Raw genomic sequence first — 60,948 nt, forward strand, 5'->3', positions numbered from 1 at the left:
CATCATAGACCTGTAGTATGTGTTGCCCGGGCAACACAGGCTAATGTCATGATGCTAATACTTCAGTGAAATAGTAGACTACTGTTTCTGAAAGTAGATGTACTTCCTTAATAATATCAGCTTATACTGTACATTACACATCACAATTGTGTGTCATATCACAAAGTAAAATGAGTAAATAGTTATCACCCTGGCCTCTTTTCTTGTGGCGTTTCTGCAGCTGCCTTGCAGTAAAGCTATAGTTAGCCTAGCTATCCCCCAAGTTAACAGATGCTAAACGAATGTTCTGGCAAAGGTAGTCACGCGTGTTTTCGTGACGTTAGTGACGTAGTGACGTTAGTAACGTCAGTGACTGTGGCTAGCAAATTAGCCACCGTTAGCTTCACTTTTCGCCACAAAAACTTAACTTAAGCCCAAACCATGCAACGGAACGTAAATTCCAATAGAAGCAACTCAATCGCTACCAAGACGAAACTTTTGACACCTACGTTGTCTATGTAGGCCAAATATTGACTGAGTTTTAGGGGGGCAAAAAGAATAAAAATAATAATAATAATATATATGTGAGAGAACAAAGGTTGTGCCCTTGCCGAAGGCAAAGCACACCCAACTAGAGAGGGTACAATTTCTGGGGAAATTGTAGGGTGTGCTTGCTTGCGTCGGTTGCACAGGGGTCCGTTTTTGAATGACATTTTTACAACTGATATTTCTGTATATGTTATATAAAAATGCATACTTATTATTTATAAAGATTTATAAAGATTGTGCTGCTCATTTACAACTCAAAATACGAGTGAAGTGTAGAATTAAATATGATGTCTTCTTATTTCCCCTGCAAGAGGCAGACTCTGAAGGATTCATTTTTCTATGTGTCTATTCCAATATGTAATGATGGTATTCAATGACACAAATCTGTTTTCTAGAAAGAGTGCTCTGGAGTCGCAGAGGTCCGATAATATCAGCTTTAATGCAGCAGTTGGAAATCAACAAGTACAGAGCTCTGGAGTTGTCTAAGTTTCCCTACCCGCAACAGAGTTTGGGCTGGTTCACGAAGTCCAACTGGCTATCTTTCCCTCCCCAGCATATAATATACAGTGCAATTAAAACAGAAAGATAAAAGAGGGTTGAGCTTGTTCTCTCGTGCATCAGGGAGTTGTTCTTGCCTCCGCGTCCCACCTGCTCGGGTGCCATCTCCACCCAGATTCAAGGTTGTTTCTGAAAATGAAAAGATAGAGACACAAAGAACAGCCTGCTTCCCACACTCAGTGTGAGACCCAATGTTTAAGCCTGAGCACACTTCTAAGTTCATAACTTTAATAAGCACAATGCATAACTTTAATAAGCACAATATATTCTTTAATCCCTCTTTTGATCTCTGAAAACACCAGAGATCAATCAACATAGCCTGGACCAACCACTGCCTCCTCGTCCTGGTCAGCCAGCCCCAGCAACGGCATTTGGAACCCCTTCGTCGGGTTATCCTCAGCCGAGACAATGATCCTGTTACACAGGGACCTGATACATGGGATACAGCAACAGTCATGTTGATATTGATATAGCACACTCTTAAGTAAAATAGTGGAAACCTTCTTAGTCCAGTACAATTCTAGTGTGGTCAAGCAGTATCACTCTTGGCCTAGTCGTAACCCTCTTTTCCGGACTCTCACATTCGTAGCAATAGCAAAAGGTTCACTGGCCTTTCTCCACCAACTCCTGCAACGTACAACTGGATTCTGGAGCAGCACAACACATGCTCCAGTGGTACCACGTACTTCCTTTCCCCAGCACCCTTAGGGCGTGCAAGGTTCTCTCGATGACCTTGAATGGTCCTGTCCATAAATGTACAACAGTCTTCCCCGAACATCTGATGATGTATTGGGGCAGGTGGGACAGGGTCTTCAAGGGGAAGGGGGGGGCAGACCACTCATAGGTCTGATGAGGCATAGGGGCAGATGGGGCAGGGTCTCCAGGGGAATGGGGCCTTAGAACAGGGGTTAGGTAGTCAGACCCGCCGGTCTGACTCGTCCTGAGGCAGAAAAGAGTTACAGTCCCAGCATCACCTTATCTCCCATGATCAAGCAGTAACTGAGTCAAATGAGATGCGAACAGTCGAACACCAATGATTAAACACAGATATTGAAATCAAGAACCCATTTAAGGATTTAAAGTGGATATTTTTAAAGTTCAAATAAATCCCTCCTTTCACACCATTTTAGGGTGTGACAACAAACACAAATTTAAAAATATCCCATTACTGATTACACAATGTTGGCATACAAATCAACAATAATGATGAGACTATGCAGCGTTATGGCCAAGTGGTGAGGACACACTGGACACAGTGGGAAAACCCTAATGATGTTATAGGGGAAAACCCACCGTCACTCCACAGAGTGGGCATTCGACATCCATGTATCCACGGCAGACCTGGACATGCTCACAGGCCCCCTTCACCTCATACATACAACTTCAGCCAAGCTTTTAGAATTGTAATAAAATAAACTAAATTCGAAACAAATAGAAAAACCAGAAATTAGACAGGATATTTTAAAGATTTCATAAGATCCCTCCTTTCATTGATAACTTTAATCAATACCCAATCTCCTCGTTTGACTCCTCCACTCTTTGGTTTACTGCTTCACCTGGAACAGAATTTAGCAGAAGACATCTCTTTTCTAGTTAGCATTTTTTATAAAATTGGTTAACCATTTGATTCGCCTCTTCATCATGCTATGTGAAAGGTTTAAGTTGTGGTATTACATATGATCTCCAATAAATCAATTCAAATGGTGTTATGCATCTGGTATAGGACTGGGAAAGACTTCAATTCACATAGTAAACATACTGTATCTATAATTACCAGGCAGTATTGACCCTTCAGTTTTCTTATTGTTGAGCAAACACATGTAACAGCATCTAATAAGACCATACATCATCATTTGATAGTCAACTCCTATTAGTCATGCCTAGAAATGACAATCTGTTTCTTTGTTCCCTTCTTTAGAAAATCAACTGTTAGTCTAATTTCTTTCACTCCAAAAAACCTTTTCTGTCTTTTAAAACAGTTAAGTTTAAGACCAATATTGTTTTAGATTCTCAATTTTACCAAATCACAGCTCTTTTTATCAAAGATATGATCAAAGCAATTTTCATTATGCCAAACCAGAATCCGTATGCTTCTTAAATGAAATATAAACCAAATAATGTTCTTAATGTAGCTATTAACCAAACATTTTTCCCAACTATATTTTCTATAAAGGTCAGATAGGTAGAACTTCATAACTCGTTTTGCTGCAGTTCAAAACGAGCCAATTAGCTCAAACCATCATAACCACAATTTATCAGACTTGATGAGTCTTCCCAAATTATTTCAGAACTGAATGTTATAATAACCCTCTTCATAATACAACATTATCACAGCCTAACTGTTTATCCCAAACAGTATGCCAGGCTCTGATAAAACTCTCAAATAAAACTTAAAACCAAATTACAATTAAACTCCAAATAAAAGTACATTTAGTTATTTTCTCTTTCTCATTTTTAACCAAATTATATCTAATACCTTTATCAAAACTCTTAAAAACCCTAGATTTTACTATTTTGACTTAAAATGTTATCCATATACCTTTCCAATTGCTTCCTCATAATTTTTCACATACATTTCCTCAAACCATTCTTTGACCAACACAGCTGGTTTGCTCTAGTATAACTCTTCCAATTGTATTCGAACCAATTTATAAACCAGGGGTATACCCTCTGGGATCACCTTTGTAAGATCTCAACGTAACTGGACTCTTTTAGCCCCCACCTTTCTCCAACTCTCCTCGGGATTTCTGTAACTTCTTGGTCAAAGAAAAAAGCACGAGATTAGTAAAAGTGAGTGATTGCACAAGAAAAAAGCACGAGATTGATAAAAGTGAGTGATTGCACAAGAAAAAAGCACGAGATTGATAAAAGTGAGTGATTGCACAAGAAAAAAGCACGAGATTGATAAGTGAGTGATTTCACAATTTAAAAACTTGTTAGACTTTGCAGTGAAGGCAATTATGGTCCTTGGAGGGCACCTAGTGGATTTATTTATTTATTTATAAAGAACGACAGATCTGTTTAAAATACCATTCAACTCAACCCGATTCCACACAAATATTACTTTTTCAGGGACTGTAACCCTTTTGTACCGGAGAGGACAAAGGAAAGAAAAAATAAACACACACACAACAAATTCAGGGACTCTAACCCTTGGAGTGCTCCTTTTTTAAACAGAAAACAAGTTCAGGGACTCTAACCCTTGGAGTGTATTTTAACCTCTCCTTTTTTAAACATAAAACACGTAGGCCTACAGGGACTCTCACCCTTTTTGAAGAGGACTCTAACCTCTCCTTGACAAAGACAAACCACGTGTTAGGACTCTCACCCTTTTGAAGAGGACTCTAACCTCTCCTTGACAAGACAAAACACATATAGGGACTCTCACCCTTTTGAAGAGGACTCTAACCTCTCCTTGACAAGACAAAACACGTGTAGGGACTTCCACCCTTTTGGAGAGGACTCTAACCTCCCCTTGACAAAGACAAACGTGTAGGGACTTCCACCCTTTTGAAGAGGACTCTAACCTCCCCTTGACGAAGACAAACGTGTAGGGACTTCCACCCTTTTGGAGAGGACTCTAACCTCCCCTTGACGAAGACAAAACTTAAAAACGGTTGATTTCCCACCACTGTTGGTTTGACTAGGTACGATGAAACATAGTAATCGTCTAAATTTGGTTCTCAGTTCCGAATAGCAGTACTTTGAATTAACAGGTGTCTGCTTACCTTTTTTTTATGTTGAGGCGCCTCTGACGATTACGTCTGCCTCCTCGTACCGGTGTATGGATCTTTCTCCCGATCTGTCGGTCGGGCCGGAACTCTCTGGACTCCCTCTTTTCAGCGTCGGGGTCACCATTTGAAGGATTCATTTTTCTATGTGTCTATTCCAATATGTAATGATGGTATTCAATGACACAAATCTGTGTTCTAGAAAGAGTGCTCTGGAGTCGCAGAGGTCCGATAATATCAGCTTTAATGCAGCAGTTGGAAATCAACAAGTACAGAGCTCTGGAGTTGTCTAAGTTTCCCTACCCGCAACAGAGTTTGGGCTGGTTCACGAAGTCCAACTGGCTATCTTTCCCTCCCCAGCATATAATATACAGTGCAATTAAAACAGAAAGATAAAAGAGGGTTGAGCTTGTTCTCTCGTGCATCAGGGAGTTGTTCTTGCCTCCGCGTCCCACCTGCTCGGGTGCCATCTCCACCCAGATTCAAGGTTGTTTCTGAAAATGAAAAGATAGAGACACAAAGAACAGCCTGCTTCCCACACTCAGTGTGAGACCCAATGTTTAAGCCTGAGCACACTTCTAAGTTCATAACTTTAATAAGCACAATGCATAACTTTAATAAGCACAATATATTCTTTAATCCCTCTTTTGATCTCTGAAAACACCAGAGATCAATCAACATAGCCTGGACCAACCACTGCCTCCTCGTCCTGGTCAGCCAGCCCCAGCAACGGCATTTGGAACCCCTTCGTCGGGTTATCCTCAGCCGAGACAATGATCCTGTTACACAGGGACCTGATACATAGGATACAGCAACAGTCATGTTGATATTGATATAGCACACTCTTAAGTAAAATAGCGGAAACCTTCTTAGTCCAGTACAATTCTAGTGTGGTCAAGCAGTATCACTCTTGGCCTAGTCGTAACCCTCTTTTCCGGACTCTCACATTCGTAGCAATAGCAAAAGGTTCACTGGCCTTTCTCCACCAACTCCTGCAACGTACAACTGGATTCTGGAGCAGCACAACACATGCTCCAGTGGTACCACGTACTTCCTTTCCCCAGCACCCTTAGGGCGTGCAAGGTTCTCTCGATGACCTTGAATGGTCCTGTCCATAAATGTACAACAGGCTTCCCCGAACATCTCAGAATCAGAATCAGAATGGGTTTTTATTCGCCATGAAAGTTTGCACAGACAAGGAATTTACTTCGGTAGGAGAGCCTACCTAGGCAGCCAATTTCGGCGCCACTAGAAAGTTACAGCATAACATGACATGAGGAGAGAGGAGGAGAGAAAAAGGCAACACCCAGACAATGCTCCTAGAGGAGTACAGTGTGGGAACAGACAAAAACCTCAGCACATAAGCACAACAACATTTACAAAAACACGATACTTGCAACGAGTGGGGGGGGGGGGGGGTAGCCAAGCAGCATCTGGACCTGCAGCCATGTAGGCGCTGGACACAGAACCGCCAGCCACCCTGGGGAAAAGCAGGCGAAGGCGTTGGATGGGGGTGGGGGGGTGGTGATATCTGTAGTAGGTGAAAGTTAATGTGTGAGTAAGTCTGGGTTGGCGCCCTCGACCTAGGCCACAATCAGTCCGATTCTCCCTATGCAGATTGTGTTGGGGCAGGTGGGACAGGGTCTTCAAGGGGAAGGGGGGGGCAGACCACTTATAGGTCTGATGAGGCATAGGGGCAGATGGGGCAGGGTCTCCAGGGGAATGGGGCCTTAGAACAGGGGTTAGGTAGTCAGACCCGCCGGTCTGACTCGTCCTGAGGCAGAAAAGAGTTACAGTCCCAGCATCACCTTATCTCCCATGATCAAGCAGTAACTGAGTCAAATGAGATGCGAACAGTCGAACACCAATGATTAAACACAGATATTGAAATCAAGAACCCATTTAAGGATTTAAAGTGGATATTTTTAAAGTTCAAATAACTCATAGCTGAATCAATACGAATACATTTGGCAGACCGGTGTAAAAAAATGACCTAATCTCTATGACTTAAGCGTCATTTTAAGTTTTTCCCTTCTCGTGATATTTTCAGGCATTTAGCCTACTCATTGCATTCATTCATTAATAAAGAACCCCCTTTGAAGACTATTCAACAACGTTACCGGCAGTAGAAGATGGAATCGCGATTCAAACAGTACCATCTGCTAACTGAAAATATGCCCCCCAAAACGTAAATAAGCTTGACATTTATTTAGTGGAAAATCGCTCATTCATAAAAAGCTCACTGGTAGCGATCATTGTCAGTAACAACGCAAAATGCGATATAGCCCTGTGTGGAGAAGCTGCCCCGGTAAATTGTACTACTACGGTACAGTACTAGACTACTGCTGTGTTTGTCCTGGTAGCGATTGCGTTGGTTGAATTGGATTCAACGTTCCGTTGTACGGTTTAAGCTGAAATTAATTATTTTCATGAACAGATTGACAACGTTTAGGCTGTGGCAATGAAGTTCAGGTTAGTAGTTAGATAGACTTTTGATTTAAGTAAGGGGAGTGCCGAACATTTTCTGTCGCCGTTTGACTTCCTAAACAGCTGTGTACTGTAGCTAGATGTTTTTGTAGTGTGTCTCGCGTAAGCTACAGCGTTGCAGTGAGCTACACTGGTTTGAAACCACAGGTAATGGTAATTTCACCAACAAATCGTTTACTAATGTCAGAATAAATCCTACAACGAAAATGTATATGTGAGGAATGTTTATTTTAACGATTGAAAACAGATACATCATAGACCACTGTAGTATGTGTTGCCCGGCCAACAGAGGCTAATGTCATGATGCTAATATTTCAGTGAAATAGTAGACTACTGTTTCCGAAAGTAGATGTACTTCCTTAATAATATCAGCTAATATTGTACATTACACATCACAATTGTGTGTCATATCACAAAGTAAAATGAGTAAATATTTATCACCCTGGCCTCTTTGCTTGTGGCGTTTCTGCAGCTGCCTTGCAGTAAAGCTATAGTTAGCCTAGCTATCCCCCAAGTTAACAGATGCGAAACAAATGTTCTGCCAAAGGTAGTCACGCGTGTTTTCGTGACGTTAGTGACGTAGTGACGTTAGTAACGTCAGTGACTGTGGCTAGCAAATTAGCCACCGTTAGCTTCACTTTTCGCCACAAAAACTTACCTTAAGCCCAAACCATGCAACGGAACGTAAATTCCAATAGAAGCAACTCAATCGCTACCAAGACGAAACTTTTGACACCTACGTTGTCTATGTAGGCCAAATATTGACTGAGTTTTAGGGGGGCAAAAATAATAATAATAATAATAAATATAACTGCAAGCAGCAATGGCGGATTCCTCCAAACATTGCAAACCACTGAAAAATTTATATTCTTCACAAATTGTCACTGTAAAAATCCATGCTGCAGACTTACCAATGGGATACCAAATCTGAAATGCAATACCATCAAGATCCACAAGGGCTTTTATTTCAAGCCAAGGAGTGAAGGGAGGGGGCTTGGTGAGCCTACCCATTCCAGAAAGCCTTGTATCTTTGTGTACCAGGGCGTGGCCTGTAGCGTCACTTATGGGTGATATTGGGCCATTTGTGGTGTGGTAGTTACTCTTGGCCTATACTATCAATGTTTCAGGATTTTGAGAACTTTTTACCATTGCATACAAAATCGGAAATGCAATACCATCAAGATCCACATGGTCCTTTGCTAAAGACCAAGCAATGAGTGGGGCTTGGTCAGCCCACAATTGCCTGAAATGTTGTGTATGCGTCTCGCCAAGCTTGTGCGTGTGTCAAGGGAAAGGCTGAGTGTGTGAGAATGTGGAGCGCGCGTGCTGAGGAGCAGGGGAGACATTTCATTGGAAATTTCCTTAACAATTAGCCAAGCATGCATTTTTCAAATATTCACCTAAATTCAACTTTTCATCTTACAGTCAACTTTTTCTGAGATTTGTGTACTAAACATTCTCAAAAGTCTTCATGAACTTGTGATTGAATCAGAGTTTTTTGACTGGCGGATGTGTAAAGCATTATTTTAGCGTTAGAAATAAATTTGATTTCCTTCATTTCAATCATTTTTGAAGATATTAATTTGCCTTCCTACATGGGAACATGACGTAGTGTCTTTCACGTGACACACCAAGTTTGGTGTTGATATTTCAAAGATTTGCTGAGATTTGATCCAACTTCCTGTTTGGTTGCTTTGTTGACGATTTTGATTGGCTGTACCGGACAAACGGTTTTGAAATTCAAAAATCTGTTAAAGAATTCAGTGAGGGTTGCTCTGACGATGATACCTGCCAATTCTGGGGAAGATTGGACAAGAATTGTAGGAGAAGTAGCAAAAAAACGTGTTTCCTAAATCTTTATTGTACAAAAACATCCAATATGGCGGCCGTTATAGGTTATTGAGGCTTTTTTGTTCCTCATGAGAAATAAGGCATATCTAATGAATTTCAGAATTTTGGGACAAATGGGATGCGAATGGCATCACTTTGTAAATGGAAAATTGGGGCTTGGCCGTAGCGCCACCTATGGATAATGGTGCGTCATTTGTGGTGTGGTAGTTACTCCTGGCCTATACTATCAATGTTTCAGGATTTTGAGAACTTTTTCTAAAATGCATTACCATCAAGATCCACAAGGGCCTTCACTTCAAGCCAAGGAATGAGTGGGGGCTTGGTCAGCCCACAATTGCCTGAAATGTTGTGTATGCGTCTCGCCAAGCCCGCGCGTGTGTCAAGGGAAAGGCTGAGTGTGTGAGAATGTGGAGCACGCGCGCGCTGAAGAGCAGGGGAGACATTTCATTGAAAATTTCGTTAGCAATTAGCCAAGCATGCATGTTTCAAATATTCACATAAAATCGACTTTTCATGTTACAGTCAACTTTTCCTCAGATTTGTGTACTAAACATTCTCAAGAGTCTTCATATGAACTTGTGATTGAATCAAAGTATCAGTTTTTGACCGGCGGATGTGTAAAGCATTATTTTAGCGTTAGCGATAAATTCGATTTGCTTTATATCAATCATCTTTTGAGATATGAAGTTGCCTTTGCACATGGTAACATGTTGTAGTGTCGTCCACCGATATACCAAGTTTAGTGTTGATATCTCAAAGATTTGCTGAGATTTGACCCAAGTTCCTGTTTGGTTACTTTTTTGCTGATTTTGATTGGTTGTGCCGGACAAACGGTTTAGAAAATCAAAACGCCATGGGATAACTTTTGTGAGGCTTGGTCTGAAGATCATCTATGGTCATTTTGAAGAAGATATGACAATAATTGTAGGAGGAGTAGGCTTTCAAAGGTTTTTGATACAACCGGAAATAGCGGAAAATCTATACAACCGGAAATTGACGTCATAGGGTGCGTTGAACTCGTCTTCATCCAGGGAATCCAATGGTACCTCATTTTTGTAAATCAGTCATACGGTTCAAAAGTTGCGTGTGTAAACACAAGTCCAACTTTGACCCATTGGTGGCGCTAGAGTGGTCTGATGGGATACATGAAACTTGGTGTAGGTATAGAAGGAACTGTCCTTAATGAGTGTGCCAAATTTAACAAAAAGTTATCCAAGGGTTCTAGGGGCTGCCATTGACTCCCATGGAACTAGAATAATAATAATAATAATAATAATAATAAAACTAACAATAACAATAGGTTTCCTCCTTACGGAGGAATCCTAAATATAACTGCAAGCAGCAATGGCGGATTCCTCCAAACATTGCAAACCACTGAAAAATGTATATTCTTTACAAATTGTCACTGTAAAATTCCATGCCGCAGACTTACCAATGGGATACCAAATCTGAAATGCAATACCATCAAGATCCACAAGGGCTTTTATTTCAAGCCAAGGAGTGAAGGGAGGGGGCTTGGTGAGCCGACCCATTCCAGAAAGCCTTGTATCTTTGTGTATCAGGGCGTGGCCTGTAGCGTCACTTATGGGTGATATTGGGCCATTTGTGGTGTGGTAGTTACTCTTGGCCTATACTATCAATGTTTCAGGATTTTGAGAACTTTTTACCATTGCATACAAAATCGGAAATGCAATACCACCAAGATCCACATGGGCCTTTGCTAAAGACCAAGCAATGAGTGGGGGCTTGGTCAGCCCACAATTGCCTGAAATGTTGTGTATGCGTCTCGCCAAGCTTGCGCGTGTGTCAAGGGAAAGGCTGAGTGTGTGAGAATGTGGAGCGCGCGCGCTGAGGGTCAGGGGAGACATTTAGTTGGAAATTTCCTTAATAATTAGCCAAGCATGCATTTTTCAAATATTCACCAAAAATCAGCTTTTCATCTTAGAGTCAACTTTTTCTGAGATTTGAGTACTAAACATTCGCAAGAGTCTTCGTGAACTTGTGATTGAATTAGAGTTTTTTGACTGGCGGAAGTGTAAAGCATTATTTTAGCGTTAGATAGAAATAAATTAGATTTCCTTTATTTCAATCATTTTTTAAGATATTAATTTGCCTTCTCACATGGGAACATGATGTAGTGTCTTTCACGTGACACACCAAGTTTGGTGGTGATATTTCAAAGATTTGCTGAGATTTGATCCAACTGCCTGTTTGGTTGCTTTGTTGACGATTTTGATTGGCTGTACCGGACAAACGGTTATGAAATTCAAAAATCTGTTGAAGATTTCAGTGAGGGTTGCTCTGACGATGATACCTGCCAATTCTGGGGAAGATTGGACAAAAATTGTAGGAGAAGTAGCAAAAAAACGTGTTTCCTAAATCTTTATTGTACAAAAAAATCCAATATGGCGGCCGTTATAGGTTATTGAGGCTTTTTTGTTCCTCATGAGAAATAAGGCATATATAATGAATTTCAGAATTTTGGGACAAATGGGATGTGAATGGCATCACTTTGTAAATGGAAAATTGGGGCTTGGCCGTAGCGCCACCTATGGATAATGGTGCGTCATTTGTGGTGTGGTAGTTACTCCTGGCCTATACTATCAGAAACACACTAGATCTAGTGATAACAACTGGACTAAATATCAATAATATTTCAATAACTGATCTACCCCTCTCAGACCATCATTATATACTTTTTAATGTGGAAATTATCCTAACAAAAACCAAAAAAGAATTCTTAGTCCATAGAAGATATTTAGACGATACAGCTATGATGACATTTTCTGAACAATTTGCTCTACATGAGCCGACTTACCATGATTGCTCTCTGAATGAAATGGTAGAGAACCTCAATTATGCACTATTATCTGTGTTAGACTCTGTTGCACCACTGAAAACCAAAAAGAAGTGCACAAGCAGAACCTCCCCATGGCTGAGAAATAAAAATGTTAGTGAAACGAAAAGAAAATGCCGTGCAGCAGAGAGAAAATGGAGGAAAACAAAGATCACTATCCACTACAATATCTACAAAGATACACTAACCACCTTTAACAAAACCATCCGTCTAGCAAGGAGAGAATATTTCTCCAACATTATTACAGAAAATGCCAGAAATTCCAGAGTTATTTTCTCCACCATTGACCAGCTGCTAAACACTGTCCCTGCCCCACCTCCATCCTCAGCAGTTAAATGTGAAGAGCTTGCTTTGTTCTTCAAGAACAAAATAACTTTGATTAGAGCGAGTATTATTAATAGTGGGGTCGAAACTGACATCAGTAGATTCTGCAACATAACCATGAGCACATTTACCTGTATCACACTTAGTGAACTTTCCAAAATTGTCAGCGAATCTAACTCCACAACCTCAGATATTGATCCTATACCCACAACATTCTTTAAGCGAGTGTTTGATAGTGTCTCAGGTCCGGTGCTAGAGATTATAAACACATCCCTTAGAACTGGCGTCTTCCCAGATGCCTTCAAAACAGCTGTTGTAAAGCCCCTATTAAAGAAACCCAAATTGGATAACAGTCTACTTGCAAATTACAGACCAATATCAAACCTCCCATTTATTAGTAAAGTACTGGAAAAGATAGTTTTAGTCCAATTAAATTATTTTCTTGAAGAAAATAACATCCTGGAAGTCTCGCAGTCAGGTTTCAGGAAATATCACAGTACTGAAACTGCTCTCACCAAAATAATTAGCGACCTCAGACTAAACTCTGATGCAAATAAAGTCTCTATCCTTATCCTGTTAGATCTCAGTGCAGCATTTGATACAATTGATCACGACATCCTAATCAATAGACTGGAAAAGCTTATTGGGTTCACGGATAGTGTATTGAACTGGCTGAAATCATATATCACAGGAAGGAAGTTTTATGTTAGTTTAGGTGACCATAGGTCCAAGAAACATCAGAACTGCTACGGGGTTGCTCAAGGAAGCTGCTTAGGTCCATTACTTTTTTCTCTTTATATGTTACCACTCGGCGACATAATCAGAAAACATAACATAGATTTCCATAGCTATGCGGATGACACACAACTATATATATCCACTGAACCCAACGATGCAACGGCCATCAATTCCATTACAAACTGCCTGTTGGCAATAAACAAATGGATGAATGATAACTTTCTTAAATTAAATTAAGACAAAACCGAAGTCCTACTATGTGGCCCCAAATCCAAAAGAGAGATGCTTATTAAGAATCTTGGAGGCTTAACCCCCTGTCTTAAACCAGAGGTGACGAGTCTCTGCGTAATCCTGGACTCAGATTTGAATTTCAACTCTCACATTAATAAAGTGACCAAAACAGCTTTCTTTCACCTGAGGAATATAGCAAAGGTACGACCATTCATAAACCAAAATGATGCAGAGAAGTTAATTCATGCTTTTATATCCAGCCGGCTGGACTACTGTAACGCACTTTTCACTGGTCTTCCCAAGAAAACCACTGAAAGACTACAGCTCATTCAAAATTCTGCAGCTAGATTATTAACCAAAACTAAAAGGAGAAAACACATTAGTCCTGTCCTAGCTACTTTACACTGGCTCCCTGTTACCTTCAGAATTGACTTTAAGGTCCTTTTTCTCACATACAAAGCTCTACACGGACAAGGACCTAGCTACATTGCTAACTCCTTTATAAACTACACACCAGCTAGAACACTGCGATCATCAAATGCAGGCCTATTAGAGGTCACCAGAAGCAGTCATAAGAAGATTGGTGATTCGGCCTTTGTCAATTACGCCCCAAAACTATGGAACAAATTACCCATAAATATTAGGGAAGCTAACACTCTAGACATTTTTAAAAGACAGCTTAAAACCTACCTTTTTACCGAAGCATTTAAGTAATTTTATCTCAAAAGGGTTTTCCTACTTTTTAAAGTTGTTTTCTCTCTTGAACAGAGATCTTATTGGGATTTTTATTATTGTTTGAATTATTTATCACTTGTATTATTGTTTTTATTGATTTTATGTAAAGCACCTTGAGCTACAATTCTTGTATGAAATGTGCTATATAAATAAAGTCTTACTTACTTACTTACTTACTTACTATCAATGTTTCAGGATTTTGAGAACATTTTCTAAAATGCATTACCATCAAGATCCACAAGGGCCTTCACTTCAAGCCAAGGAATGAGTGGGGGCTTGGTCAGCCCACAATTGCCTGAAATGTTGTGTATGCGTCTCGCCAAGCCCGCGCGTGTGTCAAGGGAAAGGCTGAGTGTGTGAGAATGTGGAGCACGCGCACGCTGAAGAGCAGGGGAGACATTTCATTGAAAATTTTGTTAGCAATTAGCCAAGCATGCATGTTTCAAATATTCACATAAAATCGACTTTTCATGTTACAGTCAACTTTTCCTCAGATTTGTGTACTAAACATTCTCAAGAGTCTTCATATGAACTTGTGATTGAATCAAAGTATCAGTTTTTGACCGGCGGATGTGTAAAGCATTATTTTAGCGTGAGCGATAAATTCGATTTGCTTTATATCAATCATTTTTTGAGATATGAAGTTGCCTTTGCACATGGTATCATGTTGTAGTGTCGTCCACCGATATACCAAGTTTAGTGTTGATATCTCAAAGATTTGCTGAGATTTGACCCAAGTTCCTGTTTGGTTACTTTTTTGCTGATTTTGATTGGCTGTGCCGGACAAACGGTTTAGAAAATCAAAACGCCATGGGATAACTTTTGTTAGGCTTGGTCTGAAGATCATCTCTGGTCATTTTGAAGAAGATATGACAAAAATTGTAGGAGGAGTAGGCTTTCAAAGGTTTTTGATACAACCGGAAATAGCGGGAAATCTATATAACCGGAAATTGACGTCATAGGGTGCGTTGAACTCGTCTTGATCCAGGGAATCCAATGGTACCTCATTTTTGAAAATCAGTCATACGGTTCAAAAGTTGCGTGTGTAAACACAAGTCCAACTTTGACCCATTGGTGGCGCTAGAGTGGTCTGATGGGATACATGAAACTTGGTGTAGGTATAGAAGGAACTGTCCTTAATGAGTGTGCCAAATTTAACAAAAAGTTATCCAAGGGTTCTAGGGGCTGCCATTGACTCCCATGGAACTAGAATAATAATAATAAATATAGCTGCAAGCAGCAATGGCGGATTCCTCCAAAACATTGCGAACCATTGAAAAATGTATATTCTTCACAAATTGTCACTGTATACAAACATCCATGCTGTAGACTTACCAATGGGATACCAAATCTGAAATGCAATACCATCAAGATCCACAAGGGCTTTTATTTCAAGCCAAGGAGTGAAGGGAGGGGGCTTGGTGAGCCTACCCATTCCAGAAAGCCTTGTATCTTTGTGTATCAGGGCGTGGCCTGTAGCGTCACTTATGGGTGATATTGGGCCATTTGTGGTGTGGTAGTTACTCTTGGCCTATACTATCAATGTTTCAGGATTTTGAGAACTTTTTACCATTGCATACAAAATCGGAAATGCAATACCACCAAGATCCACATGGGCCTTTGCTAAAGACCAAGCAATGAGTGGGGGCTTGGTCAGCCCACAATTGCCTGAAATGTTGTGTATGCGTCTCGCCAAGCTTGCGCGTGTGTCAAGGGAAAGGCTGAGTGTGTGAGAATGTGGAGCGCGCGCGCTGAGAAGCAGAGGGAGACATGACATTGGAAATTTCATTAGCAATTAGTCAAGCATGCATGTTTCAAATATTCACCAAAATTAAACTTTTCATGTTACAGTCAACTTTTTCTGAGATTTGTGTACTAAACATTCTCAAGAGTCTTTATGAACATGTGATTGAATCAGAGTTTTTTGACTGGCGGATGTTATAAGCATTATTTTAGCGTTAGATAGAAATAAATTAGATTTCCTTTATTTCAATCATTTTTTAAGATATTAATTTGCCTTCTCACATGGGAACATGATGTTGTGTCTTTCACGTGACACACCAAGTTTGGTGTTGATATTTCAAAGATTTGCTGAGATTTGATCCAACTTCCTGTTTGGTTGCTTTGTTGACGATTTTGATTGGCTATACCGGACAAACGGTTTTGAAATTCAAAAATCTGAATTCAGTGAGGGTTGTTCTGACGATGATACCTGCCAATTCTGGGGAAGATTGGACAAAAATTGTAGGAGAAGTAGCGAAAAAACGTGTTTCCTAAATCTTTATTGTACAAAAAAATCCAATATGGCGGCCGTTATAGGTTATTGAGGCTTTTTTGTTCCTCATGAGAAATAAGGCATATCTAATGAATTTCAGAATTTTGGGACAAAAGGGATGCGAATGGCATCACTTTGTAAATGAACAATTGGGGCTTGGCCGTAGCGTCACCTATGGATAATGGTGCGTCATTTGTGGTGTGGTAGTTACTCCTGGCCTATACTATCAATGTTTCAGGATTTTGAGAACTTTTTCTAAAATGCATTACCATCAAGATCCACAAGGGCCTTCACTTCAAGCCAAGGAATGAGTGGGGGCTTGGTCAGCCCACAATTGCCTGAAATGTTGTGTATGCGTCTCGCCAAGCCCGCGCGTGTGTCAAGGGAAAGGCTGAGTGTGTGAGAATGTGGAGCACGCACGCGCTGAAGAGCAGGGGAGACATTTCATTGAAAACTTTGTTAGCAATTAGCCAAGCATGCATGTTTCAAATATTCACCAAAAATCTATTTTTCATCTCACAGTCAACCTTTGCTCAGATTTGTGTACTAAATATTCTCAAGAGTCTTCATATGAACTTGTGATTGAATCAGAGTATCAGTTTTTTACCGGCGGATGTGTAAAGTTATATTTTAGCGTGAGCGATAAATTCGATTTGCTTTATATCAATAATTTTTTGAGATATGAAGTTGCCTTTGCACATGGTAACATGTTGTAGTGTCGTCCACCGATATACCAAGTTTAGTGTTGATATCTCAAAGATTTGCTGAGATTTGACCCAAGTTCCTGTTTGGTTACTTTTTTGCTGATTTTGATTGGCTGTGCCGGACAAACGGTTTAGAAAATCAAAACGCCATGGGATAACTTTTGTGAGGCTTTGTCTGAAGATCATCTCTGGTCATTTTGAAGAAGATATGACAAAAATTGTAGGAGGAGTAGGCTTTCAAAGGTTTTTGATACAACCGGAAATAGCGGAAGATCTATATAACCGGAAATTGACGTCATATGGTGCGTTGAACTCGTGTCGATCCAGGGAATCCAATGGCACCTCATTTTTGAAAATCAGTCATACGGTTCAAAAGTTGCGTGTGTAAACACAAGTCCAACTTTGACCCATTGGTGGCGCTAGAGTGGTCTAATGGGATACATGAAACTTGGTGTAGGTATAGAAGGAACTGTCCTTAATGAGTGTGCCAAATTTAACAAAAAGTTATCCAAGGGTTCTAGGGGCTGCCATTGACTCCCATGGAACTAGAATAATAATAATAATAATAATAAAACTAACAATAACAATAGGTTTCCTCCTTATGGAGGAATCCTAAATATAACTGCAAGCAGCAATGGCGGATTCCTCCAAACATTGCAAACCATTGAAAAATTTATATTCTTTACAAATTGTCACTGTAAAAATCCATGCTGCAGACTTACCGATGGGACACCAAATCTGAAATGCAATACCATCAAGATCCACAAGAGCTTTTATTCCGAGCCAAGGAGTGAAGGGAGGGGGCTTGGTGAGCCTACCCATTCCAGAAAGCCTTGTATCTTTGTGCATCAGGGTGTGGCCAGTAGCGTCACCTATGGGTGATGTTGGGCCATTTGTGGTGTGGTAGTTACTGTTAACCTATACTATCAATGTCTCAGGATTTTTAGAACTTTTTACCATTGCATACAAAATCGGAAATGCAATACCATCAAGATCCACATGGGCCTTTGCTAAAGACCAAGCAATGAGTGGGGGCTTGGTCAGCCCACAATTGTCTGAAATGTTGTGTATGCGTCTCGCCAAGCTTGCGCGTGTCAAGGGAAAGGCTGAGTGTGTGAGAATGTGGAGCGCGCGCGCTGAGGGTCAGGGGAGACATTTCATTGGAAATTTCCTTAACAATTAGCAGAGCATGCATTTTTCAAATATTCACCAAAAATCAACTTTTCATCTTAGAGTCAACTTTTTCTGAGATTTGTGTACTAAACATTCTCAAGAGTCTTTATGAACATGTGATTGAATCAGAGGTTTTTGACTGGCGGGTGTGTAAAGCATTATTATAGCGTTAGATAGAAATAAATTAGATTTCCTTTATTTCAATCATTTTTTAAGATATTAATTTGCCTTCTCACATGGGAACATGATGTAATGTCTTTGAAATTCAAAAATCTGTTGAAGAATTCAGTGAGGGTTGCTCTGACGATGATACCTGCCAATTCTGGGGACGATTGGACAAAAATTGTAGGAGAAGTAAAGAAAAAACGTGTTTCCTAAATCTTTATTGTACAAAAAAATCCAATATGGCGGCCGTTATAGGTTATTGAGGCTTTTTTGTTCCTCATGAGAAATAAGGCATATCTAATGAATTTCAGAATTTTGGGACAAATGGGATGCGAATGGCATCACTTTGTAAATGGAAAATTGGGGCTTGGCCGTAGCGCCACCTATGGATAATGGTGCGTCATTTGTGGTGTGGTAGTTACTCCTGGCCTATACTATCAATGTTTCAGGATTTTGAGAACTTTTTCTAAAATGCATTACCATCAAGATCCACAAGGGCCTTCACTTCAAGCCAAGGAGTGAAGGGAGGGGGCTTGGTGAGCCTACCCATTCCAGAAAGCCTTGTATCTTTGTGTATCAGGTCGTGGCCTGTAGCGTCACTTATGGGTGATATTGGGCCATTTGTGGTGTGGTAGTTACTCTTGGCCTATACTATCAATGTTTCAGGATTTTGAGAACTTTTTACCATTGCATACAAAATCGGAAATGCAATACCATCAAGATCCACATGGGCCTTTGCTAAAGACCAAGCAATGAGTGGGGCTTGGTCAGCCCACAATTGCCTGAAATGTTGTGTATGCGTCTCGTCAAGCTTGCGCGTGTGTCAGGGAAAGGCTGAGTGTGTGAGAATGTGGAGCGCGCGCGCTGAGGTGCAGGGGAGACATTTCATTGGAAATTTCCTTAACAATTAGCCAAGCAAGCATTTTTCAAATATTCACCTAAATTCAACTTTTCATCTTACAGTCAACTTTTTCTGAGATTTGTGTACTAAACATTCTCAAGAGTCTTCATGAACTTGTGATTGAATCAGAGTTTTTTGACTGCCGTATGTGTAAAGCATTATTTTAGCGTTAGAAATAAATTAGATTTCCTTTATTTCAATCATTTTTTAAGATATTAATTTGCCTTCTCACATGGGAACATGACGTAGTGTCTTTCACGTGACACACCAAGTTTGGTGTTGATATTTCAAAGATTTGCTGAGATTTGATCCAACTTCCTGTTTGGTTGCTCTGTTGACGATTTTGATTGGCTGTACCGGACAAACGGTTTTGAAATTCAAAAATCTGTTGAAGATTTCAGTGAGGGTTAATCTGACGATGATACCTGGCAATTCTGGGGAAGATTGGACAAAAATTGTAATAGAAGTAGCGAAAAAACGTGTTTCCTAAATCTTTATTGTACAAAAAAATCCAATATGGCGGCCGTTATAGGTTATTGAGGCTTTTTTGTTCCTCGTGAGAAATAAGGCATATCTAATTGAATTTCAGAATTTTGGGACAAATGGGATGAGAATGGCATCACTTTGTAAATAGACAATTGGGGCTTGGCCGTAGCGCCACCTATGGATAATGGTGCGTCATTTGTGGTGTGGTAGTTACTCCTGGCCAATACTATCAATGTTTCAGGATTTTGAGAACTTTTTCTAAAATGCATTACCATCAAGATCCACAAGGGCCTTCACTTCAAGCCAAGGAATGAGTGGGGGCTTTGTCAGCCCACAATTGCCTGAAATGTTGTGTATGCGTCTCGCCAAGCCCGCGTGTGTGTCAAGGGAAAGGCTGAGTGTGTGAGAATGTGGAGCACGCGCGCGCTGAAGAGCAGGGGAGACATTTCATTGAAAATTTCGTTAGCAATTAGCCAAGCATGCATTTTTCAAATATTCACCACAAATCGACTTTTCATGTTACAGTCAACTTTTCCTCAGATTTGTGTACTAAACATTCTCAAGAGTCTTCATATGAACTTGTGATTGAATCAAAGTATCAGTTTTTGACCGGCGGATGTGTAAAGCATTATTTTTGCGTTAGCGATAAATTCAATTTGCTTTAAATCAACCATTTCTGGAGATATGAAATAGCCTTTGCACATGGTAACATGTTGTAGTGTCTTCCTTGTGACATACCAAGTTACGTGTTGATATCTCAAAGATTTGCTGAGATTTGACCCAAGTTCCTGTTTGGTTACTTTTTTGCTGATTTTGATTGGCTGTGCCGGACAAACGGTTTAGAAAATCAAAACGCCATGGGATAACTTTTGTGAGGCTTGGTCTGAAGATCATCTCTGGTCATTTTGAAGAAGATATGACAAAAATTGTAGGAGGAGTAGGCTTTCAAAGGTTTTTGATACAACCGGAAATAGCGGAAAATCTATATAACCGGAAATTGACGTCATATGGTGCGTTGAACTCGTCTTGATCCAGGGAATCCAATGGTACCTCATTTTTGAAAATCAGTCATACGGTTCAAAAGTTGCGTGTGTAAACACAAGTCCAACTTTGACCCATTGGTGGCGCTAGAGTGGTCTGATGGGATACATGAAACTTGGTGTAGGTATAGAAGGAACTGTCCTTAATGAGTGTGCCAAATTTGTCAAAAAGTTATCCAAGGGGTCTAGGGGCTGCCATTGACTCCCATGGAACTAGAATAATAATAATAATAATAATAATAATAATAATAAAACTAACAATAACAATAGGTTTCCTCCTTACGGAGGAATCCTAATAATAAATATAACTGCAAGCAGCAATGGCGGATTCCTCCAAACATTGCAAACCACTGAAAAATGTATATTCTTTACAAATAGTCACTGTAAAATTCCATGCCGCAGACTTACCAATGGGATACCAAATATGAAATGCAATACCATCAAGATCCACAAGGGCTTTTATTTAAAGCCAAGGAGTGAAGGGAGGGGGCTTGGTTGAGCCTACCCATTCCAGAAAGCCTTGTATCTTTGTGTATCAGGGCGTGGCCTGTAGCGTCACTTATGGGTGATATTGGGCCATTTGTGGTGTGGTAGTTACTCTTGGCCTATACTATAAATGTTTCAGGATTTTGAGAACTTTTACCATTGCATACAAAATCGGAAATGCAATACCATCAAGATCCACATGGGCCTTTGCTAAAGACCAAGCAATGAGTGGGGGCTTGGTCAGCCCACAATTGCCTGAAATGTTGTGTATGCGTCTCGTCAAGCTTGCGCGTGTGTCAAGGGAAAGGCTGAGTGTGTGAGAATGTGTAGCGCGCGCGCTGAGGAGCAGAGGGAGACGTTTCATTGGAAATTTCCTTAACAATTAGCCAAGCATGCATTTTTCAAATATTCACCAAAATTCAACTTTTCATCTTACAGTCAACTTTTTCTGAGATTTGTGTACTAAACATTCTCAAGAGTTTTCATGAACTAAAGGCAAACAAATCAACAGTTATTGGCCAAAAAACATTTTTGGTTCCTGCGGCCACGCCGATCACATGACACGATCACATGACACCAAATTGATTGGACATCCTCAGAAGACGGTTCCGAGTCATCTTACCAAGTTTGGTGTTGATATTTCAAAGATTTGCTGAGATTTGATCCAACTTCCTGTTTGGTTGCTTTGTTGACGATTTTGATTGGCTGTACCGGACAAACGGTTTTGAAATTCAAAAATCTGTTAAAGAATTCAGTGAGGGTTGCTCTGACGATGATACCTGCCAATTCTGGGGAAGATTGGACAAGAATTGTAGGAGAAGTAGCAAAAAAACGTGTTTCCTAAATCTTTATTGTACAAAAACATCCAATATGGCGGCCGTTATAGGTTATTGAGGCTTTTTTGTTCCTCATGAGAAATAAGGCATATCTAATGAATTTCAGAATTTTGGGACAAATGGGATGCGAATGGCATCACTTTGTAAATGGAAAATTGGGGCTTGGCCGTAGCGCCACCTATGGATAATGGTGCGTCATTTGTGGTGTGGTAGTTACTCCTGGCCTATACTATCAATGTTTCAGGATTTTGAGAACTTTTTCTAAAATGCATTACCATCAAGATCCACAAGGGCCTTCACTTCAAGCCAAGGAATGAGTGGGGGCTTGGTCAGCCCACAATTGCCTGAAATGTTGTGTATGCGTCTCGCCAAGCCCGCGCGTGTGTCAAGGGAAAGGCTGAGTGTGTGAGAATGTGGAGCACGCGCGCGCTGAAGAGCAGGGGAGACATTTCATTGAAAATTTCGTTAGCAATTAGCCAAGCATGCATGTTTCAAATATTCACATAAAATCGACTTTTCATGTTACAGTCAACTTTTCCTCAGATTTGTGTACTAAACATTCTCAAGAGTCTTCATATGAACTTGTGATTGAATCAAAGTATCAGTTTTTGACCGGCGGATGTGTAAAGCATTATTTTAGCGTTAGCGATAAATTCGATTTGCTTTATATCAATCATCTTTTGAGATATGAAGTTGCCTTTGCACATGGTAACATGTTGTAGTGTCGTCCACCGATATACCAAGTTTAGTGTTGATATCTCAAAGATTTGCTGAGATTTGACCCAAGTTCCTGTTTGGTTACTTTTTTGCTGATTTTGATTGGTTGTGCCGGACAAACGGTTTAGAAAATCAAAACGCCATGGGATAACTTTTGTGAGGCTTGGTCTGAAGATCATCTATGGTCATTTTGAAGAAGATATGACAATAATTGTAGGAGGAGTAGGCTTTCAAAGGTTTTTGATACAACCGGAAATAGCGGAAAATCTATACAACCGGAAATTGACGTCATAGGGTGCGTTGAACTCGTCTTCATCCAGGGAATCCAATGGTACCTCATTTTTGTAAATCAGTCATACGGTTCAAAAGTTGCGTGTGTAAACACAAGTCCAACTTTGACCCATTGGTGGCGCTAGAGTGGTCTGATGGGATACATGAAACTTGGTGTAGGTATAGAAGGAACTGTCCTTAATGAGTGTGCCAAATTTAACAAAAAGTTATCCAAGGGTTCTAGGGGCTGCCATTGACTCCCATGGAACTAGAATAATAATAATAATAATAATAATAATAAATATAGCTGCAAGCAGCAATGGCGGATTCCTCCAAACATTGCAAACCATTGAAAAATGTATATTCTTCACAAATTGTCACTGTATTGAAAAATCCATGCTGCAGACTTACCAATGGGATACCAAATCTGAAATGCAATACCATCAAGATCCACAAGGGCCTTCGCTTCAAGCCAAGGAATGAGTGGGGGCTTGGTCAGCCCACACTCTCCTGAAATGTTGTGTTTGCGTCTCGCCAAGCTTGCGCGTGTGTCAAGGGAAAGGCTGAGTGTGTGAGAATGTGGAGAGCGCGCGCTGAGGAGCAAAGGGAGACTTTTCATTGGAAATATCCCTAGCAATTAGCCAAGCATGCATGTTTCAAATATTCACAATAAATCTATATTTCATCTTACAGTTAACTTTTTCTGAGATTTGTGTACTAAAAATTCTCAAGAGTCTTCATGAACTTGTGATTGAATCAGAGTTTTTTGACTGGCAGATGTGTAAAGCATTATTTTAGCGTTCGAAATAAATTAGATTTCCTTTATGATAAGATGTAAATTCTGGAGAAGGCAGGCCGGAAGGAGTTACGACAAAGGAAAGGAGTGGACTTGGGTTTATTAGTCGAGCGGCCCCGATTAAACAATCAGTTCAAGACGAGCTGATGGCATGAGTGAGAACTCTGTCTCTCAGTCGTGCTTAAATACATGAGTTGGACAGTACAGACATAGAATGCACAGAATTGCTTACTTAACGGGTCTTCAGTGGTCAGTACACTGATACACTAGAACGTTCAGCAGGTGAAGTGGTCGTTAATCACATAAGCCCTATTTGTACATAATTTTCCTTACTGTCTCCCCACTGTCTGGACTGCATGCTATATTATGCTCAGAGGGGGCCTCACTGCATGACCTCTTGACCTTACCGAGACACAAGCTGTACATGTACCCAGAAACTCTGCCTTACACTTTATTTCAATCATTTTTGAAGATATTAATTTGCCTTCTCACATGGGAACATGATGTAGTGTCTTCCACGTGACACACCAAGTTTGGTGTTGATATTTCAAAGATTTGCTGAGATTTGATCCAACTTCCTGTTTGGTTGCTTTGTTGACGATTTTGATTGGCTGTACCGGACAAACGGTTTTGAAATTCAAAAATCTCTTGAAGAATTCAGTGAGGGTTGCTCTGACGATGATACCTGCCAATTCTGGGGAAGATTGGCCAAAAATTGTAGGAGAAGTAGCAAAAAAACGTGTTTCCTAAATCTTTATTGTACAAAAAAATCCAATATGGCGGCCGTTATAGGTTATTGAGGCTTTTTTGTTCCTCATGAGAAATAAGGCATATCTAATGAATTTCAGAATTTTGGGACAAATGGGATGCGAATGGCATCACTTTGTAAATGGAAAATTGGGACTTGGCCGTAGCGCCACCTATGGATAATGGTGCGTCATTTGTGGTGTGGTAGTTACTCCTGGCCTATACTATCAATGTTTCAGGATTTTGAGAACTTTTTCTAAAATGCATTACCATCAAGATCCACAAGGGCCTTCACTTCAAGCCAAGGAATGAGTGGGGGCTTGGTCAGCCCACAATTGCCTGAAATGTTGTGTATGCGTCTCGCCAAGCCCGCGCGTGTGTCAAGGGAAAGGCTGAGTGTGTGAGAATGTGGAGCGCGCGCGCTGAGGAGCAGGGGAGACATTACATTTACATTTATTCATTTAGCAGACGCTTTTATCCAAAGCGACTTCCAAGAGAGAGCTTTACAAAGTGCATAGGTCACTGATCATAACAACAAGATAGCCAAAAAACATCGCGAGTAGCCAAAACATGAAGCACATATTGTGAACAACCAAAGTAAGTGCCAAAGGGAAGAACCATAAGAGCATGTAGTTAAACAAGTTACAATTAAACAACATGAACCGCTATAAGTGCAAGTGTACCTGTGGAAAAAAGCAAGCAACAGTAATACAAACTATATATCACAGCGAGAACAAAAATTTAAAACAGTTACCACTAACCACAAGAGCAACAAGTCTCTAAGCAAGAGTCATTGTGATCCTTGAGGAACCTAACATCGGGTCAAGCGAACAATTCCTAAGTACCGTTGTACTCCCGGAACAAGTGCGTCTTGAGCCTTTTCTTGAAGGTGGAGAGACAGTCAGTATCTCTGATGGAGGTGGGGAGTTGATTCCACCACTGGGGGGCCAGACAGGAGAAGAGAATATCTAATGAATTTCAGAATTTTGGGACAAATGGGATGCGAATGGCATCACTTTGTAAATGGACAATTGGGGCTTGGCCGTAGCGCCACCTATGGATAATGGTGCGTCATTTGTGGTGTGGTAGTTACTCCTGGCCTATACTATCAATGTTTCAGGATTTTGAGAACTTTTTCTAAAATGCATTACCATCAAGATCCACAAGGGCCTTCACTTCAAGCCAAGGAATGAGTGGGGGCTTGGTCAGCCAACAATTGCCTGAAATGTTGTGTATGCGTCTCGCCAAGCCCACGCGTGTGTCAAGGGAAAGGCTGAGTGTGTGCGAATGTGTAGCGCGCGCGCTGAGGAGCATGGGAGACGTTTCATTGGAAATTTCCTTAACAATTAGCCAAGCATGCATTTTTCAAATATTCAACAAAATTCAACTTTTCATCTTACAGTCAACTTTGTGTAAAGCATTATTTTAGCGTTAGAAATAAATTAGATTTACTTTATTTCAATCATTTTTTAAGATATTAATTTGCCTTCTCACATGGGAACATGATGTAGTGTCTTTCACGTGACACACCAAGTTTGGTGATGATATTTCAAAGATTTGCTGAGATTTGATCCAACTTCCTGTTTGGTTGCTTTGTTGACGATTTTGATTGGCTGTACCGGACAAACGGTTTTGAAATTCAAAAATCTGTTGAAGAATTCAGTGAGGGTTGCTCTGACGATGATACCTGCCAATTCTGGGGAAGATTGGACAAAAATTGTAGGAGAAGTAGCAAAAAAACGTGTTTCCTAAATCTTTATTGTACAAAAAAATCCAATATGGCGGCCGTTATAGGTTATTGAGGCTTTTTTGTTCCTCATGAGAAATAAGGCATATCAAATGAATTTCAGAATTTTGGGACAAATGGGATGCGAATGGCATCACTTTTTAAATGGAAAATTGGGGCTTGGCCGTAGCGCCACCTATGGATAATGGTGCGTCATTTGTGGTGTGGTAGTTACTCCTGGCCTATACTATCAATGTTTCAGGATTTTGAGAACTTTTTCTAAAATGCATTACCATCAAGATCCACAAGGGCCTTCACTTCAAGCCAAGGAATGAGTGGGGGCTTGGTCAGCCCACAATTGCCTGAAATGTTGTGTATGCGTCTCGCCAAGCCCGCGCGTGTGTCAAGGGAAAGGCTGAGTGTGTGAGAATGTGGAGCACGCGCGCGCTGAAGAGCAGGGGAGACATTTCATTGAAATTTCGTTAGCAATTAGCCAAGCATGCATGTTTCAAATATTCACATAAAATCGACTTTTCATGTTACAGCCAACTTTTCCTCAGATTTGTGTACTAAACATTCTCAAGAGTCTTCATATGAACTTGTGATTGAATCAAAGTATCAGTTTTTGACCGGATGTGTAAAGCATTATTTTAGCGTTAGCGATAAATTCGATTTGCTTTATATCAATCATTTTTTGAGATATGAAGTTGTCTTTGCACATGGTAACATGTTGTAGTGTCGTCTACCGATATACCAAGTTTAGTGTTGATATCTCAAAGATTTGCTGAGATTTGACCCAAGTTCCTGTTTGGTTACTTTTTTGCTGATTTTGATTGGCTGTGCTGGACAAACGGTTTAGAAAATCAAAACGCCATGGGATAACTTTTGTGAGGCTTGGTCTGAAGATCATCTCTGGTCATTTTGAAGAAGAAATGAAAAAAAATGTAGGAGGAGTAGGCTTTCAAAGGTTTTTGATACAACCGGAAATAGCGGAAGATCTATATAACCGGAAATTAACGTCATAGGGTGCGTTGAACTCGTCTTGATCCAGGGAATCCAATGGTACCTCATCTTTGAAAATCAGTCATACGGTTCAAAAGTTGCGTGTGTAAACACAAGTCCAACTTTGACCCATTGGTGGCGCTAGAGTGGTCTGATGGGATACATGAAACTTGGTGTAGGTATAGAAGGAACTGTCCTTAATGAGTGTGCCAAATTTAACAAAAAGTTATCCAAGGGTTCTAGGGGCTGCCATTGACTCCCATGGAACTAGAATAATAATAATAATAATAATAAAACTAACAATAACAATAGGTTTCCTCCTTACGGAGGAATCCTAATAATAAAACTAACAATAACAATAGGTTTCCTCCTTACGGAGGAATCCTAATAAATATAACTGCAAGCAGCAATGGCGGATTCCTCCAAACATTGCAAACCATTGAAAAATTTATATTCTTTACAAATTGTCACTGTAAAAATCCATGCTGCAGACTTACCGATGGGACACCAAATCTGAAATGCAATACCATCAAGATCCACAAGAGCTTTTATTCCGAGCCAAGGAGTGAAGGGAGGGGGCTTGGTGAGCCTACCCATTCCAGAAAGCCTTGTATCTTTGTGCATCAGGGCGTGGCCAGTAGCGTCACCTATGGGTGATGTTGGGCCATTTGTGGTGTGGTAGTTACTGTTAACCTATACTATCAATGTCTCAGGATTTTTAGAACTTTTTACCATTGCATACAAAATCGGAAATGCAATACCATCAAGATCCACATGGGCCTTTGCTAAAGACCAAGCAATGAGTGGGGGCTTGGTCAGCCCACAATTGTCTGAAATGTTGTGTATGCGTCTCGCCAAGCTTGCGCGTGTCAAGGGAAAGGCTGAGTGTGTGAGAATGTGGAGCGCGCGCGCTGAGGGTCAGGGGAGACATTTCATTGGAAATTTCCTTAACAATTAGCAGAGCATGCATTTTTCAAATATTCACCAAAAATCAACTTTTCATCTTAGAGTCAACTTTTTCTGAGATTTGTGTACTAAACATTCTCAAGAGTCTTTATGAACATGTGATTGAATCAGAGGTTTTTGACTGGCGGGTGTGTAAAGCATTATTTTAGCGTTAGATAGAAATAAATTAGATTTCCTTTATTTCAATCATTTTTTAAGATATTAATTTGCCTTCTCACATGGGAACATGATGTAATGTCTTTGAAATTCAAAAATCTGTTGAAGAATTCAGTGAGGGTTGCTCTGACGATGATACCTGCCAATTCTGGGGACGATTGGACAAAAATTGTAGGAGAAGTAAAGAAAAAACGTGTTTCCTAAATCTTTATTGTACAAAAAAATCCAATATGGCGGCCATTATAGGTTATTGAGGCTTTTTTGTTCCTCATGAGAAATAAGGCATATCTAATGAATTTCAGAATTTTGGGACAAATGGGATGCGAATGGCATCACTTTGTAAATGGAAAATTGGGGCTTGGCCGTAGCGCCACCTATGGATAATGGTGCGTCATTTGTGGTGTGGTAGTTACTCCTGGCCTATACTATCAATGTTTCAGGATTTTGAGAACTTTTTCTAAAATGCATTACCATCAAGATCCACAAGGGCCTTCACTTCAAGCCAAGGAGTGAAGGGAGGGGGCTTGGTGAGCCTACCCATTCCAGAAAGCCTTGTATCTTTGTGTATCAGGTCGTGGCCTGTAGCGTCACTTATGGGTGATATTGGGCCATTTGTGGTGTGGTAGTTACTCTTGGCCTATACTATCAATGTTTCAGGATTTTGAGAACTTTTTACCATTGCATACAAAATCGGAAATGCAATACCATCAAGATCCACATGGGCCTTTGCTAAAGACCAAGCAATGAGTGGGGCTTGGTCAGCCCACAATTGCCTGAAATGTTGTGTATGCGTCTCGTCAAGCTTGCGCGTGTGTCAGGGAAAGGCTGAGTGTGTGAGAATGTGGAGCGCGCGCGCTGAGGAGCAGGGGAGACATTTCATTGGAAATTTCCTTAACAATTAGCCAAGCAAGCATTTTTCAAATATTCACCTAAATTCAACTTTTCATCTTACAGTCAACTTTTTCTGAGATTTGTGTACTAAACATTCTCAAGAGTCTTCATGAACTTGTGATTGAATCAGAGTTTTTTGACTGCCGTATGTGTAAAGCATTATTTTAGCGTTAGAAATAAATTAGATTTCCTTTATTTCAATCATTTTTTAAGATATTAATTTGCCTTCTCACATGGGAACATGACGTAGTGTCTTTCACGTGACACACCAAGTTTGGTGTTGATATTTCAAAGATTTGCTGAGATTTGATCCAACTTCCTGTTTGGTTGCTCTGTTGACGATTTTGATTGGCTGTACCGGACAAACGGTTTTGAAATTCAAAAATCTGTTGAAGATTTCAGTGAGGGTTAATCTGACGATGATACCTGGCAATTCTGGGGAAGATTGGACAAAAATTGTAATAGAAGTAGCGAAAAAACGTGTTTCCTAAATCTTTATTGTACAAAAAAATCCAATATGGCGGCCGTTATAGGTTATTGAGGCTTTTTTGTTCCTCGTGAGAAATAAGGCATATCTAATTGAATTTCAGAATTTTGGGACAAATGGGATGAGAATGGCATCACTTTGTAAATAGACAATTGGGGCTTGGCCGTAGCGCCACCTATGGATAATGGTGCGTCATTTGTGGTGTGGTAGTTACTCCTGGCCAATACTATCAATGTTTCAGGATTTTGAGAACTTTTTCTAAAATGCATTACCATCAAGATCCACAAGGGCCTTCACTTCAAGCCAAGGAATGAGTGGGGGCTTTGTCAGCCCACAATTGCCTGAAATGTTGTGTATGCGTCTCGCCAAGCCCGCGTGTGTGTCAAGGGAAAGGCTGAGTGTGTGAGAATGTGGAGCACGCGCGCGCTGAAGAGCAGGGGAGACATTTCATTGAAAATTTCGTTAGCAATTAGCCAAGCATGCATTTTTCAAATATTCACCACAAATCGACTTTTCATGTTACAGTCAACTTTTCCTCAGATTTGTGTACTAAACATTCTCAAGAGTCTTCATATGAACTTGTGATTGAATCAAAGTATCAGTTTTTGACCGGCGGATGTGTAAAGCATTATTTTTGCGTTAGCGATAAATTCAATTTGCTTTAAATCAACCATTTCTGGAGATATGAAATAGCCTTTGCACATGGTAACATGTTGTAGTGTCTTCCTTGTGACATACCAAGTTACGTGTTGATATCTCAAAGATTTGCTGAGATTTGACCCAAGTTCCTGTTTGGTTACTTTTTTGCTGATTTTGATTGGCTGTGCCGGACAAACGGTTTAGAAAATCAAAACGCCATGGGATAACTTTTGTGAGGCTTGGTCTGAAGATCATCTCTGGTCATTTTGAAGAAGATATGACAAAAATTGTAGGAGGAGTAGGCTTTCAAAGGTTTTTGATACAACCGGAAATAGCGGAAAATCTATATAACCGGAAATTGACGTCATATGGTGCGTTGAACTCGTCTTGATCCAGGGAATCCAATGGTACCTCATTTTTGAAAATCAGTCATACGGTTCAAAAGTTGCGTGTGTAAACACAAGTCCAACTTTGACCCATTGGTGGCGCTAGAGTGGTCTGATGGGATACATGAAACTTGGTGTAGGTATAGAAGGAACTGTCCTTAATGAGTTTGCCAAATTTGTCAAAAAGTTATCCAAGGGGTCTAGGGGCTGCCATTGACTCCCATGGAACTAGAATAATAATAATAATAATAATAATAATAATAATAAAACTAACAATAACAATAGGTTTCCTCCTTACGGAGGAATCCTAATAATAATAATAAAACTAACAATAACAATAGGTTTCCTCCTTACGGAGGAATCCTAAATATAACTGCAAGCAGCAATGGCGGATTCCTCCAAACATTGCAAACCACTGAAAAATGTATATTCTTTACAAATTGTCACTGTAAAATTCCATGCTGCAGACTTACCAATGGGACACCAAATCTGAAATGCAATACCATCAAGATCCACAAGGGCTTTTATTTCAAGCCAAGGAGTGAAGGGAGGGGGCTTGGTGAGCCTACCCATTCCAGAAAGCCTTGTATCTTTGTGTATCAGGGCGTGGCCTGTAGCGTCACTTATGGGTGATATTGGGCCATTTGTGGTGTGGTAGTTACTCTTGGCCTATACTATCAATGTTTCAGGATTTTGAGAACTTTTTACCATTGCATCCAAAATCGGAAATGCAATACCATGAAGATCCACATGGGCCTTTGCTAAAGACCAAGGAATGAGTGGGGGCTTGGTCAGCCCACAATAGGCTCTGTTCACAATCGTACTGACGAACTTCCGCCGTAGCCCAAATTCGGCAAATCAGTTTCCGGTTTACTTCCTGTCCTCCTCCGAATTAGTGAACGAACAACAAGATGAGTGGTGCAGTTGTACGGAAAAAAGAAAGTAAAAAGAAATATAAAGTAGGTGATACATTCAAGTTCCAAGGTACTGTGCGTGGGTCTAAGGAACACTGTTGTGTGCCACTTTGCTCGGCTTCAGGCCGTTATAACAACCATTTGAGCTTCCACTGCTTCCCGAAGGACACCTGCCTTCGTGCGCGGTGGCTGCACAAAATAAGCAGGGTGGAATATTCGGTGACCCAACACACCAAGGTTTGCAGTCGACTTTTCGAAGACCATGAAATCGTCACTACTGCTAAGGGTAGACGGGTTTTGGCAGCAGGCTCTGTTCCTTCTTTATTTGAGTGGAACAAATACACCAGTAAGTCACGGGCTGGTGTTTGGGAGCGCCGATCTCGACCACCAAGTCCGGAACCTGACCCGGCAGAGCCAGCGACCCGCCATGGTCCCGATGGTCGTGGACCACGACTATGGGGCCAGCGGTACCGTATGTGTGGACAGGGAGCAGTATGGAGATATGTTGAGGGAACTCGAGGCGCTGAGAGAGCAGGTCCAAACGTATCATCTTTCCAACTTTGGACTGAAACGGTTTGCTTCGTCTCCTGAAGACATCAGATTTTACACCAGGTAAGCTAGTTATTAGATCAACATCTTCTCTTAACTTGATTATTTCCTCTTTTTTTCTTAAAGGTCTCATGACATGAAATGTTCACTTTAGGAGGTTATTGAACATTAATGAGTTCCAAGGCTGAATTTCGGGAAAGAGACTTCAGATATTAGGGGACCATTAAGGCCTATATAAAAGCATACAAAAACAGCATGTCATGGGATATTTAATGTTATTCTTAAGCTTGTATGACATGACAACTGATTTCAATTGTAATGCTGTATTTTAGATTCCCCTCATACGAGCATCTGATGGCGTTTTGGAACCTGATCGAACAGCCAAAATAATTAGGGTCACCAGAGCAAAGAAAACCTACGCCACTAGCACAACAACTGAAAGCCCTTTAACCAGACCAACTGTAAGTACCCATTCACCCAAAAAACACACAGACACAGATCCCTAAGCATTAAAAGGGTGGTTTTGAACTAACACTCATTAAACACTTCTCCCCACAGAAACTGCTGCCAATAGATGAGCTCTTCCTGACATACCTGTCCTCTGGCTGTACCCAGAGGGAGTTGGGTCATAGATTTAACATCCACCGAGCAACCGTCAGCCGAATCATCGTGACCTGGGCCAACTTCCTCTACAGCTTACTGGGCTCAGTCTGTATATGGATGTCTCCAGCAGCTGTGAAGGCCCATCTTCCACGCGACTTTGATGGCAGCTACAGTGACACACAGGTGGTCCTCGACTGTACAGAGCTACGGTGTCAAACACCGTCATCCATGCTCCTTCAGAGCGAAGTTTTCTCGACCTACAAGTCCCACTGCACCTTTAAGGCCATGGTGGGCATGTCCCCTCACGGAGCCCTGAGTTTTGTTTCAGCACTCTTTGAGGGTTCCATGAGTGACAAGGAGGTGTTTCGTCAGTCAGGGATTGCACCACTCTTAACGCCTGACATGGCCATCATGGTTGACAAGGGATTCTTGGTGGATGACCTTGTACCTGGGACTGTTCATCGTCCTGCCTTCCTCTCCAAGAGGGCCCAAATGCCAGAGGTGGATGTTCTGAAGACGCAGTCCATCGCCCGTTTGAGGGTGCATGTCGAGAGGATGATCAGAAGAGTTAAAGAAAATAAACTCTTTGATACCACCATCCCTCTCTCCATTGCAGGGAGCATAAACCAACTCTTCACTGTCGCTTGTCTCCTCTCAAATTACCAAAATGGACCTCTTGTCAAGAAATGGAGATATGAAGTTTGATATTGTAGCTTAATCTTTTTCTGAGGAATTTGATAACTATTGTTCTGTTAAACATACAGAATTCATGAAATGAAATCATTTTAATTGCCTTTAATATCAAGATAATAAATATTTCTTGGCGTGCTCACAGCGCACACACACATTTTATTGTGTTTACTTTTTGGGAAGGCAAGGTTAATCATGGAAAACATCTGCCATTGAAAGTTAAAGATGCACAAACATTAACATAAAATAATCTCAATCATAAAACGTACCATTAAAAGTGAAAATTAAAGAACAGATCTTAGAATATTTTATCTCAATCCTGAAGCATTACACATTTCTGCAAGTAGACATAAAAATAAAACCTGTCTACTTTCTCTCTGATTATATCCAAAACATCATTGTCTCTGTAAATTCTTTGGATGAGTACATCTTCCTCAGCTGAGACTACAAAATCACACCAACTCATTCCCGTTATTAGCATCTGCCCCTGTACTTGCCAGTAGTAAGCATGCTTTTCTTTTAGCTCCAATTTGCCTGACTTCATTTTGAGATACGGGCAGTCCACATAGCTTTTAACATTTGGGCACTTCATCTCAATCAGCCCAAACTGACATGGCTCTGAAGGGTCAAAGATTAACCCGTCTGGAGACGCTCCCAGCCAAGGAGCGTCAGGGTGAATTACCAATCCACAGGGGTAGTGGTTGACCCTTTTCATTTGGCAATATTCCCAAATAGCATCTGCCTCTAATTCGAGCCCCCTCTTCATAGCTGCCGTCTGACGTGTCCCTTGCAGTATCCGGTTAGCCAGACCTTCTTCAGAGTTCTCTCCAACCTGGCAGATCTCCCTGAAACGTGACGCCGTCAATCTATGCCTCCTTAGCTGATGCCATTCAGTACATGAACTTTGTGCTCTGGTAGCACATTCAAATTTGTGCACCATGTCCCAGGTGACCTCCAGACTCCTATGGTGTAGCTGTTGTGGTTCAGTACAGACAAACATGCAACTTGATGGCTGTAGGCAGTAATTCTGAAGAGGCATAGATGGACGTGGTGGGGCAGCATGGAAGGACAGATCTCTCTTTGCTGTTGCTGGTTGTTGGTAGGACAATGGACTTCCGGCTTGAACCTTGCCAAGGGCAGAGTCAACCAGGGGAATTTCACAGCTAATGCCCATGCTGCAGATCATCGGCGCCTCCGCTGTAGAAAAATCTTTATACGCCTCTGTCACCTAGGGATGTAATAATATAATGATTAGCAATATCAAACAAAATGATTATACCATACATTTTCATGGCCACAATATGTTGCGCATCATGCACAACGCCAGACACCATTACAAATAAGTTCATAATAAAGAACCCTTGTGTAAACATTTATTTTGTTTCAGTTCAATCAATTCTTTCTTCAAAAGCAGAATACTTGTTTGTATAATTGATGGGTCATAGTACATTTAATCAAAAGGAGAGGAAAAAGAAAATCATGAAATACTAGTATATTGTTTGATATGAAATCCCTACTAACCCGAAGGACAGTAAGATCAGGCAATTCCCCACTGAGGCCTTTGTAGAGTGTGCTCCTGTGTGGAACATAACACTTTCATGAGTGGAAAGTGGCATATCCACACAGGTATTTTAATTCAAACAGGCAACATATTGGAATACATCGACAATATCGAGGGAGTCAGTTGGCTGAGCGGTGAGGGAGTCGGGTTAGTAATCCGAAGGTTGCCAGTTCGATTCCCGGTCATGCCAACTGACGTTGTGTCCTTGGGCAAGGCACTTCACCCTACTTGCCTGGGGGGAATGTCCCTGTACTTACTGTAAGTCGCTCTGGATAAGAGTGTCTGCTAAATGACTAAATGTAAATGTAAAATGCAATATTCAGGTTTTACCTTACACCATCTTTGGTTGCTCTACACTTTAGTTTAGCAGAAAGCACAGCCATCCTATCCACAGGGCCTGGCTTTACACCCTATCAAGTTAAGCACAATACAGTTAGAAGTTAAATATAGTTAGAAAATATATCCAACAGCTCTGTAATTACAGTGCAAACTTACCAACGTTCTGGGCTTGTGCCACTGCTGTTCTCCTTCAGTACAGCTTAGCACAGGAGGGACCACTGGCACCTTCAGCTGAGAGTAATGTGCTGACTGGAACAGCAAAGCGACACAGTGGTTGCATAAAGCTGCTCCAGCAACACATGTGCAGCTGTGATGAAGCAGCTCCACAGGACTGGAATCTTTCAGTAACACCTGCATAAGTAAAATTTCATAGTAAATACTTATCTTAGCTTGGTCACTGTTTAACCATTCTTTTAGGACACAATCTTGTTTTTACAATATTTTCTATATCTAATATTCTAGAATCACAGATCAAATGTCATGTATTTCTATATGTTGGATTAGAGTATGTTGTATAATATGCCAACTGCATTAAATCAACATCCATAATCGTTTTTCTTTGAAACATGATAGCCTAATACCTTAAACACAAGATTGCATCTTAAATGAATGACAGTTGGGGGAAACTTGAATAAGAACACATTTAACAGTCAACTTTTTCTGAGATTTGTGTACTAAACATTCTCAAGAGTCTTCCTGAACTTGTGATTGAATCAGAGTATCAGTTTTTGACTGGCGGATGTGTAAAGCATTATTTTAGCGTTAGAAATAAAAAAGATTTCCTTTATTTCAATCATTTTTTAAGATATTAATTTGCCTTCTCACATGGGAACATGATGTAGTGTCTTTCACGTGACACACCAAGTTTGGTGGTGATATTTCAAAGATTTGCTGAGATTTGATCCAACTTCCTGTTTGGTTGCTTTGTTGACGATTTTGATTGGCTGTACAAAAAAATCCAATATGGCGGCCGTTATAGGTTATTGAGGCTTTTTTGTTCCTCATGAGACATAAGGTAAATCTAATGAATTTCAGAATTTTGGGACAAATGGGATGCGAATGGCATCACTTTGTAAATGGAAAATTGGGGCTTGGCCGTAGCGCCACCTATGGATAATGGTGCGTCATTTGTGGTGTGGTAGTTACTCCTGGCCTATACTATCAATGTTTCAGGATTTTGAGAACTTTTACTAAAATGCATTACCATCAAGATCCACAAGGGCCTTCACTTCAAGCCAAGGAATGAGTGGGGGCTTGGTCAGCCCACAATTGCCTGAAATGTTGTGTATGCGTCTCGCCAAGCCCGCGCGTGTGTCAAGGGAAAGGCTGAGTGTGTGAGAATGTGGAGCGCGCGCGCTGAGGAGCAGGGGAGACATTTCATTGGAAATTTCCTTTCCATGCATTTTTCAAATATTCACCAAATTTCTACTTTTAATGTTACAGTCAACTTTTTCTCAGATTTGTGTACTAAACATTCTCAAGAGTCTTTATGAACATGTGATTGAATCAGAGTTTTTTGACTGGCGGATGTGTAAAGCATTATTTTAGCGTTAGATAGAAATAAATTAGATTTCCTTTATTTCAATCATTTTTTAAGATATTAATTTGCCTTCTCACATGCGAACATGATGTAGTGTCTTTCACGTGACACACCAAGTTTGGTGTTGATATTTCAAAGATTTGCTGAGATTTGATCCAACTTCCTGTTTGGTTGCTTTGTTGACGATTTTGATTGGCTGTACCGGACAAACGGTTTTGAAATTCAAAAATCTGTTGAAGAATTCAGTGAGGGTTGCTCTGACGATGATACCTGCCAATTCTGGGGAAGATTGGACAAGAATTGTAGGAGAAGTAGCAAAAAAACGTGTTTCCTAAATCTTTATTGTACAAAAACATCCAATATGGCGGCCGTTATAGGTTATTGAGGCTTTTTTGTTCCTCATGAGAAATAAGGCATATCTAATGAATTTCAGAATTTTGGGACAAATGGGATGCGAATGGCATCACTTTGTAAATGGAAAATTGGGGCTTGGCCGTAGCGCCACCTATGGATAATGGTGCGTCATTTGTGGTGTGGTAGTTACTCCTGGCCTATACTATCAATGTTTCAGGATTTTGAGAACTTTTTCTAAAATGCATTACCATCAAGATCCACAAGGGCCTTCACTTCAAGCCAAGGAATGAGTGGGGGCTTGGTCAGCCCACAATTGCCTGAAATGTTGTGTATGCGTCTCGCCAAGCCCGCGCGTGTGTCAAGGGAAAGGCTGAGTGTGTGAGAATGTGGAGCACGCGCGCGCTGAAGAGCAGGGGAGACATTTCATTGAAAATTTCGTTAGCAATTAGCCAAGCATGCATGTTTCAAATATTCACATAAAATCGACTTTTCATGTTACAGTCAACTTTTCCTCAGATTTGTGTACTAAACATTCTCAAGAGTCTTCATATGAACTTGTGATTGAATCAAAGTATCAGTTTTTGACCGGCGGATGTGTAAAGCATTATTTTAGCGTTAGCGATAAATTCGATTTGCTTTATATCAATCATCTTTTGAGATATGAAGTTGCCTTTGCACATGGTAACATGTTGTAGTGTCGTCCACCGATATACCAAGTTTAGTGTTGATATCTCAAAGATTTGCTGAGATTTGACCCAAGTTCCTGTTTGGTTACTTTTTTGCTGATTTTGATTGGTTGTGCCGGACAAACGGTTTAGAAAATCAAAACGCCATGGGATAACTTTTGTGAGGCTTGGTCTGAAGATCATCTATGGTCATTTTGAAGAAGATATGACAATAATTGTAGGAGGAGTAGGCTTTCAAAGGTTTTTGATACAACCGGAAATAGCGGAAAATCTATACAACCGGAAATTGACGTCATAGGGTGCGTTGAACTCGTCTTCATCCAGGGAATCCAATGGTACCTCATTTTTGTAAATCAGTCATACGGTTCAAAAGTTGCGTGTGTAAACACAAGTCCAACTTTGACCCATTGGTGGCGCTAGAGTGGTCTGATGGGATACATGAAACTTGGTGTAGGTATAGAAGGAACTGTCCTTAATGAGTGTGCCAAATTTAACAAAAAGTTATCCAAGGGTTCTAGGGGCTGCCATTGACTCCCATGGAACTAGAATAATAATAATAAATATAACTGCAAGCAGCAATGGCGGATTCCTCCAAACATTGCAAACCACTGAAAAATGTATATTCTTTACAAATTGTCACTGTAAAATTCCATGCTGCAGACTTACCAATGGGATACCAAATCTGAAATGCAATACCATCAAGATCCACAAGGGCTTTTATTTCAAGCCAAGGAGTGAAGGGAGGGGGCTTGGTGAGCCTACCCATTCCAGAAAGCCTTGTATCTTTGTGTATCAGGGCGTGGCCTGTAGCGTCACTTATGGGTGATATTGGGCCATTTGTGGTGTGGTAGTTACTCTTGGCCTATACTATCAATCTTTCAGGATTTTGAGAACTTTTTACCATTGCATACAAAATCGGAAATGCAATACCACCAAGATCCACATGGGCCTTTGCTAAAGACCAAGCAATGAGTGGGGGCTTGGTCAGCCCACAATTGCCTGAAATGTTGTGTATGCGTCTCGCCAAGCTTGCGCGTGTGTCAAGGGAAAGGCTGAGTGTGTAAGAATGTGGAGCGCGCGCGCTGAGGGTCAGGGGAGACATTTCATTCGAAATGTCCTTAACAAATAGCCAAGCATGCATTTTTCAAATATTCACCAAAATTAAACTTTTCATGTTACAGTCAACTTTTTCTGAGATTTGTGTACTAAACATTCTCAAGAGTCTTCAAGAACTTGTGATTGAATTAGAGTATCAGTTTTTGACTGGCGGATGTGTAAAGCATTATTTTAGCGTTAGAAATAAATTAGATTTACTTTATTTCAATCATTTTTTAAGATATTAATTTGCCTTCTCACATGGGAACATGATGTAGTGTCTTTCACGTGACACACCAAGTTTGGTGTTGATATTTCAAAGATTTGCTGAGATTTGATCCAACTTCCTGTGTGGTTGCTTTGTTGCCGATTTTGATTGGCTGTACCGGACAAACGGTTTTGAAATTCAAAAATCTGTTGAAGAATTCAGTGAGGGTTGCTCTGACGATGATACCTGCCAATTCTGGGGAAGATTGGACAAAAATTGTTGGAGAAGTAGCAAAAAAACGTGTTTCCTAAATCTTTATCGTACAAAAAAATCCAATATGGCGGCCGTTATAGGTTATTGAGGCTTTTTTGTTCCTCATGAGAAATAAGGCATATCTAATGAAATTCAGAATTTTGGGACAAATGGGATGCGAATGGCATCACTTTGTAAATGGAAAATTGTGGCTTGGCCGTAGCGCCACCTATGGATAATGGTGCGTCATTTGTGGTGTGGTAGTTACTCTTGGCCTATACTATCAATGTTTCAGGATTTTGAGAACTTTTTACCATTGCATACAAAATCGGAAATGCAATACCATCAAGATCCAAATGGGCCTTTGCTAAAGACCAAGCAATGAGTGGGGGCTTGGTCAGCCCACAATTGCCTGAAATGTTGTGTATGCGTCTCGCCAAGATTGTGCGTGTGTCAAGGGAAAGGCTGAGTGTGTGAGAATGTGTAGCGCGCGCTGAGGAGCATGGGAGACGTTTCATTGGAAATTTCCGTAACAATTAACCAAGCATGCATTTTTCAAATATTCACCAAAGTTCAACTTTTCATCTTACAGTCAACTTTGTGTAAAGCAGTATTTTAGCGTTAGAAATAAATTAGATTTACTTTATTTCAATCATTTTTTAAGATATTAATTTGCCTTCTCACATGGGAACATGATGTAGTGTCTTTCACGTGACACACCAAGTTTGGTGTTGATATTTCAAAGATTTGCTGAGATTTGATCCAACTTCCTGTGTGGTTGCTTTGTTGCCGATTTTGATTGGCTGTACCGGACAAACGGTTTTGAAATTCAAAAATCTGTTGAAGAATTCAGTGAGGGTTGCTCTGACGATGATACCTGCCAATTCTGGGGAAGATTGGACAAAAATTGTAGGAGAAGTAGCAAAAAAACGTGTTTCCTAAATCTTTATTGTACAAAAAAATCCAATATGGTGGCCGTTATAGGTTATTGAGGCTTTTTTGTTCCTCATGAGAAATAAGGCATATCTAATGAATTTCAGAATTTTGGGACAAATGGGATGCGAATGGCATCACTTTGTAAATGGAAAATTGTGGCTTGGCCGTAGCGCCACCTATGGATAATGGTGCGTCATTTGTGGTGTGGTAGTTACTCCTGGCCTATACTATCAAAGTTTCAGGATTTTGAGAACTTTTTCTAAAATGCATTACTATCAAGATCCACAAGGGCATTCACTTCAAGCCAAGGAATGAGTGGGGGCTTGGTCAGCCCACAATTGCCTGAAATGTTGTGTATGCGTCTCGCCAAGCCCGCGCGTGTGTCAAGGGAAAGGCTGAGTGTGTGAGAATGTGGAGCACGCGCGCGCTGAGGAGCAGGGGAGACATTTCATTGGAAATTTCGTTAACAATTAGCCAAGCATGCATGTTTCAAATATTCACCACAAATCGACTTTTCATGTTACAGTCAACTTTTCCTCAGATTTGTGTACTAAACATTCTCAAGAGTCTTCATATGAACTTGTGATTGAATCAAAGTATCAGTTTTTGACCGGCGGATGTGTAAAGCATTATTTTAGCGTTAGCGATAAATTCGATTTGCTTTATATCAATCATTTTTTGAGATATGAAGTTGCCTTTGCACATGGTAAACGTGTTGTAGTGTCGTCCACCGATATACCAAGTTTAGTGTTGATATCTCAAAGATTTGCTGAGATTTGACCCAACTTCCTGTTTGGTTACTTTTTTGCTGATTTTGATTGGCTGTGCCGGACAAACGGTTTAGAAAATCAAAACGCCATGGGATAACTTTTGTGAGGCTTGGTCTGAAGATCATCTCTGGTCATTTTGAAGAAGATATGACAAAAATTGTAGGAGGAGTAGGCTTTCAAAGGTTTTTGATACAACCGGAAATAGCGGAAAATCTATATAACCGGAAATTGACGTCATAGGGTGCGTTGAACTCGTCTTGATCCAGGGAATCCAATGATACCTCATTTTTGAAAATCAGTCATACAGTTCAAAAGTTGCGTGTGTAAACACAAGTCCAACTTTGACCCATTGGTGGCGCTAGAGTGGTCTGATGGGATACATGAAACTTGGTGTAGGTATAGAAGGAACTGTCCTTAATGAGTGTGCCAAATTTCACAAAAAGTTATCCAAGGGTTCTAGGGGCTGCCATTGACTCCCATGGAACTAGAATAATAATAATAATAAATATAACTGCAAGCAGCAATGGCGGATTCCTCCAAACATTGCAAACCACTGAAAAATTTATATTCTTCACAAATTGTCACTGTAAAAATCCATGCTGCAGACTTACCAATGGGATACCAAATCTGAAATGCAATACCATCAAGATCCACAAGGGCTTTTATTTCAAGCCAAGGAGTGAAGGGAGGGGGCTTGGTGAGCCTACCCATTCCAGAAAGCCTTGTATCTTTGTGTACCAGGGCGTGGCCTGTAGCGTCACTTATGGGTGATATTGGGCCATTTGTGGTGTGGTAGTTACTCTTGGCCTATACTATCAATGTTTCAGGATTTTGAGAACTTTTTACCATTGCATACAAAATCGGAAATGCAATACCATCAAGATCCACATGGTCCTTTGCTAAAGACCAAGCAATGAGTGGGGCTTGGTCAGCCCACAATTGCCTGAAATGTTGTGTATGCGTCTCGCCAAGCTTGTGCGTGTGTCAAGGGAAAGGCTGAGTGTGTGAGAATGTGGAGCGCGCGTGCTGAGGAGCAGGGGAGACATTTCATTGGAAATTTCCTTAACAATTAGCCAAGCATGCATTTTTCAAATATTCACCTAAATTCAACTTTTCATCTTACAGTCAACTTTTTCTGAGATTTGTGTACTAAACATTCTCAAAAGTCTTCATGAACTTGTGATTGAATCAGAGTTTTTTGACTGGCGGATGTGTAAAGCATTATTTTAGCGTTAGAAATAAATTTGATTTCCTTCATTTCAATCATTTTTGAAGATATTAATTTGCCTTCCTACATGGGAACATGACGTAGTGTCTTTCACGTGACACACCAAGTTTGGTGTTGATATTTCAAAGATTTGCTGAGATTTGATCCAACTTCCTGTTTGGTTGCTTTGTTGACGATTTTGATTGGCTGTACCGGACAAACGGTTTTGAAATTCAAAAATCTGTTAAAGAATTCAGTGAGGGTTGCTCTGACGATGATACCTGCCAATTCTGGGGAAGATTGGACAAGAATTGTAGGAGAAGTAGCAAAAAAACGTGTTTCCTAAATCTTTATTGTACAAAAACATCCAATATGGCGGCCGTTATAGGTTATTGAGGCTTTTTTGTTCCTCATGAGAAATAAGGCATATCTAATGAATTTCAGAATTTTGGGACAAATGGGATGCGAATGGCATCACTTTGTAAATGGAAAATTGGGGCTTGGCCGTAGCGCCACCTATGGATAATGGTGCGTCATTTGTGGTGTGGTAGTTACTCCTGGCCTATACTATCAATGTTTCAGGATTTTGAGAACTTTTTCTAAAATGCATTACCATCAAGATCCACAAGGGCCTTCACTTCAAGCCAAGGAATGAGTGGGGGCTTGGTCAGCCCACAATTGCCTGAAATGTTGTGTATGCGTCTCGCCAAGCCCGCGCGTGTGTCAAGGGAAAGGCTGAGTGTGTGAGAATGTGGAGCACGCGCGCGCTGAAGAGCAGGGGAGACATTTCATTGAAAATTTCGTTAGCAATTAGCCAAGCATGCATGTTTCAAATATTCACATAAAATCGACTTTTCATGTTACAGTCAACTTTTCCTCAGATTTGTGTACTAAACATTCTCAAGAGTCTTCATATGAACTTGTGATTGAATCAAAGTATCAGTTTTTGACCGGCGGATGTGTAAAGCATTATTTTTGCGTTAGCGATAAATTCAATTTGCTTTAAATCAACCATTTCTGGAGATATGAAATAGCCTTTGCACATGGTAACATGTTGTAGTGTCTTCCTTGTGACATACCAAGTTACGTGTTGATATCTCAAAGATTTGCTGAGATTTGACCCAAGTTCCTGTTTGGTTACTTTTTTGCTGATTTTGATTGGCTGTGCCGGACAAACGGTTTAGAAAATCAAAACGCCATGGGATAACTTTTGTGAGGCTTGGTCTGAAGATCATCTCTGGTCATTTTGAAGAAGATATGACAAAAATTGTAGGAGGAGTAGGCTTTCAAAGGTTTTTGATACAACCGGAAATAGCGGAAAATCTATATAACCGGAAATTGACGTCATATGGTGCGTTGAACTCGTCTTGATCCAGGGAATCCAATGGTACCTCATTTTTGAAAATCAGTCATACGGTTCAAAAGTTGCGTGTGTAAACACAAGTCCAACTTTGACCCATTGGTGGCGCTAGAGTGGTCTGATGGGATACATGAAACTTGGTGTAGGTATAGAAGGAACTGTCCTTAATGAGTGTGCCAAATTTGTCAAAAAGTTATCCAAGGGGTCTAGGGGCTGCCATTGACTCCCATGGAACTAGAATAATAATAATAATAATAATAATAATAATAATAAAACTAACAATAACAATAGGTTTCCTCCTTACGGAGGAATCCTAATAATAAATATAACTGCAAGCAGCAATGGCGGATTCCTCCAAACATTGCAAACCACTGAAAAATGTATATTCTTTACAAATAGTCACTGTAAAATTCCATGCCGCAGACTTACCAATGGGATACCAAATATGAAATGCAATACCATCAAGATCCACAAGGGCTTTTATTTAAAGCCAAGGAGTGAAGGGAGGGGGCTTGGTTGAGCCTACCCATTCCAGAAAGCCTTGTATCTTTGTGTATCAGGGCGTGGCCTGTAGCGTCACTTATGGGTGATATTGGGCCATTTGTGGTGTGGTAGTTACTCTTGGCCTATACTATAAATGTTTCAGGATTTTGAGAACTTTTACCATTGCATACAAAATCGGAAATGCAATACCATCAAGATCCACATGGGCCTTTGCTAAAGACCAAGCAATGAGTGGGGGCTTGGTCAGCCCACAATTGCCTGAAATGTTGTGTATGCGTCTCGTCAAGCTTGCGCGTGTGTCAAGGGAAAGGCTGAGTGTGTGAGAATGTGTAGCGCGCGCGCTGAGGAGCAGAGGGAGACGTTTCATTGGAAATTTCCTTAACAATTAGCCAAGCATGCATTTTTCAAATATTCACCAAAATTCAACTTTTCATCTTACAGTCAACTTTTTCTGAGATTTGTGTACTAAACATTCTCAAGAGTTTTCATGAACTAAAGGCAAACAAATCAACAGTTATTGGCCAAAAAACATTTTTGGTTCCTGCGGCCACGCCGATCACATGACACGATCACATGACACCAAATTGATTGGACATCCTCAGAAGACGGTTCCGAGTCATCTTACCAAGTTTGGTGTTGATATTTCAAAGATTTGCTGAGATTTGATCCAACTTCCTGTTTGGTTGCTTTGTTGACGATTTTGATTGGCTGTACCGGACAAACGGTTTTGAAATTCAAAAATCTGTTAAAGAATTCAGTGAGGGTTGCTCTGACGATGATACCTGCCAATTCTGGGGAAGATTGGACAAGAATTGTAGGAGAAGTAGCAAAAAAACGTGTTTCCTAAATCTTTATTGTACAAAAACATCCAATATGGCGGCCGTTATAGGTTATTGAGGCTTTTTTGTTCCTCATGAGAAATAAGGCATATCTAATGAATTTCAGAATTTTGGGACAAATGGGATGCGAATGGCATCACTTTGTAAATGGAAAATTGGGGCTTGGCCGTAGCGCCACCTATGGATAATGGTGCGTCATTTGTGGTGTGGTAGTTACTCCTGGCCTATACTATCAATGTTTCAGGATTTTGAGAACTTTTTCTAAAATGCATTACCATCAAGATCCACAAGGGCCTTCACTTCAAGCCAAGGAATGAGTGGGGGCTTGGTCAGCCCACAATTGCCTGAAATGTTGTGTATGCGTCTCGCCAAGCCCGCGCGTGTGTCAAGGGAAAGGCTGAGTGTGTGAGAATGTGGAGCACGCGCGCGCTGAAGAGCAGGGGAGACATTTCATTGAAAATTTCGTTAGCAATTAGCCAAGCATGCATGTTTCAAATATTCACATAAAATCGACTTTTCATGTTACAGTCAACTTTTCCTCAGATTTGTGTACTAAACATTCTCAAGAGTCTTCATATGAACTTGTGATTGAATCAAAGTATCAGTTTTTGACCGGCGGATGTGTAAAGCATTATTTTAGCGTTAGCGATAAATTCGATTTGCTTTATATCAATCATCTTTTGAGATATGAAGTTGCCTTTGCACATGGTAACATGTTGTAGTGTCGTCCACCGATATACCAAGTTTAGTGTTGATATCTCAAAGATTTGCTGAGATTTGACCCAAGTTCCTGTTTGGTTACTTTTTTGCTGATTTTGATTGGTTGTGCCGGACAAACGGTTTAGAAAATCAAAACGCCATGGGATAACTTTTGTGAGGCTTGGTCTGAAGATCATCTATGGTCATTTTGAAGAAGATATGACAATAATTGTAGGAGGAGTAGGCTTTCAAAGGTTTTTGATACAACCGGAAATAGCGGAAAATCTATACAACCGGAAATTGACGTCATAGGGTGCGTTGAACTCGTCTTCATCCAGGGAATCCAATGGTACCTCATTTTTGTAAATCAGTCATACGGTTCAAAAGTTGCGTGTGTAAACACAAGTCCAACTTTGACCCATTGGTGGCGCTAGAGTGGTCTGATGGGATACATGAAACTTGGTGTAGGTATAGAAGGAACTGTCCTTAATGAGTGTGCCAAATTTAACAAAAAGTTATCCAAGGGTTCTAGGGGCTGCCATTGACTCCCATGGAACTAGAATAATAATAATAAATATAACTGCAAGCAGCAATGGCGGATTCCTCCAAACATTGCAAACCACTGAAAAATGTATATTCTTTACAAATTGTCACTGTAAAATTCCATGCTGCAGACTTACCAATGGGATACCAAATCTGAAATGCAATACCATCAAGATCCACAAGGGCTTTTATTTCAAGCCAAGGAGTGAAGGGAGGGGGCTTGGTGAGCCTACCCATTCCAGAAAGCCTTGTATCTTTGTGTATCAGGGCGTGGCCTGTAGCGTCACTTATGGGTGATATTGGGCCATTTGTGGTGTGGTAGTTACTCTTGGCCTATACTATCAATCTTTCAGGATTTTGAGAACTTTTTACCATTGCATACAAAATCGGAAATGCAATACCACCAAGATCCACATGGGCCTTTGCTAAAGACCAAGCAATGAGTGGGGGCTTGGTCAGCCCACAATTGCCTGAAATGTTGTGTATGCGTCTCGCCAAGCTTGCGCGTGTGTCAAGGGAAAGGCTGAGTGTGTAAGAATGTGGAGCGCGCGCGCTGAGGGTCAGGGGAGACATTTCATTCGAAATGTCCTTAACAAATAGCCAAGCATGCATTTTTCAAATATTCACCAAAATTAAACTTTTCATGTTACAGTCAACTTTTTCTGAGATTTGTGTACTAAACATTCTCAAGAGTCTTCAAGAACTTGTGATTGAATTAGAGTATCAGTTTTTGACTGGCGGATGTGTAAAGCATTATTTTAGCGTTAGAAATAAATTAGATTTACTTTATTTCAATCATTTTTTAAGATATTAATTTGCCTTCTCACATGGGAACATGATGTAGTGTCTTTCACGTGACACACCAAGTTTGGTGTTGATATTTCAAAGATTTGCTGAGATTTGATCCAACTTCCTGTGTGGTTGCTTTGTTGCCGATTTTGATTGGCTGTACCGGACAAACGGTTTTGAAATTCAAAAATCTGTTGAAGAATTCAGTGAGGGTTGCTCTGACGATGATACCTGCCAATTCTGGGGAAGATTGGACAAAAATTGTTGGAGAAGTAGCAAAAAAACGTGTTTCCTAAATCTTTATCGTACAAAAAAATCCAATATGGCGGCCGTTATAGGTTATTGAGGCTTTTTTGTTCCTCATGAGAAATAAGGCATATCTAATGAAATTCAGAATTTTGGGACAAATGGGATGCGAATGGCATCACTTTGTAAATGGAAAATTGTGGCTTGGCCGTAGCGCCACCTATGGATAATGGTGCGTCATTTGTGGTGTGGTAGTTACTCTTGGCCTATACTATCAATGTTTCAGGATTTTGAGAACTTTTTACCATTGCATACAAAATCGGAAATGCAATACCATCAAGATCCAAATGGGCCTTTGCTAAAGACCAAGCAATGAGTGGGGGCTTGGTCAGCCCACAATTGCCTGAAATGTTGTGTATGCGTCTCGCCAAGATTGTGCGTGTGTCAAGGGAAAGGCTGAGTGTGTGAGAATGTGTAGCGCGCGCTGAGGAGCATGGGAGACGTTTCATTGGAAATTTCCGTAACAATTAACCAAGCATGCATTTTTCAAATATTCACCAAAGTTCAACTTTTCATCTTACAGTCAACTTTGTGTAAAGCAGTATTTTAGCGTTAGAAATAAATTAGATTTACTTTATTTCAATCATTTTTTAAGATATTAATTTGCCTTCTCACATGGGAACATGATGTAGTGTCTTTCACGTGACACACCAAGTTTGGTGTTGATATTTCAAAGATTTGCTGAGATTTGATCCAACTTCCTGTGTGGTTGCTTTGTTGCCGATTTTGATTGGCTGTACCGGACAAACGGTTTTGAAATTCAAAAATCTGTTGAAGAATTCAGTGAGGGTTGCTCTGACGATGATACCTGCCAATTCTGGGGAAGATTGGACAAAAATTGTAGGAGAAGTAGCAAAAAAACGTGTTTCCTAAATCTTTATTGTACAAAAAAATCCAATATGGTGGCCGTTATAGGTTATTGAGGCTTTTTTGTTCCTCATGAGAAATAAGGCATATCTAATGAATTTCAGAATTTTGGGACAAATGGGATGCGAATGGCATCACTTTGTAAATGGAAAATTGTGGCTTGGCCGTAGCGCCACCTATGGATAATGGTGCGTCATTTGTGGTGTGGTAGTTACTCCTGGCCTATACTATCAAAGTTTCAGGATTTTGAGAACTTTTTCTAAAATGCATTACTATCAAGATCCACAAGGGCATTCACTTCAAGCCAAGGAATGAGTGGGGGCTTGGTCAGCCCACAATTGCCTGAAATGTTGTGTATGCGTCTCGCCAAGCCCGCGCGTGTGTCAAGGGAAAGGCTGAGTGTGTGAGAATGTGGAGCACGCGCGCGCTGAGGAGCAGGGGAGACATTTCATTGGAAATTTCGTTAACAATTAGCCAAGCATGCATGTTTCAAATATTCACCACAAATCGACTTTTCATGTTACAGTCAACTTTTCCTCAGATTTGTGTACTAAACATTCTCAAGAGTCTTCATATGAACTTGTGATTGAATCAAAGTATCAGTTTTTGACCGGCGGATGTGTAAAGCATTATTTTAGCGTTAGCGATAAATTCGATTTGCTTTATATCAATCATTTTTTGAGATATGAAGTTGCCTTTGCACATGGTAAACGTGTTGTAGTGTCGTCCACCGATATACCAAGTTTAGTGTTGATATCTCAAAGATTTGCTGAGATTTGACCCAACTTCCTGTTTGGTTACTTTTTTGCTGATTTTGATTGGCTGTGCCGGACAAACGGTTTAGAAAATCAAAACGCCATGGGATAACTTTTGTGAGGCTTGGTCTGAAGATCATCTCTGGTCATTTTGAAGAAGATATGACAAAAATTGTAGGAGGAGTAGGCTTTCAAAGGTTTTTGATACAACCGGAAATAGCGGAAAATCTATATAACCGGAAATTGACGTCATAGGGTGCGTTGAACTCGTCTTGATCCAGGGAATCCAATGATACCTCATTTTTGAAAATCAGTCATACAGTTCAAAAGTTGCGTGTGTAAACACAAGTCCAACTTTGACCCATTGGTGGCGCTAGAGTGGTCTGATGGGATACATGAAACTTGGTGTAGGTATAGAAGGAACTGTCCTTAATGAGTGTGCCAAATTTCACAAAAAGTTATCCAAGGGTTCTAGGGGCTGCCATTGACTCCCATGGAACTAGAATAATAATAATAAATATAACTGCAAGCAGCAATGGCGGATTCCTCCAAACATTGCAAACCATTGAAAAATTTATATTCTTTACAAATTGTCACTGTAAAAATCCATGCTGCAGACTTACCGATGGGACACCAAATCTGAAATGCAATACCATCAAGATCCACAAGAGCTTTTATTCCGAGCCAAGGAGTGAAGGGAGGGGGCTTGGTGAGCCTACCCATTCCAGAAAGCCTTGTATCTTTGTGCATCAGGGCGTGGCCAGTAGCGTCACCTATGGGTGATGTTGGGCCATTTGTGGTGTGGTAGTTACTGTTAACCTATACTATCAATGTCTCAGGATTTTTAGAACTTTTTACCATTGCATACAAAATCGGAAATGCAATACCATCAAGATCCACATGGGCCTTTGCTAAAGACCAAGCAATGAGTGGGGGCTTGGTCAGCCCACAATTGTCTGAAATGTTGTGTATGCGTCTCGCCAAGCTTGCGCGTGTCAAGGGAAAGGCTGAGTGTGTGAGAATGTGGAGCGCGCGCGCTGAGGGTCAGGGGAGACATTTCATTGGAAATTTCCTTAACAATTAGCAGAGCATGCATTTTTCAAATATTCACCAAAAATCAACTTTTCATCTTAGAGTCAACTTTTTCTGAGATTTGTGTACTAAACATTCTCAAGAGTCTTTATGAACATGTGATTGAATCAGAGGTTTTTGACTGGCGGGTGTGTAAAGCATTATTTTAGCGTTAGATAGAAATAAATTAGATTTCCTTTATTTCAATCATTTTTTAAGATATTAATTTGCCTTCTCACATGGGAACATGATGTAATGTCTTTGAAATTCAAAAATCTGTTGAAGAATTCAGTGAGGGTTGCTCTGACGATGATACCTGCCAATTCTGGGGACGATTGGACAAAAATTGTAGGAGAAGTAAAGAAAAAACGTGTTTCCTAAATCTTTATTGTACAAAAAAATCCAATATGGCGGCCGTTATAGGTTATTGAGGCTTTTTTGTTCCTCATGAGAAATAAGGCATATCTAATGAATTTCAGAATTTTGGGACAAATGGGATGCGAATGGCATCACTTTGTAAATGGACAATTGGGGCTTGGCCGTAGCGCCACCTATGGATAATGGTGCGTCATTTGTGGTGTGGTAGTTACCCCTGGCCTATACTATCAATGTTTCAGGATTTTGAGAACTTTTTCTAAAATGCATTACCATCAAGATCCACAAGGGCCTTCACTTCAAGCCAAGGAATGAGTGGGGGCTTGGTCAGCCCACAATTGCCTGAAATGTTGTGTATGCGTCTCGCCAAGCCCGCGCGTGTGTCAAGGGAAAGGCTGAGTGTGTGAGAATGTGGAGCACGCGCGCGCTGAAGAGCAGGGGAGACATTGCATTGAAAATTTCCTTAACAATTAGCCAAGCATGCATGTTTCAAATATTCACCAAATTTCAACTTTTCATGTTACAGTCAACTTTTTCTGAGATTTGTGTACTAAACATTCTCAAGAGTCTTTATGAACATGTGATTTAATCAGAGTTTTTTGACTGGCGGATGTGTAAAGCATTATTTTAGCGTTAGATAGAAATAAATTAGATTTCCTTTATATCAATCATTTTTTGAGATATGAAGTTGCCTTTGCACATGGTAACATGTTGTAGTGTCGTCCACCGATATACCAAGTTTAGTGTTGATATCTCAAAGATTTGCTGAGATTTGACCCAAGTTCCTGTTTGGTTACTTTTTTGCTGATTTTGATTGGCTGTGCCGGACAAACGGTTTAGAAAATCAAAACGCCATGGGATAACTTTTGTGAGGCTTGGTCTGAAGCTCATCTCTGGTCATTTTGAAGAAGATATGACAAAAATTGTAGGAGGAGTAGGCTTTCAAAGGTTTTTGATACAACCGGAAATAGCAGAAATTCTATATAACCGGAAATTGACGTCATAGGGTGCGTTGAACTCGTCTTCATCCAGGGAATCCAATGGTACCTCATTTTTGAAAATCAGTCATACGGTTCAAAAGTTGCGTGTGTAAACACAAGTCCAACTTTGACCCATTGGTGGCGCTAGAGTGGTCTGATGGGATACATGAAACTTGGTGTAGGTATAGAAGGAACTGTCCTTAATGAGTGTGCCAAATTTAACAAAAAGTTATCCAAGGGTTCTAGGGGCTGCCATTGACTCCCATGGAACTAGAATAATAATAATAATAATAATAAAACTAACAATAACAATAGGTTTCCTCCTTACGGAGGAATCCTAATAAATATAACTGCAAGCAGCAATGGCGGATTCCTCCAAACATTGCAAACCACTGAAAAATTTATATTCTTCACAAATTGTCACTGTAAAAATCCATGCTGCAGACTTACCAATGGGATACCAAATCTGAAATGCAATACCATCAAGATCCACAAGGGCTTTTATTTCAAGCCAAGGAGTGAAGGGAGGGGGCTTGGTGAGCCTACCCATTCCAGAAAGCCTTGTATCTTTGTGTACCAGGGCGTGGCCTGTAGCGTCACTTATGGGTGATATTGGGCCATTTGTGGTGTGGTAGTTACTCTTGGCCTATACTATCAATGTTTCAGGATTTTGAGAACTTTTTACCATTGCATACAAAATCGGAAATGCAATACCATCAAGATCCACATGGTCCTTTGCTAAAGACCAAGCAATGAGTGGGGCTTGGTCAGCCCACAATTGCCTGAAATGTTGTGTATGCGTCTCGCCAAGCTTGTGCGTGTGTCAAGGGAAAGGCTGAGTGTGTGAGAATGTGGAGCGCGCGTGCTGAGGAGCAGGGGAGACATTTCATTGGAAATTTCCTTAACAATTAGCCAAGCATGCATTTTTCAAATATTCACCTAAATTCAACTTTTCATCTTACAGTCAACTTTTTCTGAGATTTGTGTACTAAACATTCTCAAAAGTCTTCATGAACTTGTGATTGAATCAGAGTTTTTTGACTGGCGGATGTGTAAAGCATTATTTTAGCGTTAGAAATAAATTTGATTTCCTTCATTTCAATCATTTTTGAAGATATTAATTTGCCTTCCTACATGGGAACATGACGTAGTGTCTTTCACGTGACACACCAAGTTTGGTGTTGATATTTCAAAGATTTGCTGAGATTTGATCCAACTTCCTGTTTGGTTGCTTTGTTGACGATTTTGATTGGCTGTACCGGACAAACGGTTTTGAAATTCAAAAATCTGTTAAAGAATTCAGTGAGGGTTGCTCTGACGATGATACCTGCCAATTCTGGGGAAGATTGGACAAGAATTGTAGGAGAAGTAGCAAAAAAACGTGTTTCCTAAATCTTTATTGTACAAAAACATCCAATATGGCGGCCGTTATAGGTTATTGAGGCTTTTTTGTTCCTCATGAGAAATAAGGCATATCTAATGAATTTCAGAATTTTGGGACAAATGGGATGCGAATGGCATCACTTTGTAAATGGAAAATTGGGGCTTGGCCGTAGCGCCACCTATGGATAATGGTGCGTCATTTGTGGTGTGGTAGTTACTCCTGGCCTATACTATCAATGTTTCAGGATTTTGAGAACTTTTTCTAAAATGCATTACCATCAAGATCCACAAGGGCCTTCACTTCAAGCCAAGGAATGAGTGGGGGCTTGGTCAGCCCACAATTGCCTGAAATGTTGTGTATGCGTCTCGCCAAGCCCGCGCGTGTGTCAAGGGAAAGGCTGAGTGTGTGAGAATGTGGAGCACGCGCGCGCTGAAGAGCAGGGGAGACATTTCATTGAAAATTTCGTTAGCAATTAGCCAAGCATGCATGTTTCAAATATTCACATAAAATCGACTTTTCATGTTACAGTCAACTTTTCCTCAGATTTGTGTACTAAACATTCTCAAGAGTCTTCATATGAACTTGTGATTGAATCAAAGTATCAGTTTTTGACCGGCGGATGTGTAAAGCATTATTTTTGCGTTAGCGATAAATTCAATTTGCTTTAAATCAACCATTTCTGGAGATATGAAATAGCCTTTGCACATGGTAACATGTTGTAGTGTCTTCCTTGTGACATACCAAGTTACGTGTTGATATCTCAAAGATTTGCTGAGATTTGACCCAAGTTCCTGTTTGGTTACTTTTTTGCTGATTTTGATTGGCTGTGCCGGACAAACGGTTTAGAAAATCAAAACGCCATGGGATAACTTTTGTGAGGCTTGGTCTGAAGATCATCTCTGGTCATTTTGAAGAAGATATGACAAAAATTGTAGGAGGAGTAGGCTTTCAAAGGTTTTTGATACAACCGGAAATAGCGGAAAATCTATATAACCGGAAATTGACGTCATATGGTGCGTTGAACTCGTCTTGATCCAGGGAATCCAATGGTACCTCATTTTTGAAAATCAGTCATACGGTTCAAAAGTTGCGTGTGTAAACACAAGTCCAACTTTGACCCATTGGTGGCGCTAGAGTGGTCTGATGGGATACATGAAACTTGGTGTAGGTATAGAAGGAACTGTCCTTAATGAGTGTGCCAAATTTGTCAAAAAGTTATCCAAGGGGTCTAGGGGCTGCCATTGACTCCCATGGAACTAGAATAATAATAATAATAATAATAATAATAATAATAATAATAAAACTAACAATAACAATAGGTTTCCTCCTTACGGAGGAATCCTAATAATAAATATAACTGCAAGCAGCAATGGCGGATTCCTCCAAACATTGCAAACCACTGAAAAATGTATATTCTTTACAAATAGTCACTGTAAAATTCCATGCCGCAGACTTACCAATGGGATACCAAATATGAAATGCAATACCATCAAGATCCACAAGGGCTTTTATTTAAAGCCAAGGAGTGAAGGGAGGGGGCTTGGTTGAGCCTACCCATTCCAGAAAGCCTTGTATCTTTGTGTATCAGGGCGTGGCCTGTAGCGTCACTTATGGGTGATATTGGGCCATTTGTGGTGTGGTAGTTACTCTTGGCCTATACTATAAATGTTTCAGGATTTTGAGAACTTTTACCATTGCATACAAAATCGGAAATGCAATACCATCAAGATCCACATGGGCCTTTGCTAAAGACCAAGCAATGAGTGGGGGCTTGGTCAGCCCACAATTGCCTGAAATGTTGTGTATGCGTCTCGTCAAGCTTGCGCGTGTGTCAAGGGAAAGGCTGAGTGTGTGAGAATGTGTAGCGCGCGCGCTGAGGAGCAGAGGGAGACGTTTCATTGGAAATTTCCTTAACAATTAGCCAAGCATGCATTTTTCAAATATTCACCAAAATTCAACTTTTCATCTTACAGTCAACTTTTTCTGAGATTTGTGTACTAAACATTCTCAAGAGTTTTCATGAACTAAAGGCAAACAAATCAACAGTTATTGGCCAAAAAACATTTTTGGTTCCTGCGGCCACGCCGATCACATGACACGATCACATGACACCAAATTGATTGGACATCCTCAGAAGACGGTTCCGAGTCATCTTACCAAGTTTGGTGTTGATATTTCAAAGATTTGCTGAGATTTGATCCAACTTCCTGTTTGGTTGCTTTGTTGACGATTTTGATTGGCTGTACCGGACAAACGGTTTTGAAATTCAAAAATCTGTTAAAGAATTCAGTGAGGGTTGCTCTGACGATGATACCTGCCAATTCTGGGGAAGATTGGACAAGAATTGTAGGAGAAGTAGCAAAAAAACGTGTTTCCTAAATCTTTATTGTACAAAAACATCCAATATGGCGGCCGTTATAGGTTATTGAGGCTTTTTTGTTCCTCATGAGAAATAAGGCATATCTAATGAATTTCAGAATTTTGGGACAAATGGGATGCGAATGGCATCACTTTGTAAATGGAAAATTGGGGCTTGGCCGTAGCGCCACCTATGGATAATGGTGCGTCATTTGTGGTGTGGTAGTTACTCCTGGCCTATACTATCAATGTTTCAGGATTTTGAGAACTTTTTCTAAAATGCATTACCATCAAGATCCACAAGGGCCTTCACTTCAAGCCAAGGAATGAGTGGGGGCTTGGTCAGCCCACAATTGCCTGAAATGTTGTGTATGCGTCTCGCCAAGCCCGCGCGTGTGTCAAGGGAAAGGCTGAGTGTGTGAGAATGTGGAGCACGCGCGCGCTGAAGAGCAGGGGAGACATTTCATTGAAAATTTCGTTAGCAATTAGCCAAGCATGCATGTTTCAAATATTCACATAAAATCGACTTTTCATGTTACAGTCAACTTTTCCTCAGATTTGTGTACTAAACATTCTCAAGAGTCTTCATATGAACTTGTGATTGAATCAAAGTATCAGTTTTTGACCGGCGGATGTGTAAAGCATTATTTTAGCGTTAGCGATAAATTCGATTTGCTTTATATCAATCATCTTTTGAGATATGAAGTTGCCTTTGCACATGGTAACATGTTGTAGTGTCGTCCACCGATATACCAAGTTTAGTGTTGATATCTCAAAGATTTGCTGAGATTTGACCCAAGTTCCTGTTTGGTTACTTTTTTGCTGATTTTGATTGGTTGTGCCGGACAAACGGTTTAGAAAATCAAAACGCCATGGGATAACTTTTGTGAGGCTTGGTCTGAAGATCATCTATGGTCATTTTGAAGAAGATATGACAATAATTGTAGGAGGAGTAGGCTTTCAAAGGTTTTTGATACAACCGGAAATAGCGGAAAATCTATACAACCGGAAATTGACGTCATAGGGTGCGTTGAACTCGTCTTCATCCAGGGAATCCAATGGTACCTCATTTTTGTAAATCAGTCATACGGTTCAAAAGTTGCGTGTGTAAACACAAGTCCAACTTTGACCCATTGGTGGCGCTAGAGTGGTCTGATGGGATACATGAAACTTGGTGTAGGTATAGAAGGAACTGTCCTTAATGAGTGTGCCAAATTTAACAAAAAGTTATCCAAGGGTTCTAGGGGCTGCCATTGACTCCCATGGAACTAGAATAATAATAATAATAATAATAATAATAATAATAATAAAACTAACAATAACAATAGGTTTCCTCCTTACGGAGGAATCCTAATAAAACTAACAATAACAATAGGTTTCCTCCTTACGGAGGAATCCTAAATATAGCTGCAAGCAGCAATGGCGGATTCCTCCTAAGATTGCGAACCATTGAAAAATATATATTCTTCACAAATTGTCACTGTATAGAAAAATCCATGCTGTAGACTTACCAATGGGATACCAAATCTGAAATGCAATACCATCAAGATCCACAAGGGCTTTTATGTCAAGCCAAGGAGTGAAGGGAGGGGGCTTGGTGAGCTAGACCCCGAAGCCATTTGTTTTGAGAATAATGGCTGGCTAATGAAGTTATTGGCTGGCTAGCCAGCTCAGCCAAAACCTAAATGGCTGCTGCAGCCGCCAAAATGTTAATAGCTACAAATGCCTGAAGCTGCCACTTCATGTCTACAGATGTTTATGTTATACTGATTTACTAGATCTCAATATTTCCAAGTTTTAAAAGAGTACAAAAATATCGACAAAACCCTAGTCCTGACAAAACGGCATTCTTACTTCCAAAAACTGAAGATCTAACAAACATCTGAGTATGCAAAATAGAAATTAAGAAAGTATGTGAGAACAACACAATTACCTTTTCTAGTTGTTTCCGCCATTTCAGCTCAGCGTGAGAGAAAAACGAATTGCTTCTTTTACTGTCTATGTCTATGATCATCACTATCGGAAAAGGCACAATTTTAATTGGTCATCAATTCACTGTGAGTCCTGTGTATCATAGCAACGAGCACAAGACTGTGGCGAATCCGGTGTGCCAAATTGATTTAGTTTATCATTGATTTTTTGAGTGTGTATGTCTCTATGTGATAGATATAATTATTGTTTGACGCAAATAATTTCATCTTGCTGAGCCAAAAAATATCAGATGGTGGCTCAATTTGGCTTACAAAATATTAGCTGGCTTTGGCTGAAACTCAAATGGCACCGCTTGGTGGCACTTGGCGTCGGCTTCAGGGTCTATGGTGAGCCTACCCATTCCAGAAAGCCTTGTGTCTTTGTGCATCAGGGTGTGGCCTGTAGCGTCAACTATTGGTGATATTGGGCCATTTGTGGTGTGGTAGTTACTTTTGGCCTATACTATCAATGTTTTAGGGTTTTGAGAACTTTTTACCATTGCATAAAAAATCGGAAATGCAATACCATCAAGATCCACATGGGCCTTTGCTAAAGTCCAAGCAATGAGTGGGGGCTTGGTCAGCCCACACTCTCCTGAAATGTTGTGTTTGCGTCTCGCCAAGCTTGCGCGTGTGTCAAGGGAAAGGCTGAGTGTGTGAGAATGTGGAGCACGCGCGCGCTGAGGAGCTGTACCAGACAAACGGTTGTGAAAATAAAAAATCTGTTGAATACATGAGTGAGGGTTGCTCTGACGATGATGTTAGCCAATTCTGGGGAAGATTGCACCAGAATTGAAGGAGGAGTAGCGAAAAAACGTGTTTCCTTAATCTTTATTGTACAGAAAAATCCAATATGGCGCCCGTTATAGGTTCTTGAGGCTTTTTTGTTCCTCATGAGAAATAAGGCATATCTAATGAATTTCAGAATTTTGGGACAAATGGGATGCAAATGGCATCACTTTGAATATAGGCAAATTGGGGCATGGCTGTAGAGGTTTAAAAAGCTACCTCTGCCTAAACTGACATGCACCAACTCAGAGTATTGCGTTTCAATAACCTCCTCATTGCATTCACTCTTATTCCCATAGCTATTGTGGTAGCAAACAAGCATAACTACGTGTGGCCTACACATCAAACAAAATTTCTAGTCAATTGGAGTCATGGTTCATAAGAAGATATTTGTACGTTTTCAAAATGTTCACCGTACATGGTGGACTGTATGGGTCACCACTGTATAGTTTCCCATTATAAATAAGGCATGTATAGTTTACGACGTTTTAGACTGATGGTGTGGAAATGCCATCACTTTGAAAATGGACAATTGGGGCGTGGCCGTAGCGCCACCTATGGGTAATGGTGGGTCATTTGTGGTGTGGTAGTTTCTCATGGCCTATACTATCAATGTTTCAGGATTTTGAGAACTTTTTACCATTGCATACAAAATCGGAAATGCAATACCATCAAGATCCACATGGGCCTTTGCTAAAGACCAAGCTATGAGTGGGGGCTTGGTCAGCCCACAATTGCCTGAAATGTTGTGTATGCGTCTCGTCAAGCTTGCGCGTGTGTCAAGGGAAAGGCTGAGTGTGTGAGAATGTGGAGCGCGCGCGCTGAGGAGCAGGGGAGACATTTCATTGGAAATTTCCTTAACAATTAGCCAAGCATGCATTTTTTTAATATTCACCAAAAATCAATTTTTCATTTTACAGTCAACTTTTTCTGAGATTTGTGTACTAAACATTCTCAAGAGTCTTCATATGAACTTGTGATTGAATCAAAGTATCAGTTTTTGACCGGCGGATGTGTAAAGCATTATTTTAGCGTTAGAAATAAAAAAGATTTCCTTTATTTCAATCATTTTTTAAGATATTAATTTGCCTTCTCACATGGGAACATGATGTAGTGTCTTTCACGTGACACACCAAGTTTGGTGTTGATATTTCAAAGATTTGCTGAGATTTGATCCAACTTCCTGTTTGGTTGCTTTGTTGACGATTTTGATTGGCTGTACCGGACAAACAGTTTTGAAATTCAAAAATCTGTTGAAGAGTTCAGTGAGGGTTGCTCTGACGATGATACCTGCCAATTCTGGGGAAGATTGGACAAAAATTGTAGGAGAAGTAAAGAAAAAACGTGTTTCCTAAATCTTTATTGTACAAAAAAATCCAATATGGCGGCCGTTATAGGTTATTGAGGCTTTTTTGTTCCTCATGAGAAATAAGGCATATCTAATGAATTTCAGAATTTTGGGACAAAAGGGATGCGAATGGCATCACTTTGTAAATGGACAATAGGGGCTTGGCCGTAGCGCCACCTATGGATAATGGTGTGTCATTTGTGGTGTGGTAGTTACTCCTGGCCTATACTATCAATGTTTCAGGATTTTGAGAACTTTTTCTAAAATGCATTACCATCAAGATCCACAAGGGCCTTCACTTCAAGCCAAGGAATGAGTGGGGGCTTGGTCAGCCCACAATTGCCTGAAATGTTGTGTATGCGTCTCGCCAAGCCCGCGCGTGTGTCAAGGGAAAGGCTGAGTGTGTGAGAATGTGGAGCACGCGCGCGCTGAAGAGCAGGGGAGACATTTCATTGAAAATTTCGTTAGCAATTAGCCAAGCATGCATGTTTCAAATATTCACATAAAATCGACTTTTCATGTTACAGTCAACTTTTCCTCAGATTTGTGTACTAAACATTCTCAAGAGTCTTCATATGAACTTGTGATTGAATCAAAGTATCAGTTTTTGACCGGCGGATGTGTAAAGCATTATTTTAGCGTTAGCGATAAATTCGATTTGCTTTATATCAATCATCTTTTGAGATATGAAGTTGCCTTTGCACATGGTAACATGTTGTAGTGTCGTCCACCGATATACCAAGTTTAGTGTTGATATCTCAAAGATTTGCTGAGATTTGACCCAAGTTCCTGTTTGGTTACTTTTTTGCTGATTTTGATTGGTTGTGCCGGACAAACGGTTTAGAAAATCAAAACGCCATGGGATAACTTTTGTGAGGCTTGGTCTGAAGATCATCTATGGTCATTTTGAAGAAGATATGACAATAATTGTAGGAGGAGTAGGCTTTCAAAGGTTTTTGATACAACCGGAAATAGCGGAAAATCTATACAACCGGAAATTGACGTCATAGGGTGCGTTGAACTCGTCTTCATCCAGGGAATCCAATGGTACCTCATTTTTGTAAATCAGTCATACGGTTCAAAAGTTGCGTGTGTAAACACAAGTCCAACTTTGACCCATTGGTGGCGCTAGAGTGGTCTGATGGGATACATGAAACTTGGTGTAGGTATAGAAGGAACTGTCCTTAATGAGTGTGCCAAATTTAACAAAAAGTTATCCAAGGGTTCTAGGGGCTGCCATTGACTCCCATGGAACTAGAATAATAATAATAATAATAATAATAATAATAATAATAATAAAACTAACAATAACAATAGGTTTCCTCCTTACGGAGGAATCCTAATAAAACTAACAATAACAATAGGTTTCCTCCTTACGGAGGAATCCTAAATATAGCTGCAAGCAGCAATGGCGGATT

General features: G+C 40.4%; 1 protein-coding gene across 2 annotated transcripts; it reads right to left on the reverse strand.

Annotated features, from left to right (window-relative positions):
• Positions 1–33,826: 33,826 nt before the first annotated feature.
• Positions 33,827–38,841, reverse strand: LOC136948024 (uncharacterized). Of its 2 annotated transcripts, XM_067242282.1 has the most exons (5): positions 38,792–38,841; positions 35,702–35,896; positions 35,537–35,616; positions 35,167–35,221; positions 33,827–34,873 (listed from the first exon to the last, which is right to left on the reverse strand). In XM_067242282.1, exons 1-5 carry the CDS (start codon positions 38,822–38,824, stop codon positions 33,959–33,961), a joined length of 1,278 nt encoding a protein of 425 aa, XP_067098383.1. In that variant the 5' UTR covers positions 38,825–38,841; the 3' UTR covers positions 33,827–33,958. The 2 variants fall into 2 exon arrangements, 1 of the variants encoding a protein (XP_067098383.1); XR_010877039.1 differs by lacking the exons at positions 35,167–35,221; positions 35,702–35,896; positions 38,792–38,841 and having other exon boundaries at positions 35,537–35,601.
• Positions 38,842–60,948: the final 22,107 nt, after the last annotated feature.

The sequence above is a fragment of the Osmerus mordax genome, chromosome 8 (genome assembly GCF_038355195.1).
Source record: "Osmerus mordax isolate fOsmMor3 chromosome 8, fOsmMor3.pri, whole genome shotgun sequence".
In the NCBI taxonomy this organism is placed as follows: Eukaryota; Metazoa; Chordata; class Actinopteri; order Osmeriformes; family Osmeridae; genus Osmerus; species Osmerus mordax.

Bases quoted from the DNA above. Each gene is read 5' to 3' on its own strand.
- LOC136948024 (XM_067242282.1), bottom strand. From the start codon at position 38,824: ATGGTATTGCATTTCAGATTTGGTATCCCATTG. The intron at 35,897-38,791 runs GTAAGTCTGCAG...TTACTTATGCAG, and splicing joins TCAGATTTGGTATCCCATTG to GTGTTACTGAAAGATTCCAG. The intron at 34,874-35,166 runs GTTAGTAGGGAT...TTACATCCCTAG, and splicing joins CTGATCTTACTGTCCTTCGG to GTGACAGAGGCGTATAAAGA.